Source organism: Mobula birostris, chromosome 10, assembly GCF_030028105.1.
Source record: "Mobula birostris isolate sMobBir1 chromosome 10, sMobBir1.hap1, whole genome shotgun sequence".
In the NCBI taxonomy this organism is placed as follows: Eukaryota; Metazoa; Chordata; class Chondrichthyes; order Myliobatiformes; family Myliobatidae; genus Mobula; species Mobula birostris.
This window is the reverse complement of record NC_092379.1, coordinates 103,743,752-103,815,840: the sequence shown is the minus strand read 5'-3', so window position 1 is coordinate 103,815,840 and position 72,089 is coordinate 103,743,752. Positions and strand designations below refer to the sequence as shown.

The window sequence follows — 72,089 nt, the reverse complement described above, 5'->3', positions numbered from 1 at the left end:
GTTACAGAGAAAGGTTGAACAAGTTGGGTCTTTATTCTTTGGAACATAGAAGGTTGAGGGGGGACTTGACGGAGGTAATTAAAATTATGAGAGGGATAGATAGAGTTGACGTGGATAGGCTTTTTTCCATTGAGAGTGGGAGAGATTCAAACAAGAGGACACAAGTTGAGTGTTAAAGGGCAAAAGTTTAGGGGTAACATGAGGGGGAACTTCTTTACTCAGAGAGTGGTGGCTGTGTGGAACGAGCTTCCAGCAGAAGTGGTTGAGGCAGGTTCAATGTTGTCGTTTAAAGTTAAACTAGACAGCTATGTGGACAGGAAAGGAACGGAGGGTTATGGGCTTTGTGCAGGTCGGTGGGACTAGGTGAGAGTAAGAGTTCAGCATGGACTAGAAGGGCTGAGATGGCCTGTTTCCATGCTGTAATTGTTACATGGTTAAATGTCAATTTAATTGCAGGAACGAGAGTTGAAGGTATGGTGTAGAATAAATCAATACTATTGAATTTAACCATGTTATTATGAAATAATTGATTTTTTCTATTTGTTTTCATCTGCACAAACATTTAAAATATTAGAAATTTCAATAACTGATAAAAGTACTTTAACATTTTTAAACAAAATCTTTCTAGAAAGTTGTGTGACCATTTATGAAGAATTAGTAAGCAAATTGCATAGGTATGTATTTACATAAATAATTTCCATTAAAAAATTGAATTAAAAACTTCTGGAGAACAATTGCAAAATGTTTTGATCAAATCAGTTACAGGAAGTACAGATTGCTAAAATGTTTAGTGAAGGATATCAAATTTGTTAAAATTATCTATTATTATTCTTGAATTTAGATAAACACCCTGCTTTGATTTGGTCAATTAATTATTGCCAAAAGCTTGAAATTTAGCCAAAACACCAAGTTAGTTATAAAACATGAAGCAAAAATTAAGAGATCAGATTAAACCATAATTCAAATTGGACATTCAGCACAGGAGCATCTTAGTAATTTAATGGTGCGGTATTTCTAAAGGACTAAGGTTTGAAAGAAATAGTTCCAGGCTCATGGTCATTGAGGAATTCAAATTCAATTTGTTAAGTAAATATGGAATTAGCATCAGGTGGTGACCATTTCAAGGACTGTCAGGTACACAGGGAATATGTTTGTCATTTTTAACTGCCTGGATCTATACATACAGTAACTTCAGATGCACAGCACTTGGGTTGGCAGGTAGTTGTCCTCCAATATGACCTATAAAAATTCTAAGTTGCGCTAAACCACTCTGACAAGATACAAAATTAGAAAATACGAGGTCCACAAAATCTCAGATTAAGGCTTGACAAGCTCAGATGATCCTGCAAAGTCTCCTCTGCCATCATGCAGTACCAGGGGTGTTGACAATACAGTTTGCATGTGTAATGCCCTGGTTAAGATTTATACTGCTATGCTGTAGGTATTTCATCTTAGCAGTGCTGTAAGAATAGTCTGTTCAGCTTTCAGCCTGATTGGGTTTGAGCTGAGATAAGGGGCTTTGTTGTTCAACTTAGGAATGGGGTGTCAGCCAGTCAGGATGGTGGAACTGGAAGAAGATTGGAGAGAACACGCAGCGGAGAGGGTTTTGTGATGGATACTGGTGTGGGTCAAGGTCTTCTTGGCAGGATCTTGGAGAAGACAGGAGGGAAGATGGCTGAGGGTGTTGTCCCTGTTGTACAAGGTGCTTTATGAAGATGAATGGCTTCAAGGAGGAAGGACCAATACTCCCATGGGAGAGTCCATTTGTTTGAAATGGATTTCAAGCGACATTTGGAAGGTGGTGTGTGCTTTCACGCAGACTGAGGGTCCAGTGTGTGAGTTAGATGAGCTCCAACAGTCAAACTGTGCACATTTGACTGTTTAGTTATGATGGACCCTTTTGTTTTTTTTTTCCTTTTCTTTATATAACTGTTTGGTCAAGTTAGCATTCTTAAATATACTTTATTTATAATTGTATGCAGTGTACGGTCTGTTATTTCTTGCTGACGGCGATTGCAGGGGCAGTGGCAAAAAAATCACACAGCATTCACACAAACTGAGATTTGGGTGGGCGAGACATCCAAAACTCATGGGTTTGGTGGGACCAAAGTCATATACACCCTAGATGTAGGGAGCCTGAGAATGGTGCCACGGAGTCCAGTGGCTGTTAGTGAGGGGCAAACCAACTGCATTTCCAGAGGCACCCAGAAAAAAGGGGTTTCACATGCAAAGGAATAGACACAGAAGTTTGCAATATTGCTGTCAAACCCATGGAGTCTCATGGTACCAAGTCAAAGATTAGCAAAGAAACATCACATTTATTTTTAACATTCTCCCCTTCTTCAACTGATGAATCAATATTCCTTGCATGTTGAATATTTTTGAGAAGAAAAATGTGTTCCAACTGAGAGGCATCAGAGTCACCAAACGTGGTTCAATGGCACCATCAACAAGTGACACGCCTATCAGTCTTTTTTTATGACATTTAGGAAACAATAAACTGATGGAAGTATCTACCATCTATCTGTTGCAGACACATCTGAAACTAACAATACTCACAGGTGCAATAACCTCACCATTTCTGTAGAGACAAATTCCTTCTCACTATCGATATCAAGGTCATTCTCTATTGTGAAAACTGCATGTGTTGTAAACCTGAAATATAAACAGAAAACAGTGAAAATACTGGGTAGACCAGACAGCATCTTGCAAAATACAAGAAGTTAATATTTCAGGTCAAAAACATTTTGTCAGAACTAATACAGGATTTTTGACTTGAAATATCAACTCTTTTTCTTTCAACATGAACGAACTTTTCCAAATTCCATTTTAATTGACATAATATACAATGTCAATTTTTCTACTCTCTAATTATTTTATTAAAATACCAAATAAATAAAACATACTGTTTTGCTTTTCATCAATAAACTCAATAGATACATGGTAAGATACTTCCATCTGTCTCCTCATCAATATCTCCCATCAACAATGTAGACCTAATGACATTTCCAAAAGCTTCCGTATTCCTCTCTAAACTGACAATAGCTAAATTCACAATAACAACTTGTCCACAAAAATCTTCCAGATTTCTAATATAAATATCTAATTCATATTTCAAATTCCAAATAACTGTTGAGAAAACAACGTACTGCTGTCTAGCATTCACTCATTATCTTACTTGTCTAAACTGACTGTAATTTCCTGTGTACAACATCATCAGATACATTCAAGTAACTTTAAATTTTAGGAGATTACAGCTGTTGAGAACTTTTTTTAAGTGACACCAGAGGATTTTCAGAGAGTTCAGTGCATGGGAGCACAAGCAGAGTACAATATGTATAGCCTTATTATAAGCTTTTCATCCTACGTTGTAAAGCAAGCACCATAAAGAAAACTTGCCACAATTTGTTCCAGTGTGATCAGTATATTCAAACATAATTTTCTTTTTTTTCAACAGAATTACACTTATTGAGCATGTGGTGACTGTACAGAACCAGGGCCATATCACTTTCCATGCTCCCAACTTTTAATTCCACTTCTTTTTCTCCTCAGATTCGCAAAGCTGATTGGCTCTTCGTGCTATGCGCCACCATTAATGTTGGTTCTCAGGTATTACATAAAAGTGATTGCACCTTCTGCATTTTCTAATAATTCAATCAATTCTGGTTAATATTTTTCTTATCTGGTACATGAATCTTCATGTTCATGGTGTTCCTGTACCTCCTGACTCTTTAGAGAATTATTTCTGAAAGGGAACTTGAAAAACAACTAATTAGGAACAGGGCAGAGTTATCATTAAAACATATATAAAATGAAATGTATGACTCTGATTCTATTGCTTTTGTACTCGTAATTAGGTGGATTTGAACAGGGTGAATTGTAATTTTTAAAAGAAACATAATTTTCACTCATATGTTATGGGTGGTTTTACTTTTCCTACTCAAGTTAGGAACAGGCTACCAAAATTTATCATCCAATGGAATTAGACACAGTGAGATTGTAAATGGGTGAGCATCAATAATCATTTAAAAAATCACACTCTGATGCACTCATTTTCCATTTTAATTTTGCATAACTGTATGAAAAAGAAGAAACAGATAATTATGTAAACAGTCAGACCTAAAGTCAAAGAAAATCCAAAAGGAATAGAAACAGACTAGAAGACAAATAACTAAAGGCAACCAAATAAGCAGATAAGGGGACATGAAAACAAATTGTAACTTCATCTACAAGCAATACAACAGGTGATTAGCTCACATTACAATGATAGCAAGGTTACATTACATTACATTACTGTTTAAGAGAAACATTAACAATTTGCCTTTATTTAGCACCTTTAACATTGTTAAATGATTTAGGGTACATCAAATGGTCTAATCTGAGAAAGAATGACACAGAGTCAAAGAAGATGTTAAGAAAGGGAACCAAAATATTAAGCAAATAGATTTTCAAGATTTAATTTTTAGAAAGGAGAGAATTGAGAAGAGAAGGATTGAGATTTAAGCAAAGGATTCCAGCTGAATGCTCAGAGAGTTAAAAGAATGGTAGAATGACAGATGTGGGGAATGGAAAAAATCCAGAGCTGTAAGAATGAAGATCAGATAAATTGAATAATTTATCAATTTATGTTTTTGATGGGTTAAAGTGGTCCCAGTGTTCTCAATGTTTACCACTGATAGTGGAAGTTTAAATTAATCAAGTAAGCTTGTGGAAGCTACTAACCTTCATAAATATAAATTCAAGGATTTTAGCAGAAATGCAATTTATTTAAACAGTGCTTATCCTCTCCCAGAACTGATAGGTGATTAAAATAAAATTGGTAACCTGATCCAAACCCATTAGAACATTACACCATAGTATCAAAAAAGGATCACTAATAACTGTGAAGCTATTGATTTCTTAGTTTGACAAATCTGTTTGTCCAATGTACAGCTGCCTTATTAGGATATTACTCTCATCTGGTACTTTTGAAATGAAAGCAATTCAAGTTTTACTCTGATTGACTTGTCCTCATGCTGACCTACAAATTAAAGGAAATTCTTTGATAACAGCAGCAATGGAGGAATTTCAAATCACATTAACCACAGGCAAGTTAAATTTTAAAATTAATAATAACAACTTCTGCTCATCTGCAATCCAGCAATGTACAGTTTCAAGGAACTAGGTTGGGAACTAAGCAAGAGGGAGGCTAGTCATTAAACTATCTGAAATATTGAAGGAAATTGTGCCTCTACTTTAAATAAACTTTTAACTCTAATGCTTGTTGGTTGGGTTTTGTGAAGGGAAGGATAACTCCAGTACAGCTTGTGGACCAGAAGAGCATGATGTACTGTATCCACCCACATCAATAAACTTTCTCCCCAATGAGAGATGACTACTTGGCCAACTACCCACTCCCACCATTACCAACTACCTGCTGCCAATTTATACTTTAATTTTCTCATTAACTGCCCTTCTGACTGATTAATCGGACCATCGATATGTTTGGATGCATCCAGGAAACCAACACAATACCATGAATATTAGGGCCTACCATTAGATCCGTAAGGACCTGAGGTTTAAGTGCCTTTTTCATTTCCTTCCCACATCTTTTTTAAACTTTCCATTTTTTTCATAAAATTCCATCGTTCTCCTGCCCCTCGCTAATGTTTTAAATCACCTCCAGCCTATAATGCTCGGAGATACTGTATCTGCTTTCCTCCAATTCAGCCACTTTCTCCTCTTTAATTTTTTATCATATCAGAAGTGCTTTCAGTTGTCAAGGTCCAAATGTTCAGAACTCCCTTCCTAATCCTCTTTGAGTTCTATCTATCTTTCTTCCTTGAGTTGAGTCTTTAAAACATAGCTTTTTGATCGAGCTTTTGTGACTTAGCATCAATTTTTGGGCAGATAACAATTTTATGAAAGTCCAAGAATATTATATTTGCAACAAGAGCTACATAGATGGAAATTGTTATCTTCTAAGCCATCACCGCTACTGCAAAAATGCAAACATCTTTTCATACAATAGATAAGGTTCACAACTTGAGTACTGCACAATGCTTAACATACTATCTTACTAATAATCAGTTAGAAGCAGGAAATAATTTTTTTGTGAACAATAAATTCTGCGAAGGAATAATTGGAGATAAATGACTGGCCTTTTATTTTAATACCATCTGCTTTCTCTTCTCATCTAGAATAATGCCCAAGGAAACTACTTCATTTGCTGTTGGCATTCAGTCTGTCTTACTCCAAGGGCTGGGTAACCATTGCCTTTTGGAATGCAATGCAAAATGTTTCACTGAAAGTTCAGTATATTAGGCCACTTAATTTTTCAGATTTGATATATATAATGATTATGCAAAAATCCAAAAATACTCAGTAGGGCAGAGAATTCTGAGGAAACAGAAACAGAATCAATTTTGCAGGTTGATAGCCTTGCATCAGAACTGGAAAAAAAATGAATTGTAGGGAAAAGTGGTCTGGGGGAGGGGTGGAATGCAGAGAACAAAATAAATTTTAGTGGAGCCAGGAGAAACTGAATAGCAGAAAGTACATATAGTTTGTCTAGAGAAGATGTAGAGAGAAGGATATGAATGAAAAGAGGGAAAAAAGGAAAACTGAATGACAAACTGGAGAAGCAGAACACTGGAGATGCTGGAAGTTTGAAGTAAAAATAGAGAATGCCAGAGGTATCAGCAGGTCAAGCAATATCAATAGAGAGAGGAATGAAATTAATGTTACAATGTAATAATCTTTAATTAAAACTCAACAGTTCTCATACTAAGTAGAAAGCCCAGTTATCTGAAATTGTTGAATTCAATATTAAGTCCTGAAGGCTGTAATTTAATCAGTCAGAAGATAAAATGCTGATCCTCAAGCTTAATCTGAAATTCAATGTAGCAGTGTAGCAGCCAAAAGAGAGTTACTAGAATGTGAGTGGGATAGAAAATTAAATCAACTGCTCAGAGATACCCTGTGAACTAAACAGACATATTTTGAAAAACCATAACCTAATGTGTTTATGAAAATCAAAAGAATGCAGATGTAGGAAATCTGAGACACAAGCAGAAAATGCTAGAAAAACAGCAGGTCGAGAAGCAACAGCAGGAAGAGAAGCAATTCAAACCGTGAAAGGAAGAAAAGCAAGTTAGTTTTCAGGTTTTCAGGACTTTCTCTGAGTACACACATACAATTGACTGCTTATACCTGTGACCATGTTTGATATGCTAACTGGCCACATCAGTCTGGTCTGGCAGTTTGAACTCATGTCAGAATGGTGCAAATAACTTAGTCCATTTTACCTGATGCGATGCAGGCCAATTAACACATCCCCATTGTCTAATATTTGGCTGATGCATATGCAATCATCTCATTGTCACCATTTTGAAAACCATATCTCTTAGTCTGTGAGCTTTTAACTTCAGTTTATTGTTTGCAATTGCAACTGAAGACTTGTTTTTGCTTGAATTAATAGCTGCTATATTCATGTAATTCCAGAAGACTCCCTAGCTCTTTGGGGAGTTAAATACTCAATAGCTCACTGCTCTAGGAAAAACTAAATCACATTTTCCATGAATAAACAGTGCTCCAGAGCATAGGTTACAGAATCTGAAGCTCATAAATTCATTCATTACATGTCTAAAAGATAACAGTCAGTGCTGTTAATCGAATCATGGAGTCATAGAGTTGTTCAGCATAGAAACAGGCCTTTCAGCCCAACATATCCATTACTGACCTTTTGCCCAACAAGACTAACATTATTTGACCACATCAGGACTATATCCCTCTATGCACTGCCTGTTTAAGTGTGTGTAAGTGCTATTAGATGCAGTAATGCGTCTTATTCCACCAAATCCCATGGCAATGCATTCCAGATATCAATTACACTCTATGTAAAAAAAAGCTTACACCTCAGATCCATTTTAAATCCCTAAACCTATGCCCCATTATTTTTGATATCCCTTCAACAGGAAACATATGTTAACTATCTACTCCACACAAGCCTTTCATAACCTTATATACTTCAACTTTATACCTCAACTTTTTTTGCTCCAGGGAAAACAAGCGCATCATATTCAATTTCTCTCCATAATAAAGTCCTTCAAGCCAAGCAACATTCTGGTAAATCCCTCTATACTCTCCTCAGAGCAAAAACATCCTTCTAAGAGTGTGGCAACCAGTACTGCACACTTGAAATTAATCTTTTTCTTTCCCTTTCATAAATTTTAAAAAATCACAAGGCAAACATAATAAATTCCTGCTAAATAACTGGCTTAAGCCTAAATGGGATTTAATTTTTCTGAAGGTAGGCTCGGTAGATTTCATTTAAAGGTTGTAAATTGATTTACATCAATGCTATTTACAACATGAAAATTTATTGACAATATTGAATAGTAAAGTTACTAAAAACCATAACCCAGAGCAATATGAATAAAAATATAGCCTGACACAATTTTATACAAGACTTTGGAAAAGTACATTTTCTTACTAGATGACATCATCATTTGTAAGTTATTTGCCACAGACTAGGCACAATGGAATAGGACAACTTGGATTACCAGTCCCTGTAAAACACATTGATAAGTAGCTTTCATCGCAAAGATGGAATTTTTTGTGTCCATTGTTGTACTAGTGCAGTGAAACAACACAGAAGATTGTAGTTCTTCATCATCAACCTTATCGAAATTATCTGTAGGCCTAGACCTAGAATCCTCCTCTTCAAAGATCACCACATTGGACTGTCTTTAGAATGAAATATCCCTCCTGTTTTCTACTACACTGGTAGAATTTGTTTGCTCCCATACATCAGTCGGCAGTGCGTAAGGAGAAGATGGGGGTGATAATTTGGGAGGGAGAGGCTGATGTCACAGCCCAAGCTGGGCAAATCCATTCAATGCTTGGAAAATGTCCATTCAATGCTTCCTCATCAGCCTACCATTCTCCCCTTGGTGCAATACAGCACTCTCCAATTACCAACCGAGCATCCTCCCCTCCGTGCAATACAACGCTCACCAATTATCAACTGCCTCCCCTATCTCGCATCAAAAACTAAGTATGGACTCAACCACATAAACACAGTCCTAATGTGCACTGCCATACTTGGTGAGATTGCTAATGGTGCTGCTCGATCACTGTCCACCACTACAGGGCTGTGGTGGGAAACTTTGTCACATGGTGTGAGCAGAATTATCTGCAGCTTAATGTGAAAAAGACTAAGGAGCTGGTGGTGGACCTGAGGAGAGCTAAGGCACCAGTGGTCCCAGTTTCCATCCAGAGGGTCAGTGTGGACATGGTGGAGGATTACAAATACCTGGGGATACGAATTGACAATAAACTGGACTGGTCAAAGAACACTGAGGCCGTCTACAAGAAGGGTCAGAGCCGCCTCTATTTCCTGAGGAGACTGAGGTCTTTTAACATCTGTCGGACGATGCTGAGGATGTTCTATGAGTCTGTGGTGCCCAGTGCTATCATGTTTACTGTTGTGTGCTGGGGTAGCAGGCTGAGGGTAGCAGACACCAACAAAATCAACAAACTCATTCGTAAGGCCAGTGATGTTGTGGGGATGGAACTGGACTCTCAGACGGTGGTGTCTGAAAAGAGGATGCTGTCCAAGTTGTATGCCATCTTGGACAATGTCTCCCATCCACTACATAATGCACTGGTTGGGCACAGGAGTACATTCAGCCAGAGACTCATTCCACCGAGATGCAACACTGAGCATCATAGGAAGTCATTCCTGCCTGTGGCCTTCAAACTTTACAACTCCTCCCTTGGAGGGTCAGACACCCTGAGCCAATAGGCTGGTCCGGGACTTATTTTCATCTGGCATAATTTACATATTATTATTTAATTATTTATGGTTTTCTATTGCTATATTTATACTCTATTCTTGGTTGGTGCAACTGTAACGAAACTCAGTTTCCCTCGGGATCAATAAAGTATGTCTATCTATCTATCTATCTATCTATCTATCAAGTGCTAGCATTGTGCATTGCACAAAATTCAATAAACAATGCTTATTTTTTAAATCACAAATTCTCGTGGAACCCCTAGTGACCACACACAGAATCCTAGTTGAGAAACCCTACCTTAGACAAATCACTAAATTCCACATTATCTGCATATTTACTTATCTTCTATATTTGCATTCAAGTTGTTAATATATATTGTGAACTGCAGTGGTCCCAGCATTGATTTTTGTAGTACACCACCAGTCACAGACATCCTTTCAGAGAAACATCCTTCCATCACTTCCCTCGACTTCCTCTCTACAGACCAATTTAGGATCCAATTAGCCAGTTCATGTTGAATCTCATAGGCCTTAACTTTCCAGACCCACCTATTTGCAGGATCTTATCAAATGCCTTACTAAAGTTCACACGGACAACCATCCTGCCTTCATCAATTTGCTTAGTTATCAAATCAACTTAAAATTTCTTAACTTACTTTATTGCAGATCTTTTTTTAAAGATAATACATTTCTACACAGAAAACATGCATAATTAAGTAAATTTACATCAGCACATATTCTTGTTATTTTTCTTCGTTTAATATATTTGTGATTACATTTCCCCACAAAATTCTTAAACAATTTATAATAATTCTGACAGTAATCAATGCGGTAAATTAGGGAATAAACACTGCAGGGGCTTCTCCTTTATATTCTGTATACTCAGTGGTCACTTTATCGGGTATACCTGCTCATTAGTGCAAATATCTAATCTGCCAATCATGTGACAGTAACTCAATGCATAAACGCATGCAGACATGGTCAAAAGGTTCAGTTATTGTCCAGACCAACATCAGAATTGGGAAGAAATGTGATCTAAGTGACTTCAACTATGGAATGATTGTCGGATTTAGACAGGGTAGTTTCAGTATCTCAGAAACTGCTGATTTCCTGAAATTGTCATGTACAATGATCTGTAGAGTTTACAGAGAGTGGCCAAACTAGTTCAAGCAGACAGGAAGGCAACAACAACTCAAATAAGCACGCATTACAACAATGAGATGCAAAAGAGCATCTCTGAATGCACAACATGTCAAATCTTGAAGTGGATGGCCTACAGCAGCAGATGACCACAAACATACACTCATTAACCACTTTATTAGGTACAGGAGGTAGCTAATAAAGTGGCCAGTGAGTTTGAACTCTCCTGTCAGGTGACAAAAACTCTTCCTAATCATTATTTTTATTTGGGTTTTATTTGTTCAATGTTAGCTGTCACCAATAGGTGCCCACATTCAAGTTAAGTTGTTTGCTTATTTCAATCCTGCTTATTTACTGTATCTTTATTGTTTTTTAATATTTAATAATCTGATTCATTTCCCCTGGGGCATTACTTCAGTATCAATAAGTTTGTTATCTTTTTCTTTTTTTACAATGTAACCAATAAACCTGGAATCATCCTAGTTAGTTTTTCTAACAACTTTCCAATGAATCTATGACATTTTTTCTTTCAGAAAGAACACTGCAATAAAGCAGATTTAGCTTCACTTCAAATCTGAACAAGGTTAGTGTACATTATGGTGCAGTGTCTTCTAGGTGAACCCCAGGATGCCATATAAATACCAACTTTTCAATAAAAAGTGTTTTCAAGAGTAATTAAGTATAAATAATGTTTTTGATATCAGCTCTGGAAAAGCTATAGTTGACTTGGCTGGTCATACAATAATAAATCAGTTTAAGAAAGCCAATCCCCCTTTCAAATCTTGATTTTTCTTTAGAGAAGATACTTCATTGAATTCTAGTGATAGATGTGTTGGTGGTCCTGACCTATAATCTCCGTTGTTTCTGTCAGACTGCAATTATATCCCCCTAATAACTGTAGCTCAGGACTCTGTGTTGAGGCACCTTATCTTTGTGTAGAGCTGCCTCAATCTGCCTATTTACAAAGTATGCAGAGAAATGCAACTTGGCTTTCTGCTAATTATTTTAGACAATGGACAACAGACAATAGGTGCAGGAGTAGGCCATTTGGTCCTTTGAGCCAGCATCGCCATTCACTGTGATCATAGGTGATCATCCACAATCAGTACCCTTTTCCTGCCTTCTCCCCATATCCCTTGACTCCGCTATCATTAAGAGCTCTATCTAACTCTTTCTTGAAAGCATCCAGAGAATTGGCCTCCACTGCCTTCTGAGGCAGAGCATTCCACAGATCCACAACTCTCTGGGTGAAAAAGTTTTTCCTCAACTCCATTCTAAATGGCCTACCCCTTATTCTCAAATTGCGGCCTCTGGTTCTGGACTCCCCCAACATCGGGAACATGTTTCCTGTCTCTAGCGTGTCCAATCCCTTAATAATCTTATATGTTTCAATCAGATCCCCTTTCATCATTCTAAATTCCAGTGTATACAAGCCCAGTGGCTCCAATCTTTCAACATATGACAGTTCCGCCATCCCGGGAATTAACCTCGTGAACCTCCGCTGCACTCCTTCAATAGCAAGAATGTCCTTCCTCAAATTTGGAGACCAAAACTGTACACAATACTCCAGGTGTGGTCTCACCAGGGCCCTGTACAACTGCAGAAAGACCTCTTTGCTCCTATATTCAACTCCCCTTGTTATGAAGGCCAACATGCCATTAGCTTTCTTAACTGCCTGCTGTACCTGCATGCTTATTTTCAGTGACTGCTGAACAAGGACACCAAGATCTCATTGTACTTCCCCTTTTCCTAACTTGACACCATTCAAATAGTAATCTGCCTTCCTGTTCTTGCCACCAAAGTGGATAACCTCATAGTTATCTACATTAAACTGCATCTGCCATGCATCTGCCCACTCACCCAACCTGTCCAAGTCATCCTGCATTATCTCAACATCCTCTGCACATTTCACACTGCCACCCAGCTTTCTGTCATCTGCAAATTTGCTAATGTTACTTTTAATCCCTTTCTTTTCTAAATCATTAATGTATATTGTAAATAGCTGCGGTCCCAGCACCCAGCCTTGCGGTACCCCACTAGTCTCCACCTGTCATTCTGAAAGGGCCACGTTAATCCCCACTCTTTGTTTCCTGTCTGCCAATCAATTTATGATCCATGTGCTCTAATTTTGCCCACTAATCTCTTATGTGGGACCTTATCAAAGGCTTTCTGAAAGTCCAGGTACACTACATCCACTGGCTCTCCCTTGTCCATTTTCATAGTTACATCCCCCCAAAATTCCAGAAGATTAGTCAAGCATGGTTTCCCCTTTGTAAATCCATGCTGACTCGGACCAATGCTGTTACTGTTACCCAAATGTGCCGCTATTTCATCCTTTATAATTGACTCCAGCATCTTCCCCACCACTGATGTCAGGCTAATTGATTTATAATTCCCTGTTTTCTCTCTCCCTCCTTTCTTAAAAAGTGGGTTAACATTAGCTACCCTCCAGTCCTCAGGAACTGATCCTGAATCTATAGAACATTGGAAAATAATTACCAATGCCTCCACGATTTCTAGAGCCACCACTTTCTAGAGTTTTGTTTACTAAAATGCCTTTCTAAAAAAACTGGCTATCCTGCAGAACCTTGAAAAAGTAAATGACAGAAAGACATATAATTTGATTTTGTTGCTCTAGTTATTTTCTGTTTACAGTATGTTTAGATAACATTTAATGGGAGTCATATATGAACCTATCTATAAATCTGAAGAACACATCCTTTCATTTTGTTGTGATTTTCTTCTTTTAGTGACATTTGTTTCATAAACCAACTCCTGGAATTTTAAGAGTTGCATCCTTTTGGGATAGAATTAGATTTTGTTTAGTTCATAGTACTGAAGATTATCGCGCAATGAGTAGCAGGTAATACATATGCTTTTTGTTCCAGCAGGCATTGGCTTAGATTTGCAGCATTATGTCCACAGGTAAAGGCCCTGATACTTACTAAATGATGCATTGAGACTGGGAGTGAAAGTTATGAGAGGCAAACTTAGAAGTACAGCTTACCAGGTGGATGTTCTGCATGGACCAGAACTACATGCAAAAACCAATTAGGATATCTGAAACAGCCCCCCTTCACACTGTTGTTCTTCCCACAACTACCTCTATAAGGTCACCCCTTGCCTCCTATTCTGCAGTGAATCAAGCTGCTGTTTATCTATCTGTACTAATTAGCTCTGTCTACTGTATGCCATATCCTGCTTTTCACTATGCTGTTAGTCCAGCTAAACATGAAGTTTAAACATGGGCAGATCAAAGGCTAGATAACCTGACATGAATCACTGTCCACAAGGTTCATATTAGGAGAGTGATCAATACAGCACTAATAACTCTCAAGAAGTTCAATACAATCCAATACATAGCAGCTTTTTGGATTGGCACAATAAATGTTTATTCCTTCTTCAACTGACACAGAATGGCTGTAGTGTATATCATCTTCAAAATTCACTGCAGTTTTTTGCACCGGTTATTTTGAAAATTACTCCACTCCCCATGACCTTTGTGACCATGAAGAAAACGGGCAGCAAGTGCATTGGAACAACATTGGCTTCAGGTTTCTCAATTATTCTTGAGAACATGCTAGTGAGCACAGTCTGAATTGCTACAGTCCTTCTAGTAATAGAATACCTACAATTTTGTTGGATAGAAATTTCCTGGATTTAGACTGAGTGACAATGAAGAAGTGGCAATACATTATCCAGCAATGGTCTGGAGGTGTAGAGAGATTGTAAGTCCAAAGTGAGAACTAGCTAGTCAAACAGGAAACTAGGAAATGTTAAGGCATCGGAAATAATGCAGTTGAAGGTGAGAAGAGACTGAATAAGACAGAACGAGAAGAGCCACCGTGGGAAGGAAACCATGGGCCTACCAGGACAAACTTGCTTTTGAATCTTAGGAATAAGAATGGTTGTAGAACCAACTATGAGAAATTATAGAGAAGATCTTCAGAAGAAATGAAGTTAGTGATTGCTTGGGAAACAATTATCTGACATTTTCTGGTGGTGTGCTGGTCCAGAAAGAGTCATGATCACATGTCATAGATCTGCTGTTCAGCTTCTCTCAACAGATGTGCTGAAAAATTTGCTTTTAATCTTTAGTGGGATAAAGATGTGAAGGGATTGTGACTATGATGAAAATGTACCATTTGTGACCAGAAAAATTGCTATTTTTATTAATCATCACCAGCTTGCACATGCAAATTAAAATGGCATACCTGCTATAATTTCACTTTCTTAATACAGTAATACACAAACCTTTCTGTGGGTTTCTCTTGTAATTGATCTACTTCTGTAGGGAAACTGCTTGAATTTCACTACTTAGCCATGTTAAACTCCATTTGGTATTATATAAAAGCAATGTCTTTCCAAATTACACAGTAAATCCTCCGTGCATTCTAAACCCTTAACAAAGTCCATTGCAGAATTTACTTACAGCATGAAACATGAAGATCTCAATGAAAATAAGTGTGGTGTATTCAAGAACATTGCAGTCTGATTATTGAACTTTAAATTTTAATGAACTTTGAATTTTACTATCCTTCTTAGTTCCTTCAGGTAGACTTTCAACTTTGTTTTGTGAGTTCAGAGGTGGTGAAAGAAATATAGGAAAAGCCAGGGATTAATATTATTGCTTTCATCATGTCATGAAGCAAATGTAATACCTGTGGGCAGCCAAAGTTAAGGAGAATATTCCTTCTCAGTTAATGCAGTCAAAGGCATTTCTGAGGTCAATAAATGGTCACACTTAATAGCTGGTGCAGCTCTGCATTTTTAAACAGCTATTGCAGAGGGGATCGTGTCTGCTCTGCCTCAGGATGATCAGAATCCATACTGTTCATTCAGAGAGTAGCTCTTTGGCCACTGGAAGAAGGCAGTTGAGAAAGGCCCTGGTGATGACTTACCTTGTGGGTACAACAATTAAACCTCTCTGTAGCTCCTAGTGTCATATTTACCTCTTTTGCAATCCAGTGAGCAGTTAAGGCACATGTTAATGCTTCATACGGCGGCTGTTTTAAATAAAGATTATTGTCCACAGCTAATATTATTTATTACAGATAGAGACAAGACCATTATCACATTAATCTGCTGAAAGGGATGTAAGGTTCTTTATACAGTATACATAAATTTCAGAGCTGGCGTCTGATGAAAGGCCATCAACCTGAACAATTGACTCCTTTTTTCTCTTAGTACATGTGTTTGAGGTGTTGAGTATTTCCAGCAATACCCTTTATAATATAAATGCAAATTCTTATCGAGGTTCCCTCAAGGATATGCGAACTGCGCCTTCTCCTTTTCCGCATATACAGCAGAAGTAACTTATGGTGAGAAAGTAATCTATGACGCTTCAAAAGATTATAATCGAACATGTTCCTTTACAGATATCTTCCCTTCAGCAGCAGATTCACCTCGCTCCCACCTCCGAAGCAAACAACGGACAGCACGTCATCATAGTAACGTGGCGGCCATCACACCCTCACCAGCAACGTACAGGGTGGGGTCGTCAAGCGCCGGCGGAAGTGACGCACTTGTTGCTGCGGTGACGAGCTTGTCTTGGTGGTCGTTCGATCTCGTTCATTTCGTTTCGCTTTTTAGCACAATCATGTCCGGCGGCGGTGGAGAGTTTGGAAATCCCTTACGCAAGTTTAAGCTCGTCTTTCTTGGTGAACAGAGCGGTGAGTGGTCAGTCTAGGCCCGAAGATGAGCCTCGGATTATCGTGAGCAAAACAGGCTAGGGCAGAGCGCAGGGTGGTAGCATCCGGGCCTTTGGGCGACTTTCAGGCAGGCATTGGGTCCGCGGTGTTTTCCGTGCGCTGCAGGATCGTATTCTCAATGCCGAGCAGATTCACGCTGAAGCCTGGCAATTCACGCCATTTAGATTTGGGTCTAGGACCAATGACCTCACTGAAGGAGACTCCCTCCTCCCACCTGGAAACTTTAGTGATCTAGGCATTAATAATAATGCCTTGAGCGCTTACCCTTTTCTTCTTCTTTAATGATTAGTTCATTAGCTAATAATCGGTCTGTCTCACTCCCTTTCTAATTGTTAGGCCTTTGCATCTCTTCCTCAGACGTTTCTTCCGTTCTTCAGAAGTCGTGTTCTTTTGTATTTTATTTTTTATTTCCACATCCTCATAGACATATCAAGTTAGCCACATCTTTACGCATCGCTCCAAAGTATTAATTAATATGTTGATCAGCAAGTTGGTTGGAGAGCAGCGAAAACAAAATGTGGCTGAATAATATGTATTTGTCAAACTCCAGTCTAGTTTCGAGCAGGCTGTTGGTATTATTATTCTTGCCCCTGCAACTGCTGTCTTTATACGATTTGGGACAATTTATCTGAAATAATTGAATTCCTGTCTGCTGAAGCCAATTTTGCATTTAAGTTTATGAATGGATGAAAAATTTCAACTATTAGCTGGGGCAGCATCTTTGATCTGTAATATTGAGACACTAGTCTCTATAAATATTTCATGTTTCAAAGTCTTTTAAAATATATGCTTGCCTTATCTGTAACGTTTACTGCAGTCAGCTGTTACCTAAAATTGGATGTAAAAGATTCAAATGTTGTTAGTGCCAATTTTTTTCCTTAAATTTCAAAGCATTTCATCTCGGACAATCCACATTGTTTTGCCACTTTTCCTTTCCCAGGTTAGGGTCATTTAACTGCATGTACGCTCCTGTGAATGGCTTTAGCAATTTAGCAAATAAACCTAAAGTAGATCTCTTGTTCTACCAGTTAGTGAAGAAACGCTCCGCAATTAATAATGTGCAAAAAAGCAGTTGTTTGCACTACATTCAAAGGTCCACTCTTGACTTTCTCATAGTGGTTTGTAGATTATTGTGGAATCTGATGTTTGACTTAATGCTCGTCGAACCCAAGATCTCCTTGGTGGAGGTGGTAGGTGGTGATAATAAAAGAACGTTCCAAACCATTGGTTCTATCTTGCTATTTTCTGTGTGGTAAGTAGCATACCCATATCAACTCCAATTATCCAGTTGCTTACAAAAAAAAGTTACTTTTGTTAAACGTGAGATTTTGCAGATGCTGGAAATCCACAGTAACATGCATGAAGTGCTAGAAGAACTCAGCAGGTTAGGTAGCATCTATGGAAATGAATAAATAGTCAACATTTCGGGCCAAGTCCCTTCATCGGGATTGGAAAGGGGGGGAAGATGCAGGAATAAGGTGGGGGAGGAGAGAACAAGCTAGAAAGTGATGGGTAAAGCCAAGTAGGGGGGCAATGAAGTAAGAAGCTGTGAGGTGATAGGTGGAAAAGGCAAAGGACTGGAGAAGAAGGAATCTGATAGGAGAAAAGACTGGACCATGGGAGAAAGGGAAGAATGAGTACCAGAGGGAAGTGATAGGCAGGTGAGGAGGAGGAGGAGGTTAGAGGCCAGAGTGGGGGAATAGAAGAATGAAGGGAGAGGGAAAAAATAATCAATGTTCATGCCATCTGGTTAGAGGCTACTGAGACAGAATGAGATGTTGCTCCTCCACCCTGAGAGTGGCTTCATTGTGGCAGAAGAGGAGGCCCTGGACTGACATGTCAGGTAGGGAATGGTAAACAACAGGAATCCTGCAGATGCTGGAAATTCAAGCAACACACATCAAAGTTGCTGGTGAACGCAGCAGGCCAAGCAGCATCTGTAGGAAGAGGTGCAGTCGACGTTTCAGGCCGAGACCCTTCGTCAGGACTAACTGAAGGAAGAGTGAGTAAGGGATTTGAAAGTTGGAGGGGGAGGGGGAGATCCAAAATGATAGGAGAAGACAGGAGGGGGAGGGATAGAGCCAAGAGCTGGACAGGTGATAGGCAAAAGGGGATACGAGAGGATCATGAGACAGGAGGTCCGGGAAGAAAGACGGGGGGGGGGGGGACCCAGAGGATGGGCAAGAGGTATATTCAGAGGGACAGAGGGAGAAAAAGGAGAGTGAGAGAAAGAATGTGTGCATAAAAATAAGTAACAGATGGGGTACGAGGGGGAGGTGGGGCCTAGCGGAAGTTAGAGAAGTCGATGTTCATGCCATCAGGTTGGAGGCTACCCAGACGGAATATAAGGTGTTGTTCCTCCAACCTGAGTGTGGCTTCATCTTTACAGTAGAGGAGGCCGTGAATAGGCATGTCAGAATGGGAATGGGATGTGGAATTAAAATGTGTGGCCACTTGGAGATCCTGCTTTCTCTGGCGGACAGAGCGTAGATGTTCAGCAAAGCGGTCTCCCAGTCTGCGTCGGGTCTCGCCAATATATAAAAGGCCACATCGGGAGCACCGGACGCAGTATATCACCCCAGTCAACTCACAGGTGAAGTGTAGCCTCACCTGGAAGGACTGTTTGGGGCCCTGAATGGTAGTAAGGGAGGAAGTGTAAGAGCATGTGTAGCACTTGTTCTGCTTACACGGATAAGTGCCAGGAGGGAGATCAGTGGGGAGGGATGGGGGGGGGGCGAATGGACAGGGGTGTTGCCTAGGGAGCGATCCCTGCGGAATGCAGAGGTGGGGGGGAGGGAAAGATGTGCTTAGTGGTGGGATCCCGTTGGAGGTGGCGGAAGTTACGGAGAATAATATGTTGGACCCGGAGGCTGGTGGGGTGGTAGGTGAGGACCAGGGGAACCCTATTCCTAGTGGGGTGGCGGGAGGATGGAGTGAGAGCAGATGTACGTGAAATGGGGGAGATGCGTTTAAGAGCAGAGTTGATAGTGGAGGAAGGGAAGCCCCTTTCTTTAAAAAAGGAAGACATCTCCCTCGTCCTAGAATGAAAAGCCTCATCCTGAGAGCAGATGCGGCGGAGACGGAGGAATTGCGAGAAGGGGATGGCGTTTTTGCAAGAGACAGGGTGAGAAGAGGAATAGTTCAGATAGCTGTGAGAGTCAGTAGGCTTATAGTAGACATCAGTGGATAAGCTGTCTCCAGAGACAGAGACAGAAAGATCCAGAAAGGGGAGGGAGGTGTCGGAAATGGACCAGGTAAACTTGAGGGCAGGGTGAAAGTTGGAGGCAAAGTTAATAAAGTCAACGAGTTCTGCATGCGTGCAGGAAGCAGCGCCAATGCAGTCGTCGATGTAGCGAAGGAAAAGTGGGGGACAGATACCAGAATAGGCACGGAACATAGATTGTTCCACAAAGCCAACAAAAAGGCAGGCATAGCTAGGACCCATACGGGTGCCCATAGCTACACCTTTAGTTTGGAGGAAGTGGGAGGAGCCAAAGGAGAAATTATTAAGAGTAAGGACTAATTCCGCTAGACGGAGCAGAGTGGTGGTAGAGGGGAACTGATTAGGTCTAAAAGCTCTACGCTTCTTTTTGGATTCCAGACCTCGCATGCAGAACTCGTTGACTTTATTAACTTTGCCTCCAACTTTCACCCTGCCCTCAAGTTTACCTGGTCCATTTCCGACACCTCCCTCCCCTTTCTAGATCTTTCTGTCTCTGTCTCTGGAGACAGCTTATCCACTGATGTCTACTATAAGCCTACTGACTCTCACAGCTATCTGGACTATTCCTCTTCTCACCCTGTCTCTTGCAAAAACGCCATCCCCTTCTCGCAATTCCTCCGTCTCCGCCGCACCTGCTCTCAGGATGAGGCTTTTCATTCTAGGACGGGGGAGATGTCTTCCTTTTTTAAAGAAAGGGGCTTCCCTTCCTCCACTATCAACTCTGCTCTTAAACGCATCTCCCCCATTTCACGTACATCTGCTCTCACTCCATCCTCCCGCCACCCCACTAGGAATAGAGTTCCCCTGGTCCTCACCTACCACCCCACCAGCCTCCGGGTCCAACATATTATTCTCCGTAACTTCCGCCACCTCCAACGGGATCCCACCACTAAGCACATCTTTCCCTCCCCCCCCCCCCCCGCATTCCGCAGGGATCGCTCCCTAGGCAACACCCTTGTCCATTCATCCCCCCCATCCCTCCCCACTGATCTTCCTCCTGGCACTTATCCGTGTAAGCAGAACAAGTGCTACACATGCTCTTGCACTTCCTCCCTTACCACCATTCAGGGCCCCAAACAGTCCTTCCAGGTGAGGCTACACTTCACCTGTGAGTCGACTGGGGTGATATACTGCGTCCGGTGCTCCCGATGTGGCCTTTTATATATTGGCGAGACCCGACGCAGACTGGGAGACCGCTTTGCTGAACATCTACGCTCTGTCCGCCAGAGAAAGCAGGATCTCCCAGTGGCCACACATTTTAATTCCACATCCCATTCCCATTCTGACATGCCTATTCACGGCCTCCTCTACTGTAAAGATGAAGCCACACTCAGGTTGGAGGAACAACACCTTATATTCCGTCTGGGTAGCCTCCAACCTGATGGCATGAACATCGACTTCTCTAACTTCCGCTAGGCCCCACCTCCCCCTCGTACCCCATCTGTTACTTATTTTTATGCACACATTCTTTCTCTCACTCTCCTTTTTCTCCCTCTGTCCCTCTGAATATACCTCTTGCCCATCCTCTGGGTCCCCCCCCCCCCGTCTTTCTTCCCGGACCTCCTGTCTCATGATCCTCTCGTATCCCCTTTTGCCTATCACCTGTCCAGCTCTTGGCTCTATCCCTCCCCCTCCTGTCTTCTCCTATCATTTTGGATCTCCCCCTCCCCCTCCAACTTTCAAATCCCTTACTCACTCTTCCTTCAGTTAGTCCTGACGAAGGGTCTCGGCCTGAAACGTCGACTGCACCTCTTCCTACAGATGCTGCTTGGCCTGCTGCGTTCACCAGCAACTTTGATGTGTGTTGCTTGAATTTCCAGCATCTGCAGGATTCCTGTTGTTTACCATTCCCTACCTGACATGTCAGTCCAGGGCCTCCTCTTCTGCCACAATGAAGCCACTCTCAGGGTGGAGGAGCAACATCTCATTCTGTCTCAGTAGCCTCTAACCAGATGGCATGAACATTGATTATTTTTTCCCTCTCCCTTCATTCTTCTATTCCCCCACTCTGGCCTCTAACCTCCTCCTCCTCCTCACCTGCCTATCACTTCCCTCTGGTACTCATTCTTCCCTTTCTCCCATGGTCCAGTCTTTTCTCCTATCAGATTCCTTCTTCTCCAGTCCTTTGCCTTTTCCACCTATCACCTCACAGCTTCTTACTTCATTGCCCCCCTACTTGGCTTTACCCATCACTTTCTAGCTTGTTCTCTCCTCCCCCACCTTATTCCTGCATCTTCCCCCCCTTTCCAATCCCAATGAAGGGACTTGGCCTGAAATGTTGACTATTTATTCATTTCCATAGATGCTACCTAACCTGCTGAGTTCTTCTAGCACTTCATGGGAATGGTGATGGAGTTAAAATAGTTGGCCAGCGCTGATCTTTGCAGGTGGAGCTGAAGTGCGCAACAAAGCAGTCTCCCAATTTATGCCATCTCACCAATGTAGAGATGCATCAGGAGCACCGGATACAATGGATTACCGCAACAGATTCTCAAGTGAAGTGTTGCCTCACCTGGAAGTACTATTTGAGGCTGGAAATGGAGGTGAAGGAGGAGGTTAATGAGCTGGTGTAGCATTTCTGTTGCTTGCAGTGTGCCGGTACGAATGGACAAGGGAATCATGGAGCGATCTTTGCGGAAAGCAGAGAGTGGAATAGAGGTAAAAATGTGTTTGGTGGTAGGATCTCGTTGAAGATGGAGGAATTTGCGGGGAATAATGAATGTGCAGACTCATGGGGTTGTAGGTGAGGACAGGGAACTCTATCCCTGTTAAGGCGGCAAGAAGATGGGGGGAGTGCAGGTGGGGAGAAGATGGGCTGAAAGTTTTGTTAACGTATTTGTTAGTTTTAATTTTGATAGGAACCTGCTTGCCTTCTATGATGCCTTGTATTTATGGTTCCTGCAAAGGAACCTGTACATTGTACCAGGAGCATTTATATTATCCCTCTTCAGAGCTAATTTCTTTGTTGCATTTTATAAAGGGCCATGGACATACTGTTCCAGCAGGAAATCTCACAAGCAAAATTATTCAATATGATGTTCAAGTGAGGATATCCAATGTAGAGTATTTCTTCACAGTGAGAAATTGAATAATATGCTGTTCATATTTTTGCATACAAATCAAAGTAAATAGATTTAGCAAATTTGAAAGCAAGTAGTGTAATGGCCCTTTTTCCCCCCAAGAAGATCTGAATACAAAATTAAGGGTATCTTGCTCCAATTATATAAACCTTAGTGTTGCTGCATCTGGAATATTGTGTACAGGTCAAATTTCTCCACCTAAGTATATACAGGCAGTGAGGTACAACAAAGATTTGCCAGGTTGCCTGGCATGCTGCATGCCCTACATTCTCATTCAAATGGAAAGAATTTCTCCAGGCCTAACAGGGTAGATGCAGAGACATTTTAGTTGGTTGTGGCATCATGAATCAAAAAACAGAATGAAAATAAGGGGTCGACCATTTAGAACAGATGTGAAGAAATTTGTGAACACATTGTGAATTTAGGTCTTCAGAATTCACTGTCCATTGAAGGCTTTTATATACAAGATCAAAGTTCAATAGATTTTTGCTTTGAAGAGAACTGGAGGATATGGGGTTACTGCAAGGTATAAGACAACTAAGCAGTATTAGGCCATTCGGTACATCAGGGCTGCTCTGCCATTTCATCATAGCTGATTTATTATCCCTCTCAACCCAATTCTCAAGCCTTGTCTCTAACCTGTGATTCCTTAACTAATCAAGAACCTATCAACCTCCACTTTAAATATACTCAATGGTCTTCACAGCTGTCTGCGGTAATAAATTCACAGACTTATCACCCTCTGATTAAAGAAATTCCTTGTCATCTCTGTTCTCAATGGTCATTCCTCTTTGCTAAGGTTGTGCCCTCTGGTACTAGACTCAGCACTACAGGAACCATTCTCTCCACACCCACTCTATCTAGACCTTTCAATATTCAATTGGGTTTAATGAGATTCCCCCCCCCCCCGCCATTCTTCTAAATTCCAATGAGTACAGACCCAGAGCTATCAGACGCTCCTCATATGATAACCTTTTCTTTCCTGGAGTCATCCTTGTGAATCTTTCCTGAACACACTCCAATGCCAGTACCTCTTTTCTTGTATGAAGAGCCCAAAACTGTTCACAATACTAAAGGTGAGGCCTCGCCAGTGCATTATAAAGCCTCAGCATCACATCCCTGCTCTTGTTTTCTAGACCCCTTGAAATGAATGCTAACATTGTACTTGCTTTCCTCACTACCGACTCTACCTGCAAGTTAACTTTTAGAGTGTTCTGCACAAGGACTCCCAAGTCCCTTTGCATCTCAGATTTTTGGATTTGAAAGTAGTCTGCACACATATTTCTACTTCCAAAGTGCATGACTATGCATTTTCCAACTTTGTATTTTATTTGCCACTTTCTTGCCCATTCTCCTAATCTGTCTAAGTCTTCCTGCAGCCTTTCCTTAACACTACCTGCCCCTCCACCAATTATAAACTTGGCAACAAAGCCATCTATTCCATCATGTAAACATTGATATATAACATAAAAAGAAACGGACCCAACACCAACCGCTGCAGAACACCACTAGTCACTGGCAGCCAACTAAAAAAGGATCCTTTTATTCCCACTCGCTACCTCCTACCAATCAGCCAGTGCTCTAACCATGCTAGTAACTTTCCTGTAATACCGTGGGCTCTTAACTTGGTAAGTAGCCTCATGTGTGGCACCTTGTCAAAGGCCTTCTGAAAGTCCAAATATACAACATCAACTGTTTCCCCTTATCTATCCTACTTGTAATCTCCTCAAAGAATTCCAACAGGTTCGTCAGGCAAGATTTTCCCTGAAGGAATCCATGCTGACTTTGTCCTATCTTGTCCTGTGTCACCAAGTACTCCATAACCTCATCCTTAACACTTGACTCCAACAACTTCCCAACCATTGAGGTCAGGCTAACTGGTCTATAATTTCCTTTCTGCTGATTTTACAATTTTCCAGTCCTCTGGCATCATGCCAGCTTCCAATGGTTTTTGAAAGATCATTATTAGTGCCTCCACAACCTCTACCGATACCTTTTTCAGAACTCGAGGGTGCAGTTCATCTGGTCTGGGTAACTTGTGTCCCCTTGGGTCTTTCAGCTTCTCCTTTGTAATAGTAACTGCAGTCACTTCTCTTCCCTTGGACCCTTCAACATCTGGCGCACTGCTAGTGTCTTCCACAGTGAAGACTATTGCAAAATACTCATTTAGTTCATCTGCCATCTTGGTGTTCCCCATTATTATTTCTCCGGCCTCATTTTCTAGTGGTCCTATATACACTGTCATCTCTTTTATGTTTTACATACTTGAAAAAGCTTTTGATACTGATTTTGTATACACTTTGATATTGTTTGCTAACTTGCTTTCATATTTCATCTTTTCCCTCCAAATAATTCTTTTAGTTGCTCTCTGTAGGGTTTTAAAAGCTTCCCAATCCTCTGTCTTCCCACTAATTTTTGTGTTGTTGTATGCCGTCTTTTGCTTTTACATTAGCTTTGACTTCCCTTGTCAGCCACGGTTGTACTATTTTGCCATTTGAGTATTTCTTCATTTTTGAAATACATTTATCCTGCATTTTCCTCAATCTTCCCAGAAACTCATGCCATCGCTACTCTGCTGTCATCCCTGCTAGCATCTCCTTCCAATTTACTTTGGCCTACTCCTTTCTCATACCACTGTAATTTCCTTTACTCCACTGAAATACTGCCACATTAGACTTTACTTTCATTTCTAACCTTTTCTTTCATTCATATGCAGCTGTGGTAAAAGATCAAATAATCTTATTGAATGTTAGAGCATACATGAAGGACTGAAAAGCTTGCTTCCACTTTCCTTGTTTGGTTCAGCTTGCACAATTCCAAGTTTGAAGGCAACTTAACAGAATGATTAAGAGTAAAAAGGGACTGGAAAAGGTCAATTCAGGCATAAATCTATTTTGTCCACAGTCTGTTATCAAATACAATTAAAAAGATAAAATTGCAGTTTTGCAAGGACTAGTAAAAGAAATCAAGTGGGCAGTGATGCATACATTGATGTACTTGGGTTTTTTAATGTATAATTCTAACTTAATAAAAATATTGAAAACATTGACGGTTTTAATTCATTTCTAAATTTGAGCTACATCACCTTGCTTTATTATTGGAAATACAAATGATATATATGGGCCTGTTTTAAGGGAAGTATTTATGTTACAAAAACAAATTTTGATGCACTTGGACAGAGATTTATGAGGTGAGGAAGTGTTATTTCATCAACTGAGATTACTAAAGTCTAGTTACCACATCCGCTTAACAGAAGGTTAAATATTTAATTTTCCAAAACTTTACCAGGAACAACTTAAGACCAACAATCTCATGCAGTCTGTCATCATTACAGTATATTCTCTAAGAGTATTGCTGGTGGTGATGCAGTAGTAAATGTAGTGTAGTAGCAACTGGACTATTCATTTAGTAATAATCAGTGCGTGTGGCAGAAGCATAGTGTACATTTTGTATGGGTTATCGTCATTCTGTTTACACTAATGCTGCCTTGGTAAAGCAAAATTATCAAAGACCCTATCCACCTTGGACATTTTGTCTTCTTCCCACCGTATCCGGCTGAAGATTTGAGAGTCTGAAGGCAATGTACCACTATGCTCAAGGACAGCTTGGATCCCATTATTAAAAGACAATTGAAAAGTCCCCTAGTAAAATAAAAATGAACTCTTGACCTCAATCTATCTCATTATTACCTTGCACCTTATTGTCTGCCTGCACTGCAGTTTCTCTGTTTACTTTGTACTACCTCAATGCACTGTTGTATTGAATAGATCTGTATGAACAGTATGCAATGCAGGTTTTTCCACTATCTGTACGTGTGACAACTTCCACCTCGACCCTTCTAGGTGCTAACCAGTTAATTTTGGATTAACAATTTTACAGTTGCATGGTCTTTTTTATTTTTGAGAATAAATCTTGCTAGGATTATTCTCAGAAAACAATATTTTCATAATTTAGTTCTTAAAATGACTATTTATATTAAGTTGTGGTCTACAGGTCAGTGTTCAGAAGTCAGTGCTGCTTATGTTAACCAACAAGCCAGAAATATAATTCCTATTCATTATTAATTTTCTGACCTAGTATATTTTCCAGACTTAAGTAAAATTATCAACTGTATCAAAAGATCTAATTAGTGTATGTTATATATTGGATATAATTTGCTTAAAATTGCTAGATTGTGCAAACTGGTCATAAAGTTAAAATCCCAAGACTAGGCTAAATCAAGATTTTTTTTATGTGGCTACGGTTTGAAATTCTTTTTTCACTCATTAGGGTAGCCACTTATAAGGGCCAAATTGTACCGGTCCTGATGTTCACAAAATGTACTGGTCCACATTACAAGAATGTATTGATGAGTTATCCTGTACCACCTTTGGTATTAATTTCACCCCTGTTTTGATTAAATGCCAAATACTTTGGTGATAGTTCTTTCATTTGCTTATATGTGGCACCCTCCTTCATTCTACAAATTTCATTAATGAGCCCTAGGCAACCCTGTAAGTATCGTGGGGGGGGGGGGGGCAGAATTGTATATTATTTGTATCCTGAGGCTTTCTTCAGTCAAAAATCATGATTCTGCTATTTTCTCAGATCAGCTTTTGCTGATCAGGAAATTATGTTTCCTAATGTTGCTTCAGGCAAATAATACTGCTTTATGCATCTGCCCGTACTAGAGTATTTCAGTTCACATGGAAATTAATCCTTACCAAGCATGTCAATGGCAAAACTGATTCTGAGCCCAGTGGAAATGATTGAATCTTGCCACAAGGATTTTAACTGCAAGGACATATGTTTTTAAAATCTAGTCCTGACTAATTACAAGTTCTGACTAATTCCTTTATCTGAAATTCTGAAATCCAAAAAGCTCCGAAAAAGGAAGTTTTTCTCGTCAACAGCTGACGTCACTCAGGTGTGACATGGCAGCACTAGCAGAGGCCGCCAGATGTCATTTGTGGCTCAGCGCTCGTACTGATTATACGTGCATTTGCTGTTTGCTGATATTTTGTGTTCACTGTTGACTTTGTATTTAATTTCACTGTGAAAATGTCAAAAAGAGCTGCAGATACCCGTATGGGTAACAATGAGAAAAAGAGAAGGTTGCATGGATGAACTACAACAATTGTTCATCCAAGTTTGGCAAAAGAATAAATCAAAGAAGGTAGTGCACCCGTGGCTGACAAGAGAAATTAGGGATAGTATCAATTCCAAAGAAGCAGCATACAAATTTGCCAGAGAAAGTGGCTCACCTGAGGTCTGGGAGAAATTCAGAGTTCAGCAGAGGAGGACAAAGGGCTTAATTAAGAAGGGGAAAAAAGATTATGAGAGAAAACTGGCAGGGAACATAAAAACTAACTGTAAAAGCTTTTATAGATATGTAAAAAGGAAAAGACTGGTAAAGACAAATGTAGGTCCCCTACAGACAGAAACAGGTGAATTGATTATGGGGAGCAAGGACATGGCAGACCAATTGAATAATTACTTTGGTTCTGTCTTCACTAAGGAGGACATAAATAATCTTCCAGAAATAGTAGGGGACAGAGGGTCCAGTGAGATGGAGGAACTGAGCGAAATACATGTTAGTAGGGAAGTGGTGTTAGGTAAATTGAAGGGATTGAAGGCAGATAAATCCCCAGGGCCAGATGGTCTGCATCCCAGGGTGCTTAAGGAAGTAGCCCAAGAAATAGTGGATGCATTAGTGATAATTTTTCAAAACTCATTAGATTCTGGACTAGTTCCTGAGGATTGGAGGGTGGCTAATGTAACCCCACTTTTTAAAAAAGGAGGGAGAGAGAAACCGGGGAATTATAGACCGGTTAGCCTAACGTCGGTGGTGGGGAAACTGCTGGAGTCAGTTACCAAAGATGTGATAACAGCACATTTGGAAAGCGGTGAAATCATCGGACAAAGTCAGCATGGATTTGTGAAAGGAAAATCATGTCTGACAAATCTCATAGAATTTTTTGAGGATGTAACTAGTAGAGTGGATAGGGGAGAACCAGTGGATGTGGTATATTTGGATTTTCAAAAGGCTTTTGACAAGGTCCCACACAGGAGATTAGTGTGCAAACTTAAAGCACACGGTATTGGGGGTAAGGTATTGATGTGGATGGAGAATTGGTTAGCAGACAGGAAGCAAAGAGTGGGAATAAACGGGACCTTTTCAGAATGGCAGGCAGTGACTAGTGGGGTACCGCAAGGCTCAGTGCTGTGACCCCAGTTGTTTACAATATATATTAATGACTTGGATGAGGGAATTAAATGCAGCATCTCCAAGTTTGCGGATGACACGAAGCTGGGTGGCAGTGTTAGCTGTGAGGAGGATGCTAAGAGGATGCAGAGTGACTTGGATAGGTTGGGTGAGTGGGCAAATTCATGGCAGATGCAATTTAATGTGGATAAATGTGAAGTTATCCACTTTGGTGGCAAAAATAGGAGAACAGATTATTATCTGAATGGTGGCCAATTAGGAAAAGAGGAGGTGCAACAAGACCTGGGTGTCATTATACACCAGTCATTGAAAGTGGGCATGCAGGTACAGCAGGCGGTGAAAAAGGCAAATAGTATGCTGGCATTTATAGCGAGAGGATTCGAGTACAGGAGCAGGGAGGTACTACTGCAGTTGTACAAGGCCTTGGTGAGACCACACCTGGAGTATTATGTGCAGTTTTGGTCCCCTAATCTGAGGAAAGACATCCTTGCCATAGAGGGAGTACAAAGAAGGTTCACCAGATTAATTCCTGGGATGGCAGGACTTTCATATGAAGAAAGACTGGATGACCTGGGCTTGTACTCGTTGGAATTTAGAAGATTGAGGGGGGATCTGATTGAAACGTATAAAATCCTAAAGGGATTGGACAGGCTAGATGCAGGAAGATTGTTTCCGATGTTGGGGAAGTCCGGAACAAGAGGTCACAGTTTGAGGATAAAGGGGAAGCCTTTTAGGACCGAGATTAGGAAAAACTTCTTCACACAGAGAGTGGTGAATCTGTGGAATTCTCTGCCACAGGAAACAGTTGAGGCCAGTTCATTGGCTATATTTAAGAGGGAGTTAGATATGGCCCTTGTGGCTACGGGGATCAGGGGGTATGGAGGGAAGGCTGGGGCGGGGTTCTGAGTTGGATGATCAGCCATGATCATAATAAATGGCGGTGCAGGCTCGAAGGGCCGAATGGCCTACTCCTGCACCTATTTTCTATGTTTCTATGAAACATCTGTCATTATCAATAACACAAAGTGGAGTTATTGCAGAAGCTTGATTGTGGTGTGTCTGTGCGGCATCTTACTGAAGAAAATAGTGTCGGAACTACCACTGTATATGATTTAAATAAACAGAAAGACAAGTTACTAAAGTTTTATAGTGACAGTGACGTTCTACATTTATTCCAATAAGTTATTTACCATGTGTTTGATTCGGTTCGTTTGAAGCTGTATAATTTTGTTTTATTGAATGTTTTTGTTGGAAATTTTTTTCTTGTCATTATTCCCTAAACAATACAGTATAACAGCTACTTACATAGCATTCACATTGAATTAGGTATTATAAGTAATCTAGAGATGCTTTAAAGTATACGGGAGGATGTGCGTATGTTTGGTGCGCCGCCAGGTCCTAAAGTCCACTGCACTGAGCCAGGTTAAATAAGGGACTTGAGTATACGTGTTTTTTGGTATGGGGGGGGGTGGGGTTCTGAAATCTTAAAAATTCTGAAATGCAGCTGGCCCCAAGGATTTCGGATAAGGGATTGTGGACCTGTATTTTACTATCCAGTGTGTCCTTTACTGAAAGGTATAATCTTCCAATTTTGATTTCTTCTATCTGATATGTCCTTTTTATAATTTGCCAACCAGATCTTTACACAGTTCCCTAATGCTGTCAAACCAAAGCTTAATTGTTTCATAATTTCCACATTTTCCTCAGTTTGAAAATAAAACTTTACATTTGGTTCAATGTGTTTGGCCTTTTCTTTAATGAGGCTCTGGTGATTTTTCTCATTTGTGTTGAGGAATTTTAACCATTGTGTATCCTACTTCTCTTGTGCCTTATTCTTTATTTGCGCTTCATTGGAAGAATTTTTGAAATTACCTGAATACCATCTTTTGTACTCCCTTTGTATTTGTACAGATAATTTATTGAAATTGCTGCAAAAAGATGTTTCCTGTTTTTCCACTGGTCGTTTTCTCTTTGGTTGTGATTTGCACTTGTGCTAAAACTAGCTGTTCTATAGTTCCTTGAGTATGCTGTGTTTCCCTTGTACAAATACAAATAGTTAAATATGCTACTGTTTTCTCTCTAGATTCTTTCAGTCCTGTCCAAGTGTCTTCACCTCTATTTTGGACTATAGTTGGTTTATTTAATTATTTTTAAATTTTATTTTCTGACATGTCAAACTGATTTACCTGTCAGATAAATGTTTTTAAGTCAATTATTTAATAGTTAAAGATTTTATTCTGCAATTAAGCTTCGTATTTTATATTCATTTACTTGTCAAAAGTTTTTCTAGTTTTTATGTCTTGATGATTTTGATTTCACAGTTCTTCATTTTGCTTTTCTGGCTTCATATTAACAAAGAAGAATACAAAAGTTATAATTTCCTCTGCTATTCATGTAGATAATACAGAGGATTCTAGTTAATTGGGACACATCAGGACCAGTACATTTTGGCCCTAGGAAGCAGCTGCCCCAGTTAGCTGATGACAGTACTATAAAACTGTATCATATACATCGATGGAAGGATTCATCCAGTGTAAGCAAGGAACAAAATCAGCACAGTCAACTAGTGCAGATAATAGACTGCCTTCATAAAATATTTTTGACAATTGCATCCTTCAAATCTTCATTTTCATTGTAACATTCAAGATAATGATTAATATCTTGAAAATCTTTGTAGTTCCTAATTTGTTGAAGTAGTGAAATCATTTCATTTTCACTCTCGGCCATTTCTGGCATCTCCAAGCCTGAGTGCTTGAAACCGCATAGAACAAAACAGTTCTGAGTTGTCCTACTGTTTATATCTTGTGTGACAAAAATCTTTGCTTTTTGAACACAAAACACATGCAACTAACACTATTTAAAAACTGCTTGCTCTAAGCATGATGTAGTGTCAAACAGCCACACAAGTGTATACGACTATCACTAGTTAAACCCTGTTTGGCAACAGTCTCCTGCCCCAATTAAGCAGCATAGTGTCCCAAATAAATCAAGGGAATCCCAGCAATAAGCAGCTACCTCAATTAAACTGTATATGGCAATTTCCTTTTTGTCTTTATTCATGGTAACTTATCAGTATTTACTTTTAATTTTTAGCAGAATATTTCTTTCTTGCATTCTGCTGGATCTTCCTCTGTTTCCCTTTTCCATGTCATTGTTTGCCACGCTTGCTCTCCATTTAATTTTTCAAATTCTGTTTTCAACCTTTAAATCAGCTCTTTACCATTCTTTTAGGAACTTAATTTAATTTCCTTTAAATTATTATCATAACTCTAATTATAGGCACTATTTCTCAGTTTTTATTTATTGAAAACATTGCCAGGTGTATTGATTAGAGTTATAACTTGAATTTTTGGATCCATTCATGGTTTCAAGCAAGTCTGGAAAATGTGATGTTATACCACAATTAAGCAAAGAATTTGTGATGTGGTCTCAAACTTGTTCAAACAGCCCTATGCAAAATCGAAAATTAGGTTATGTCAAAACCTTAGTTTGTTTTTTGCCTAGATAGTTAGAAAGGAGTACTGTCCACATTGTAGGAACTCCATCCTAACCATGTCCGAAGGAATTAATTTGCAGTTCCACAACAATTTTTTTTTTTGTCTCATTAAGTATTTCCGTACAACTTTTTTTTTAGCATTGGCCGTTGAAAGGGACTACAGATAGAAAAATATATAAAAACATATAACATATAAAACTCTGGTTAGGTCACACTTGGAGTACTGTGTCCAGTTCTGGTCGCCTCACTATAGGAAGGATGTGGAAGCATTGGAAATGGTACAGGGGAGATTTACCAGGATGCTGCCTGGTTTAGAGAGTATGGATTATGATCAGAGATTAAGGGAGCTAGGGCTTTACTCTTTGGAGAGAAGCAGGATGAGAGGAGAGATGATAGAGGTGTACAAGATATTAATAGATAGAGTGGATAGCCAGCGCCTCTTCCCCAGGGCACCATTGCTCAATACAAGAGGACATGGCTTTAAGGTAAGGGGTGGGAAGTTCAAGGGGGATATTAGAGGAAGGTTTTTTACTCAGAGAGTGGTTGGTGCCTGGAATACACAGCCTGAGTCAGTGGTGGACGCAGATACACTAGTGAAATTTAAGAGACTACTTGACAGGTAAATGGAGGAATTTAAGGTGGGGGGGGTTATATGGGAGGCAGGGTTTGAGGGTCAGGGCAACATTGTGGGCCGAATGGCCTGTAATGTGCTGTACTGTTCTATGTTCTATAATTTAAAATAACTAAAATACTTCACGTGTTCAGATAAATCAACCTGAGTTTTTAAAGGCCTACTGCATTCTTCACTGATTATCTGGCTCCTAAACTATTTAAAAGAATTTTTGCCTTTGTAACTACAAGTGTCTGTTGTCTTTTTCCAGTAAAGTACTCAGGTAACGCCATTTCCAATTTGAGAGATTTGATTCTGGAAATGATATGTGGAGCAAATCTTCACAAATCATAAAGAATAGTGAATATAAGTTATGTTAGTATTTTAAAGTGTGCTGTGGATGGAGAATGGTATGCTATTTATTATAATGAGAAACAGATTTGAAAGTCAACAACATAATCCAATAAGTTAATGATGTATATATACATATGTAAGGAGACAGACACAGAGTCTATAGATGTGAGGCAAAGTAACAGCGACGTCCCTGACTGGAGGCCTGTGACTTGTGGAGTGCCTCAGTGACTGGTGCTGGGTCTTGTTTGTCATCTACATCAATGATCTGGATGATAATGTTAACTAAATTAGCAAATTTGTGGATGACACCAAGATTGGGGGTTTAATGGACAGTGAGGAAGACTCCCAGTGTTTGCAGTGGGATTTGGGCCAACTAGAAAAATGGCAGATGGGATTTAAAGCAGAGAAGTGCAAGGTGTTGCACTCCAGTTGGACCAACCAGGACAGGTCTTACACAGTGAGCGGTAGGGCACAGAGGAGTGCAGTCGAACAAGGGGATCTGGGAATACAGGTCCATAATTCGATAAAAGTGGCGGCACAGGCCAATAAGGTAGTAAAGAAAGCTTTTGGCACATTGGCTTTCATAAATCAAAGTATTGAGTACAAGAGGTGGGATGTTATGTTGAAGTTGTATAAGATGAAAGTTGAGGCCTAATTTTGAGTATTGTGTGCAGTTTTGGTCACTTACCTACAGGGAAGATGTAAATAAAAGTACAGACAAAACTTACAAGGATGTAGCCAGGACTGGAGGATCTAAGTTATAAGGAAAGACTGAATAGGTTCGGACTTTATTCCTTTGAACATAGAAGATTGAAGAGAGATTTAATAGAGGTATACAAAATTATGAGGGTTATAGATAGGGTAAATGTAAGCAGGCTTTTTTCCACTGAGATGGGTGGGACTACAACTAGAGGTCACGAGTTAATGGTGAAGAGTGAAATGTTTAAGGGAAGCATGAGAGTAAACTTCATTCAGAGGGCTGTGAGAGTGTGGAATGAGCTGCCAGCGCAAGTGGTGTATGCAAGCTCAATTTCAACCTTTCAGAAATATGGATAAGTTCATGGGTGAGAAGGGTACGGAGGGTTATGGTCCAGGTGCAGGTCGATTGTACTAGGCAGGTTAAATGGTTCACCATGGACCAGATGGGCCTTAGGGCCTATTTCTGTGCTGTACTTTTCTATGACTATATACAAGCTGTCCCAGATTACAAGCGCTCTATTTATGGGCACCTCCTACACACAAATGAGCTCCCCTAATATTATAAAGTTTAAAAGTGCATGATTTCATTTCTACAAACAGAGGAATTGTTTTTCTTTCTACTTTTAGTAACACTTAACAGTTTTGTGTTTTGATGCCATTTGTTACATCACTGAGGAGATACTGTTACCATATCATGTTTTTTGGGGGGGATTTTTCAGTTTTGGGCATCTGTAAAAAAAAAAGCATCTGTATTTGTTCTGTCAATTGTACATGATATTTCACTCTTGTGGATTATTTTCCTTTAATCTATAAAAGTACAATTTCTAATTCATGTAATGTTTGTGTTGCAGTTGGAAAGACATCGCTGATAACTAGGTTTATGTATGACAGCTTCGACAATACTTATCAGGTTAGTGGCACAATTGACTAATAGCTATAACTTGGTCAGGGTTCAATTTATAACAACGTTCCACTGCTCATGGTCATTCCTTGCTGTTACTTGTAATATCTGGGGAAAGGCAACTTGTAATGCAATTCTTATAGTGCTTATTTTCAGGATTGTTTGCTTCCATTTGTTAAATTGAATGTGTTAATTTCAATCAAGAGCCACAGAATCTTAAATGTTAATGAAACATGGAGAATTATCTCCATAAAGATAGCTTCAGAGACCCTGATCCTAATCATGGGTGCTGTCTGTGTGGGGGGGTTGATGGTAACCAATCAATAGCACATCCTTGTATGTGGTAGGAACTGGAGGACCCGAAGGAAAGACTGATCACAGGGAAAATCAGCAAATTCAGCAGAGACATCACCCATGATCAGAATTGATATCGGGTCACTAAATATGAGGCAGTAGTGCTAGCAAGGAAAGTTCTTACAAAATTGTGTATTTTGTAGTATCTCTTGACGTAGTAATATGTGCCTAAGCACTCCACTGAAGCATTATCAGGTGAGTTTCCCACTAAACCATAAAAGTGAATATTGGACTTGTGACTAAAGGTTCTCTCAGGGAGTGGCTTTATAGGAAGGAGATGTAGAGCATTATGGAGACTATTTCCAAGTTTGAGCTGTGATATTTGAAGGCATGGACACCAGAGGGGATACCTTATGCCAAACTGTACATAAGGCCGGAGTTGAAACAAACTGATGTTTGGAGGTAAGACGGAGCCTTAGAAGCATTATGGTACAAAATTAGGCTATTTCCCAATTGAATAAACACAAAATAATCTGCAGATGCTGGGGTCAAAGCAACACTCACAACGAGCCGGAGGAACTCAGCAGGTCAGGCAGCATCCGTGGAAAAGATTGGTCGACGTTTCGGGCCGGAACCCTTCGTCAGGACTGTAGAGGGAAGGGGCAGAGGCCCTATAAAGAAAGTGGTGGGAGAGTGGGAAGGAGAAGGCCGGTAGGTTCCAGGTGAAAAACCAGTTGGGGGAAAGATAAAGGGGTGGGGGAAGGGAGGCAGGGAGGTGATAGGCAGGAAAGGTGAAGAAGGGATAGGGGAAAACACAATGGGTAGTAGAAGGAGGCGGAACCATGAGGGAGGTGATAGGCAGCTGGGGAAGGGGGCACAGTGAAACAGGGATGGGGGACGGGAGGGAAGGGAATTACTGAAAGTTGGAGAATTCTGTGTTCATACCTAGACGTTATATGAGGTGTTGCTCCTCCAACCTGAGTTTAGCCTCATCATGGCAGTAGAGGAGGCCATGTATGGACATACCTGAATGGGACTGGGAAGCAGAGTTGAAGTGGGTGGCTACTGGGAGATCCTGTCTGTTGTGGCGGATGGAGTGGAGGTGCTCGACGAAGCGGTCCCCCAATCCGAGTCGGGTTTCACCGATGTAGAGGAGGCCGCACCGGGAGCACCGGATGCAATAGATGACCCCAACAGACTTGCAAGTGAAGTATTGCCTCACTTGGAAGGACTATTTGGGGCCCTGAATGGTGGCAAGAGAGGAGGTGTAGCACTTGTACTTACAGGGATAAGTGCCAGGTAGGAGATCCGTGGGGAGGGATGCAGGAGAGTTGTTAAAGTGAGAGAGGCTGTTGCATTGGGCACTTGCTCTCTCTTGACCTGCAGTCATCACAACTGAGGTCTTCCTTGGTTGCAGTGGATGACCATGATTACTTCTGTGCCTCATGATGCCCTTTGCTGTCCAAGGAGCGTTGCAGAACTGCCTTCTTGCCCATTGGATCTCACTATAGGTCTCACTGTTGCAGGTGAGGGCTAAGTGGATAACATTCAAGATGATGTCAATACCTCCAAATTCTTCATAGTTTCTAACTTGGAGTGGTGAAATCGTTTTATTTTCACTCCCGGCATTTCTGGCAACTGCAAGCCTGAATGCTTAAGACCATGGTGACAAAAAACAGTTCTGAATTGTCTTACTGCTGATTTCTCACCAGCTATCAGTGACAAAAATCTCTGCTTGTTGAGCAAACACATGTGCAACTGATGCTATTTAAAGTGTTTGCCTCAAAGCACAGTATTGTGTCTAACAGCTATTCAAGCGTGCGCAACTGATGCTAGTTAGAACTGTTCAGCAACAGTCTCCTGCCTCCATTAAGCAGCATAGTGTCTCAAATAAACAAAAGGAATTCCAGCTACTTTCTTGATTTGTTTTTGTTCTTTAAGAGTTGTCCCGAGTAAGCAGCTATCCCAATTAACTGGAATCCACTATGTGAAAATAAGTGGCAATTTTAGGTGGTGCTCCTGAAGAATAGTGCTATTTACTAGGTGCTGACTGCCTTAACTAGATGGAGAGTACAAACACATTATGGCACATGCCTGTCTTTGATTGGATGGGTATTGGTTGAGGGGATAATTGATTAAATCTAGTAAATCAACAAATTTCCCTTTGGTTTATTGTTGGATGAAGAGCTCCATAATGGACAAATAATTGCCTAATTTCTCTCAAGTTTAGGGTTGGGACCTTTCATTAATCTGTTTAAAGTTAAAATTAGTTGCTTTATGAAATTAATATTCTTGCTTTGTGTTGTCCTGTACATCTGAAGAATACTTTGGTCAGCGTTATTATCTCAACCTTCAGTTCATGAATTTAATTGCAGGCATTTCAAGTGGGCATTCACAGATGAAATAGGATAGGTTGGAGTAAGTCTGTCCCAATAAAAGCTGAGTTTGCTTACCTAATCTTGTTTGTTTATGACCTCTTGTCCTGTGATCGATGTCACATTTTCTGCGTTCTCTAATTTGATGTTTCTTTCTAGGCAACAATTGGAATTGATTTTCTGTCAAAAACAATGTATTTGGAAGATCGGACGGTAAGCCTTTATCTCATTTACATTGAATAATAGTTTTATGTATATACATTAAATTCCTGTTAAAGTTGGGGTGAAAGGTATTGGTTGCTCACTGGAGGTTGATAATTGATATTCTCCATGGTCAGTCAGGAGAGTTTTAAAAAAATGAAAGGATCTTTCATCTTTTTGATCACAGAAACTAGTTTGCATAATTTTATATTATATATTTTTATATATTTTGTTAATCTGGAACCTATCATAATCTGTACAATCAAAAATTTAAAGTTAAAATTATTACAGAATGTGAGCTAATGTTCAGTAAGTAAGGTTTCTTTGCTCGATTACAAATTGATAACCAATTAATTATGCAGTATGAGATCCAGTCCCTTGGCTGAACAGAAGTACTCTGCTTTCAAGTTAACTGTTTAAGTCCATTTAGCAGTATAGTACATAGAATGTTGTAATTATTAGTCTGTTAATTCTCCAGATTTCCCTTGCATCTTCCTCCTCATTAGATAGCTCATGTTGGTGTGTAGCTTCATTCTAATATATTGTGCAGTTCTTCATATTTCACGCCTTGAACATAAATGGTGAATTGCTATTCATTCAAGATAAAAATTGGAGGAGACTGATTCTGCCTCCATCTAATATTAAAATTTAATTTCCAGTGCATGTAAGCTTCTAATAATTGGGAGCATAGAGCTGACTTCATATTTTTACTTTTCTCCCCACTACCAGAGTCATTTAATTCACATTGATCCTTAAGTTGATGCCATGTAACATGGTGCATATCCAATTTAACCCAGTTGTAGAAACCACCATCTGATTTTTCTTTGATTTTTAAAAAAAACAAAATGATCAGCGGAACCTGTTTTAAAATACAGGAGATTAAGTTCAAAATGTCCTTGTCCCTTTATCTTCCTTCACAGTCGTCTGCAACTGACAACCATTGTAGAGAAAGATTATAAAACTATTAGCAGTTTTATTTCTTAAAATAAAAATTAGCATGTACAAATTAGTAAATATATATAACCACTTGCAAGAGTTGTTTCCATGCAGAAACTGTTTGGTCAGGACTTTGTCAGACATTTCCCAGTCTGGTATGTAACCACAGTGGATTAGTTATCACCTTATCAAAAAGGTAGAATCTAAGAGAACCACTTTGGCAGTTAAAATTGTCTGATTCAGTGGTGGTGTTTTAAGTTGACCATATTGTGTTAAATGATAAAGTGTAAGAGCTATTTATGTACAGCATAATGGTATCCCTATAACTGATCATATTGAAGCGTCAATCTTATTATCCTATCATATCAAAAAAAAAGTAGTTCATTATTTTTTAAATGAACGCAAGGCAAAAGGTAACACAAGGCAAAATAGCACTTTTAACTTTTTGCTTCATGACTACTATTTTCTACTTCTCTTTGTGAATGTTAGTTCCCAGCAAAAATTCTAAGAAAGCACTGGATTTTTCAGTCCTTTATACATTTGTTTAAACTTGTCTGTTTTTGTTCCCAACCAGCTTTATCAATGCTTCTGTATTTCTGTTAATAACTGAAATTTTAATTATATAAACTGCCATAGCATTGCATCAAATGCCTTCTGTTAATGTAATATCCATTGTGTTCCATTTCTCTGTGTTGATTTCCTTAAAAAAAAGAATTGTTCAATAATCAAGCGCAGACTTTATTCGACAGATCCTTAGTGACAATCCTTTTTACCCATTGGGTGTTTATTAGTTGCCAGTGCAAAAACTAACTTGATCTGAGTATAAGTTGGCAATGGAGAGGTAGAAATGTAGCAATGTTTTTTTTGGAACTTGTAATCTTTATCCCTAATACTTCACCCAAAATCAAAATAAAGACTAAATTGTTTATCTTTTGTTCCTTATCATTTTCTTGAATAAGTTTAATATTTGCCAGACTTTTGGCCCTCTGGCATTATTATCACTCTGGAAAACTTTCATTTGTTCTTTTGGAAGTTTGTCCCCAATTTGTTTAGAATTCTGGGATAACTGCTACTTGGGGCTTGATGACTTTCCCAATTTATATGAACAGATATCTTCAGATCCTGTATTGCCTGGGATGAAATTAAAATTTTGTCAACTTTGTCAGAGACGTTAACACTCAGTTCTAAACAGTACCTCAGTATGCCAATAAGGACTGGAATATTTAATGAATACTTTATATCGGTCTTTACCAAGGGACAGGACATAAAAATTGAAGTACCAGAAATAATTAATGAAGTGAATATCAATAAAGGTATTTGTAAGACTGGCTTTGCTTAAGTAAATCACATGGTCATAGCGGGATGCATGCAAAGATACTGAGAGAGGTAAGAAAAACCTACAAATAATCTTTTAGCAACACACACAAAGTACTGGTGGTACGCAGCAGGCCAGGCAGCATCTATAGGAAAAGGTACAGTCGACATTTTGGGCCGAGACCCTTCGTCAGGACTTATTGAAAGAAGAGATGGTAAGAGATTTAAGAGGGGGAGGGGGAGATCCGAGAATACAGGAGGGAGAGTGATGGAGCTAAGAGCTGGAAAGTTGATTGGTAAAAGGGATACCAGGCTGGAGAAGGGAGAGTATCATGGGACGGGAAGCCTAGGGAGAAAGAATGGGGGAGGGGAGCATCAGAGGAAGATATAGTGAGAGGGACAGGGGGAGAAAAAAGAGAAAAAGAAAGGGAGGGAAATAAAAAAAATAAGGGATGGGGTACGAAGGGGAGGAGGGGCATTAACGGAAATTAGAGAAGTCAGTGTTCGTGCCATCAGGTTGGAGGCTACCCAGACAGAATATAAGGTGTTGTTCCTCCAACCTGAGTGTGGCTTCATCTTGACAGTAGAGGAGGCCGTGGATGGACATATCAGAATGGGAATGAGACGTGGAATTAAAATGTGTGGCTGCTGGGAGATCCTGCTTTCTCTGGCGGACAGAGTGTAGGTGTTCAGCAAAACGGTCTCCCAGTCTGCGTCGGGTCTCGCATATAGAAGGCTGCACCGGACGCAGTGTATGACACCAGCTGACTCACAGGTGAAGTGTCGCCCCACCTGGGGCCTGAATGGTGGTGAGGGCGAAAGTGTAAGGGCATGTGTAGCACTTGTTCCACTTACAAGGATAAGTGCCGAGAGGAAGATTGGTGGGAAGGAATGGGGGGAACGAATGGACAAGGGAGTCGTGTAGGGAGCCATCCCTGCGGAAAGCAGAAGGGGGGTGGGGAGGGAGAGATGTGCTTGGTGTGCTAGGGATTCTGTTGGAGGTGGCGGAAGTTACAGAGAATTATATGTTGGACCTGGAGGCTGGTGGGGTGGTAGGTAAGGACAAGGGGAACCCTATCCCTAGTGGGGTGGCAGAGGATAGATAGATAGATATACTTTATTGATCCCGAGGGAAATTGGGTTTTGTTACAGCCGCAAACGAATAGAGCATAAATATAGCAATACAAAAACCACAAACAATCAAACAACAAAATGCAAACTATGCCAGATGGAAAATAAGTCCAGGACCAGTCTATTGGCTCAGGGTGTCTGACCCTCCACGGGAGGAGCTGCAAGTTCGATGGCCCCAGGCAGGAATGACCTCCAGTGCTGCCCAGTGTTGTACCTCGGTGGAATGTGGCCGAAGTCCAACAGTAAAAAGTTCAATATCCGGTCTACAAACACGTTCCTCGATTGTAATATGACCCGGATTGCACCATCTGTTGTTAACCAGAACAGTAAGCACCCAACTCCTTTACGCTTACCGCTCTCAGTGCACTTCCGGTCAGCCGGAATGGTCTGGAAGCCACCCATGGAGAAGTTTTGATGGGGTATGTCCTCGTGCAGCCCCGTTCTAGTGAAACACATAACACTATACTCCCGAAATGTTCTCTGACGCCTGGCTAGCACCGTGAACTCATCCATTTTATTACCCACTGAACTCTTCTTCTCCATAAGTCTCTGTTGTCTCGACCCGGTCCTCTTTCCTCGACTTTGTGATCCCCCTCTACTTCCTCTGTCTGTTTCCCTCCAGATTTCAGCAGGGGTGTCCGCTGCTCTGCTTGCTAAACCGGCCGGCATTAGCGCAAGCAGCTGGTCCCTGGAATACACAATGCGACCATGCTTCTGTCCCGCGTGTCGGGATGTAACTATTTCCAGCGCTAAAAACCCAAATAAAACTTGGGATGGGGTGAGAGCAGATGTGCGTGAAATGGGGGAGATGCATTTGAGAGCAGAGTTGATGGTGGAGGAAGGGAAGCCCCTTTCTTTAAAAAAGGAAGACATCTGCTTCGACTTGGAATGAAAAACCTTATCCTAAGAGCAGATGCGGTGGAGACGGAGGAATTGCGAGAAGGGGATGGCATTTTTGCAAGAGATAGGGTGGGAAGAGGAGTAGTCCAGGTAGCTGTGAGAGTCTGTAGGCTTATAGTAGACATCAGTAGATGGGCTGTGTCCAGAGATAGAGACAGAAAGATCAAGAAAGGAAAGGGGAGGGAGGTGTTGGAAATGGATCAGGTAAATTTGAGGGCAGGATGAAGGTTGGAGGCAAAGTTAATGAAGTCAATGAGCTCCGCATGCGTGCAGGAAGCAGCGCCAATGCAGTCGTCGATGTAGTGAAGGAAAAGCGGGGGACGGATACCAGTATAGGCTTGGAACATGGATTGTTCCACAGAGCCAACAAAAAGGCAGGCATAGCTGGGACCCATACAGGTGCGCATGGCTACACCCTTAGTTTGGATGAAATCGGAAGAGCCAAAGGAGAAATTATTAAAGGTCAGGACTAATTCTGCTAGATGGAGGAAAGTGGTGGTAGAGGGGAACTGGTTAGGTCTGGAATCCAAAAAGAAGCGGAGAGCTTTGAGGCCTTCCTGGTGGGGGATGGAGGTATATAGGAACTGGACATCCACGGTGAAAATAAAGTGGTGGGGACCAGGGAACTTAAAATCATTGAAAAAATTCAGAGCGTGAGAAGTGTCACGAACATAGGTAGAAAGGGATTGAACAAAGGGGGATAAAACAGTGTCAAGGTGTGCAGAAATAAGGTCGGCAGGGCAGGAGCAAGCTGAAACATTGGTCTACCTGGACAGGCAGGTTTGTGGATCTTGGGTAGGAGGTAGAAACAGGAAGTGCAGGGTGCGGGAACTATAAGGTTGGTGGCAGTGGATGTGGGATCCCCAGAGCTGATAAGGTTGGTGAGGTGGGAGACAATGGCCTGGTTCTGCTTAGTGGGGTCATGATCAAGGTTAAATAAGAGAAGGTATCAGCGAGTTGTTGCTGTGCCTTGGCAAGGTAGAGGTCAGTATGCCAGACTACAACAGCAGCTCCCTTATCAGCGGGTTTTATAGTAAGGTTAGGATTGGTGCGGAGGGAGTGGAGAGGAGAGCGTTCGGAAGGAGTGAGGTTGGAATTGGAACAAGGTGTGGTGAAGTCGAGACAGTTGATGTCCCGTCGGCAGTTAGCAATATAGAGATCCAGAGCAGGCAGAAGACCAGAGTGGGGTGTCCATGAAGAGGAGGAGGGTTGAAGATGGGAGAAGGGGTCATCGGTGGGGGTGAGAGAGTCCTTGCCGAAGAAGTGGGCTTGAAGTTTGAGCTGGCGGAAGAAGAAGAGTTTAGCGTCATGGCGCACACAGAACTCACTGAGGTGTGGGCGAAGAGAGACAAAGGTAAGGCCCTTACTGAGGACAGAGTGCTCTGCTTCTGAGTTGAAGATCGGAGGGGATGGTAAAGACCCGGCACGGATGAGAGCTGGGATAGGGGTGCGGAGGAGGAGGAGGGAGGCTAGTAGTGTAAGTGGAGACAGGAGGGTTGGGGTGAGAGGAAGATGGAGCCTCTGAGAGTCCAGGAGTTGACGGTGGGATCTGAGGGAGACGGGGTTGCAGAATTGTGGTGGGGGAAGGGGAGACGGGAGTCACAACAGCAGTACGTGAAGACCCAGCCTGGAGTTCAAGGTTGGAGTCGCAGTTGGAGGTTGTGCAATCGCTTTGAAGGTGTCCATGGTCATTAGAGTCCGCATTGATGGTGCTGGAGTCTGGGTTTTGAGTATGCCCTGGGTTGGTGGAGCCGCCGAAATCGATGGCAGGGGCCACAATGTGAAGTTCATGCCTGCTAGCGTCAGAGCCGGCAGGCTCAGGGGTCTGCAGATGGAAGATCTTGTGATCCTTGCCTAACATGATAAAGTCAAAGAAACGGCAATTGCAGGCATGGGTCCAATGGGGGATGAAATAACGGGCAGGTCCATTACAAACTGCGAAGAAAGTGTCCTGGAGGTGTGGAAGGGACTCGGATAGGGACGCCAAGTACTTCCTCATGGTTGAGAGGGTCGCCTTCAGAGCTTGACGGGAGAAGCGATGGGAGGCATAGTCAATAAAATGTGAGTACCTGGGATCCTTAGAAGGTCTGAATTGAGATGCTCGAAAACAAATCCTGAAGCCAACAGGAGTAAGTTGGCGACAGAGACACGTTCCAAGGAAGGATATGTGGCTGTAGTAGCGGGTCTGGGTCAAAATGTGGACGAAAATTTGAAGGGCAGAAGAAATTATAGATGGGGAGCAGTGAGAGAGGGTTTCACTAAACTGTCGAAGAGAAGATTTAAACTTATTCAGTGTAGGCATCCCTGGAAGAGGCTTCGCAGTAGTGAATTAAAAACGCAAACACGAGGAAATCTGCAGATGCTGGAAATTCAAGCAACACACACAAAATGCTGGTGGAACGCAGCAGGCTAGGCAACATCTATAGGAAGAGGTACAGTCGACGTTTCAGGCCGAGACCCTTCGTCAGGACTAACTGAAAGAAGAGATAGTAAAAGATGTGAAAGTGGGAGGGGGAGATCCAAAATGATAGGAGAAGACAGGAGGGGGAGTGATGGAGCTAAGAGCTGGAAAGTTGATTGGCAAAAGGGATACCAGGCTGGTGAAGGGAGAGGATCATGGGACGGGAAGCCTAGGGAGAAAGAAAGGGGGAGGGGAGCATCAGAGGAAGATATAGTGAGAGGGACAGGGGGAGAAAAAAGAGAAAAAGGGGGGAAAATAAAAAAAATAAGGGATGGGGTACGAAGGGGAGGAGGAGCATTAATGGAAATTAGAGAAGTCAATGTTCATGCCATCAGGTTGGAGGCTACCCAGACGGAATATAAGGTGTTGTTCCTCCAACCTGAGTGTGGCATCATCTTGACAGTAGAGGAGGCCGTGGATAGACATGTCAGAATGGGAATGGGATGTGGAATTAAAACGTGTGACCACTGGGAGATCCTGCTTTCTCTGGCGGACAGAGCGTAGGTGTTCAGCGAAACGGTCTCCCAGTCTGCGTCAGGTCTCGCCAATATGTAGAAGGCCGCACTGGACGCAGTATATCACCCCAGCTGACTCACAGGTGAAGTGTCGCCTCACCTGGAAGGACTGTCTGGGGCCCTGTATGGTGGTGAGGGAGGAAGTATAAGGGCATGTGTAGCACTTGTTCCGCTTACAAGGATAAGTTCCGGGAGATCGGTGGGAAGGGATGGGGGGGACAAAGGGACGAGGGAGTCGTGTAGGGAGCGATCCCTGATGAAAGCGGAAGTGGGGGGGGAAGATGTGCTTGGTGGTGGGATAATCTTTTAATCCTCCAATTACAAAAAGGATGCAAGAACATGCTACTGGACTTACTTATTATATATTCTATTAAGGCTAATAGAGAAAGTGATTGAATGCAAACATTATTTTTAATACTTGTCGTCCATGTGTTAGCGTCTAATAGGGATCTTCAGAGATAAAAATCCCACAAAAAGATTAGTTAATAAAAATAGATCAATGGATTAAAATTATCAGTGTAAGCAGTCTTAAGGCAAAGTCTCATGCTGATTGGATATTATTCATATTGGTGGATGATAGGTAGCAATGTTTCACAAAAGGCCAGAGCTAAAAGTAATGCTTTTGAGATATTTGTGGTTTGAACATTAGTATGCAAGGTAGGATTTCAATATTTGTAGACATCTTTAGGTTGAAGGTATTTTCAACCGTGAGAACAGTAAAAGGTTGTAACAGCGCATAGGCAGGCAGAATGGCAGATGAAGTGTAACATTTACTAGGTGATGTAATGCATTTTGGTGAAATGATTGAGACAAGGAGCACACATCAAAGTTGCTGGTGAAAGCAGCAGGCCAGGCAGCATCTCTAGGAAGAGGTACAGTCGATGTCAGGACAGGTCTCGGCCTGAAACATCAACTGTACCTCTTCCTAGAGATGCTGCCTGGCCACTTTGATGTGTGTTGTTTGAATTTCCAGCATCTGCAGAATTCATGTTGTTTGCGTGATTGAGACAAGGAATGTTTTTAAAGGATGTGCAGGAACTCGGGGAATTTTGGTTTGTATCTTTGAATGTGATGGGCATGTTGAGAGAACATAAGGGTCTGGCCTTCATACATAGAGGCAAAGCCTGGGAAAGAAAGAAGGTTATGTTCAACCTGCATAATACTGTATTTAGAACACAAATGGAATATTATGTGATTCTAGTCACCACGTAAGCGTGTAAAGACAGACAGAGCACAGTAGAGATTTGCTACAATAGTTTACTTGACTGGAGAAAATGGATTATTGTTCTTGGAAGGTAATCTGATCGAGGTGTGTGAATTCAAGACGTCTAATAAATATAGAGGCAAACTTGTTGCCAGTAACAGATGGCACATGGATTGAAATTTTTGGACAAAAGATCCAGGGGAGATCTAAGGGAAAAAAAATTAAGAACTAGTAGATAAAAATATGGAATGCTTAAAGGTAATAGAGGGAATTATTCTTCAGGGTGCTCCAAAAAAATACTGGTTATTAAGAGGCAATAATTTATAGGGCTGTGGAGAAAGAGTGGATTATTGGAATTGATTAAGTTCTGCGAGGATTTTAAAGGGTAAATAACCTACACAATAATAATCGTATCTTACTCCATGTTTCTATCTTACCATTTGTGGGCTGCCCTGTAATTCCAAGTTATGATAGGGCTACATTTGTACCTGTACTTGCCTTGTGAATGTGATGGTTTCTTCTGAACTACTATTGTGATACCTTTTCTGTTTAGCTACTCAGTCATCAATTACATCTGCTAACTTTACTGTGCTTTAATCCACTATTTTCTTACATGTCAAGTCTGAATCTTATTCATGCTCTTTTTACATGATCCTCAATGCTCTATTTGAATTTCAGTGGTTATAAACTTACAAAGTACATTTGATGTACTATTGGTGAACTATTATTCTGATAAAACTTCTTCCTGCAAATTTAACAAAGTTCATTAAAATGGATAGGTTTAAAATATTTGAAAATATTTTGAAAGAGAGCTTTTTCTTAGTACTGAAATTAGGCATCCTATCTCATAAATTGGTTTCCTTAAATTTGTCTTCCATTAGTCTTGAGTGGCTGGCATTGAGGAGCATTGAACAGTGGGATCTGTGGTTCTTCGTCTATATTGCACTGATCTCTGGAGATAAATTTTGCACACTTTACACAATATTAGTTGTCTTGGCTTTGCTACAGCATAGTTTTTCGGTTGAAGTCAGATACTTCTGTCGCATTGCCCTTTCCAACTGGCCATATCTCTACTCTTGACAGCTCATTAGGCTGATACTACTTGGACAGCTGGTAAAAAATGTGCTATGGCTGGAAAATCATATTGTACAAAGATTTGTTTCCCTGTTCTTAAAGGCTGGAATATCTAATGTCTATTTGTATTCAAGATCCTAGTCCAAGAGAACCATTAGTGAAAAGGCAAGAATAGGCTTAATGCACCCAATGACTTTTGGAAGAAAAAATTATGCTGGTTAATAGAATCCCCCAACATGGAAACAGCCCTTTAGCCTACTGTGCCCAAATTAGCCATCACTTTCCTGTCTATACTAATCCTGTTTTCTTGCACTAGTTCTTTTGTGGCATGACTTTTCAAATGATCATCAAGCAGTACATACTAAATCTCAGTCATTTACAGAGGCCACGTCCCCTCCAAGTCATTTTTGCCCACATCCCCTCTAAATCTCCTCCTTTGTCAACTCACGTCACCTGCTCAGAGATACCTGTACTTAACACACTCAACGATTCAGGAACCGTTTCCCCTCTGCTATCTGAATTCTGAATAGACATTGAACCCATGAATACTATGTCACTACTTTTTAAATTTTTTTTTGCACTATTTATTTAATTTAACTATTTAATATATGAGTGAGTGAGGCCTCCTTTGATCAGATTTGACCATGGATATTGCTCCCTAGCTGTCTAGATACATTGCCAATGTAGCAAGCTCCCCCTCTGCACACAGCTGATGAACCCAAACACCAGCAGCGTCACAAGAGTTGCCAGTCAGCATGGAACTCAATGTAGGACTTCCTTGGGGCTCCAGCTCTGGATTTTTCCCTCGGGGTTTACTCCCGAAGCCTTCCTCATGAGGCAGCAGAGGTTTGAGATCAGTTTTCCTTCTCCTAGATGAACTGCCATCCACGGCTGACAAGCCCCATCTGCCCAAAGCGACTGGTTTTAAGGTGCCAGTAACCCGCCTTTGCCCCTTCTTCTGTCAGTAGAAACGGTTCCACTGGGCTTAGTAGCTAAGCCACACATAAAGACCAGGAGCTGGACTTACTTGTCAGAGGCTATTTGAAGCAGACTCTGCTGGGAGCATTTAGTAGATAATTGGAGCTTTCCTCATTACCACCCCCAGCTACAACAACTTAAGGGACCAACTAAGCACTACCAGCGGTGGTGGTAGAAGCGGATACAATAGTCTTTTAAGAGCCTCTTAGATTGGTACATGAAGCTTAGAAAAATAGAGGGCTATGTGCTGGGGAAATTCTAGGCGGTTTCTAGAGTAGATTACATGGTCAGCACAGCATTGTGGGCTGAAGGGCCTGTAAATGCGTTGTAGATTTCTATGTTCTATAAAAAATCAGATTTTGGTTTTTACTATCTACCTGATCTCCGCCCCTCAATTTTGATTTCCTAGATTAGGGCTTTCTACAACCACTTTACTCTATGGAAAACAAACCTAGCCTATCCACTCTTTCCCCATTGCTGAAATCCTCCATTCTAAGCATTATCCTGATTTTTTTTTCCCCCTGCATTCTCACTGGTACCATCATAGCTTTCCTTAGAATCATGTGTTTCATGTTGGAGGAGAAACTTTGTAGGTAAGCTCAATTGGCCTTTCCCATAGCTAGTCAGAGAGCCATTTCTAGTTGTGGACCATACAAATTCTGTAAAAGAGCTTGTCTGTGGACAAATAGAAGCCTAGCAGTGATATTGTTCAAAATTACTTCAGGCCCTTGATGCTTGGAATGGCACATGATAAGATTCTGTTTGATTTCTTCCATTATATTTCCAATCTCAGGCATGCCTAAAAACATAATTAGCAGTGCATCCTTCTTATGTTGCCAGCTAGGAAAGGAAGGTATGAGCAACGATATCAATTTTTTGGTGTTAACAAAATATGTCCAAGGAAATGCTGGAGGTGAGTGTTGCTTGTTGGCTTGAACACGATACAAAAATATCACATTATTGGCTTGCGGTCTGTTTGTGGGCTAATTAGAAATGTAGAACTCTTCTATGCATCTTACAGCTTTTTTTAGAGAGAAGGTAAAATCAGCTAAAGTTCTTGCCTCTGGTTCTTTAGCGATTTCTGCTGCAAAGTATCCACTTGAGGACTGAGTGATTGGTCTCAACTGCAATACCTTCTGGTTGAATAGCACGTTGGTATTCACTGTCTAGCATCATGTTGAGAATATCAGTTGAGTGAGTTATCAAAGGGAGGCTAGTGTCCATGACCTCATGATGAATTCCCATTGTAAGATTTGAGTAAACTACAAATCAACCATTTGCCTTGTAGAATGGCTGATCTGAAAGTTTTCTTCATTTAAGGGACTGACTCATGAATGTGGCAGATTGGGTTTCAATTGTGCTTCTGCACATTAATGGGATCAGTAAATACAGGTTACCTATTTAATATATTTTCAAAGATTTTCATTCAAGTTTGAAACTGGGATTAATGCAGTGTTTGAGGTTTTTTTGGTCAATTGGAAAGGCATCACCTGCTTTTCATCTTTATAGGTTCCCTGCATTCTTTATTTTGTTTTACTTTATCATTTAGTGTATTTTTCCTGTGTTGTTTTCCCATTTGGTTTTTCCCCTCTGCTCCTCCACCCCAGATCAGACTCCAGCTGTGGGACACTGCTGGCCAAGAACGATTCCGCAGCCTCATTCCCAGCTACATCCGTGACTCGGCTGCTGCTGTTGTAGTGTTTGATATTACAAGTAGGTATTCAGTATATGTGCGTTTTGATTCCAGTGCAATTTAAGCAATTTATGGACTATCTGGCAGTTAACGCACGCATTCTCTCCAAATACCTGCTCTGTTCAATGGGTTTTGAAACATCAATGTTAGTACAATACCTTTCTCTGGGACTAGATATTCATATGAGGTACTGAACAATTTATCTTTATAGCCTAAGGTGAAGGGTAAACTATTCTGAGATTTTTCTCTCGAATCAATTAACAGCATTAAACAGCCCTGAAAGTTTTCTGCTCCTGTACAGCATGGATTTTCTCAACTCTGGCTCCTTTTATTCAAGTTAGCTCAAAGTTTCTTCCACTCTCTCACTTCTCTGTAACTTTGAACATACTTCAGTAACTTAGGGAACTCTTGCATAAATGGTACTTTTAAATCAGCTGCCCACTGAGGAGATTTGTATATTCTGACCTGAGGGTTATGTATTTATGGATTTAGCTGCACAATGTTAAAGCAGTCCAGGGTGCACATCTTTCAAGAAAACAATCTTACTAGATGCTAAAGAGAAAGAGAACAGCTCTACCACCTGAATCCAATGTCCTTGAATTATATTGATAGAGCATCTTTCCTGCAGAATTGCTATTTTTCATCTTTGTCTTGCTCTAATAATTGCATTCATATTGTCTTAACTCAGCAATCTTTCTGAGGCCTGTGATAGAAAGGATAGAAGCTGTGTAAGCGTCACTTACATCACACGTTGAATTATATGAAATAATAGTAGTTGCAGTGATCCAGTAGAAAATTGATGGGAATGTGATCTTATCAGGTGAACTGTTGAAAGCAGACATGCAAAGGAGATGTATCTGTATCTTCAAATGTGCATTGAGTATTGAACTAGAGTCTATGCTTGCATATGTATAAATTGCAGCTGTAATTGAAGGAGATTCAAGTTCCAAAAATCAAATTCACTATTTTAAATTTTCACAATAATCCCTATGGAATTTAACACCTGATGCATCAAATCCCTGTGCTTTAGAACAGTTGTCAATTATTTTATATATAAAAAAAAACACGGGATGCAGCATATGCCATTGTGCAATCCTGAGATTGATGTAGAATGCTTGTGGTTGAGCTTTTCAGTCTTTCTAACTGCTTTAATTTGCAACTAAATCCAATTATCATGAAACACAATAGTGGAGACTCTTATTCAGACATGAGAGTTATGGCTCTTACCTACTCTGAGTGAATGGCACTCTACTGTGCTGAGTGAGATTGGTCCTTGATCCTGTCATTTTCCCCTTGCCTTTTCTGTCTTTGCTATCCTGGACCTGGTCTCTGCAGGTTCGACTGCAGCTCTGGGATACAGCCGGCCAGGAGCGATTCCGCAGTCTGATTCCCAGCTACATCCGTGACTCCACTATTGCTGTTGTAGTCTATGATATTACAAGTGAGTGCAAATTCCTACTACTACTTTCCATTACTCCACTGTGTTCCTATGCATGCCGTACTTCTGTTTAACACACAGCTGGTGAGCTTGTTAATAACCTAATTAATATGAGTATGGTTAATGTCCTTGTGCTTTTCATTAATAGCATGATAAAGATGCAGTAACAGCACAGTATCCCTAATATTGTAGTGGTGCAGTTACTGCAAATAATGGCAGAACATTTTCAGGTATAAGTTTCTCTTCCTCCAAACCCTAAATATGTAACTATGCATGTGTACTTACTGAAATCATAGTGCTGAAATATTTTTGCAGGAAATAATGTTGCTTTCTCTTCTAATCCCTACAAGGTTCAAAATAAATTTATTAAAAATATACATATGTCATTATGTACAATCTTGAGATTAATTTTCCTGTAGACATACTCAATAAATCTGTAGGATTATAACGATAACAGGATCAATGTAAGACCGCCCAACTTGGGCGCTCAGCCCTAGTGCAGAAGACAACAGACTGTGAAAATACAAAAAAGAAAAATAATAACAATAAATAAGGAATAAAAATCAAGGCCATATGATGAGTCCTTGAAGTGAGTATGTTGGTTGTGGGAACATTTCAATAATAGGGCAAGTGAAGTTGGTTCAAGAGCCTAATGGTTGAGGGGTAATAGCTGTCCCTGAACCTGGTGGTGTGAGTCCTGAGGTTCCTGTACCACCTGATAGCAGCAACGAAAAGAGAGCGTGTCCTGAGTGGTGAAGGTCCCTAATGATAAATGCTGCTTTCCTGTGATAGTGTTTCATGTGTCAGTCTGCTCAGTGGTTGGAAGGGCTTTACCCATGATGGACTTGGCCATATCCACAACTTTTTGTAGGATTTTCTGTTCAAGGGCATTGGTGTTTCCATAACAAGTTGTGATGCAGCCCATCAATATACTCTCCACTACACATCTATAGGAGCTTGTCAGAGTTTCAGATGTCATGCCAAATCACTGCAAACCCCTAAGGAAGTAGAGGTGCTGCCACGCTTTCTTTGTAATTCCACTTACATTCTGGGCCCAGGGCCCAGGACACAGAGGAATTTAAAAATTTTTTATTTGCAGTAGAGTTTCAGTGTTTGAAAGCGGATCATGAAAACACAACATGGTGTGTTATAATGTTAATCTATCTCCCAATTACAGATGTGAAAAATTAACCACCTTCTGGTCAATTATTTACCCAATCATGAATATCTTGCAGTTCATATTATCTCATATATCATTTGCAATGGGAATTAACATAAAACAGTACAGCACTGGACAAGTTATTTACAGTTGAAGTCAGAAGTTAGCATACACCTTAGCCAAATACATTTAAACTCAGTTTTTCACAATTCCTGACATTTAATCCTAGAAAACATTCCCTGTCTTAGGTCAGTTAGGATCACTACTTTATTTTAAGAATGTGAAATGTCAGAATAATAGTAGAAAGAATGATTTATTTCAGCTTTTATTTCTTTCATCATTTTCCCAGTGGGTCAGAAGTTTACATACACTTTGTTAGTATTTGGTAGCATTGCCTTTAAATTGTTTAACTTGGGTCAAATGTTTTGGGTAGCCTTCCACAAGCCTCTCACAGTAAGTTGCTTGAATTTTGTTCCATTCCTCCAGACAGAACTGGTGTAACTGAGTCAGGTTTGTAGGCCTCCTTGCTCGCGCACGCTTTTTCACTTCTGCCCACAAATCTTCTGTTGGATTGAGGTCAGAAAATGATATCAAGTCTGGTTCATCCTTGGGAACAATTTCCAAATGCCTGAAGGTACCATTTTCATCTGTACAAACAATAGTACGCAGGTATAACACCATGGGACCATGCAGCCGTCATACCGCTCAGGAAGGAGACGCATTCTGTCTCCTAGAGATGAATGTACTTTGGCGCGAAAAGTGCAAATCAATCCCGGAACAGCAGCAAAGGACCTTGTGAAGATGCTGGAGGAAACAGGTAGACAAGTATCTACATCCACAGTAAAACAAGTCCTGTATCGAATAACCTGAAAGGCTGCTCAGCAAGGAAGAAGCCACTGCTCCAAAACAGCCATTAAAAAGCCAGGCTACGGTTTGCAAGTGCACATGGAGACAAAGATCTTACTTTTTGGAGAACTGTCCTCTGGTCTGATGAAACAAAAATTGAACTGTTTGACCATAATGACCATTGTTATGTTTGGGGGAAAAAGGGTGAGGCTTACAAGCGGAAGAACACCATCCCAACTGTGAAGCATGGGGTGGCAGCATCATGTTGTGGGAGTGCTTTGCTGCAGGAGGGACAGGTGCACTTCACAAAATAGATGGCATCATGAGGAAGGAAAATTATGTGGATATATTGAAGCAACATCTCAAGACAGGAAGTTAAAGCTTGGTTGCAAATGGGTCTTCCAAATGGACAATGACCCCAAACATGCCTCCAAAATTGTGGCAAAATTGCTTAAGGCCAACAAAGTCAAGGTATTGGAGTGGCCTGACCTCAATCCGATAGAAAATTTGTGGGCAGAAGTGAAAAAGCATGTGCGAGCAAGGAGGCCTACAAACCTGCCTCAGTTACACCAGTTCTGTCTGGAGGAATGGAACAAAATTCCAGGAACTTACTGTGAGAAGCTTGTGGAAGGCTACCCACAATGTTTGACCCAGGTTAAAAAATTTAAAGGCAATGCTACCAAATAATAACAAAGTGTGTGTAAACTTCTGACCCACTGGGGAAAATGATGAAAGAAATAAAAGCTGAAATAAATCATTCTCTCTACTATTATTCCTGACATTTCACATTCTTAAAATAAAGTAGTGATCCTAACCGACCTAAGACAGGGAATGTTTTCTAAGATTAAATGTCAGGAATTGTGAAAAACTGAGTTTAAATGTATTTGGCTAAGGTGTATATAAACTACTGCCTTCAACTGTATCTACAGTGTTGTGCTGATCCTCATGCCAATTTAAATTAAATATCATCTTCCTCCTGTGTATCATCCATTCCCCTCCATTTCTTTCATATTCATGTGTCTATCTAACAGCCTCTTAAACTCCACCGAACTGCTTCCACCACTTCTTTTGGTAACCTACTCCAGGCACCTACCATTCCCCACATGACCTATTCTTCCCCAACCTTAAAAACATGTTTGACATCTCTACGCTGAGGAAAAGTTTCAGACTCTCTGCCCTATCTATATTCCTCATAATTTTATAACCCTCTATCATGTTTCCTTGGCAACTCCCAGTACTCTAGGGAGAACAAACCAAATTTGTCCAACCTTTTCTTATAGCCCGTACCCTCTTCTGCACCGTTTTCACAGTCTGCAGATTCTTCCTATAAAGGCACAATCAGAACTGGACATATTACTCCCAAGTATGGTTTGACTAAAGTTTTATACAGTATGATTTCCTTACACTTGTACTCAACACCCCTACCAATGTCAAGCATTCTTTATGCCTTCTTTACCACTTTATCAATTTGTAGAATCTTGTGAAATTATTTAGAACTGCTAAATAAATATTAGAGCAGTTAAACCCTTGTTTCACTGCAATTTTAATTTTTATTGTCAGCATCTCTGAAGAACACATCCTATTTTAAACATTTGGTATCACCCTTGGTGCCTTAAATGGTAACAATATCCAATCTTTTTCATTCTTGGTATATAGAAGAACAAATCTTCAGTTTAAAAATCCCACCACTGATCAAGCTAATGCTTAGGGAGAGTCATATAGGAAACATTGGAGATGGTGGAAAATAAAAGTAAGTGCAAAAGAGTGAGATGGATTTGTGGGTAAAGTGATGATAGAAAAGGTTGACAGCAGTTGTTATAGCAGCAGTTTTTTTGGTCAGTGTTTCCATACATTGAATCAATTAAAGTTCAAGCTTGGAGCTAGTTGAAATAAATCAGTACCTATTTCTTTTTAAACAATGGGTGTTATGTCTTGCATGAATGCAGCAATTCATACAAGACATAACTCTATTGTGTCCGGTGCTCCTGACGTAGCCTGCTCTACATTCCTTTCATAAATTGGGGGACCGCTTTGTCACGCACTTCTGCTCCATCCACCAAACATTTTAATTCCCATTCTGACACGTCAGTCCATGGCCTCTTCGTATCAAGGAGGAGACTACCCTCGGGATGGAGGAACAATACCATAATGAGAGACCATAACATAAAGGAACAGAATTGGCCCTTTGGCCAAATGAGTCTGCTCTGCCATTTCATCATGGCTGATCCATTTCCCTCCCAGCCCCAGTCTTCTGCCTTCTCCCTGTATCCCTTCATACCCTGACTAATCAAGAATCTTATCAACCTCTGCCTTAAATATACCCGGACTGATTTGGCCTCCACAGTAGCCTACGGAAACGAACTTCACAGATTCACCACACTCCGGCTAAAGAAATGCATTCTCATCTCCATTCTAAGGCTTTCTATTATGAGGCTATGTCCTCTATTCTTAGACTTCCCCACCATATATATATTAAAAAAATCCTCTCACATCCACTGTATCAAGGCCTTTCAACATTTGATAGGTTTGAATAAGATCTCCCCCCCCCCCCCCCCCCCCCCAATTCTTAACTCCATTGAGAACAGGCCCAGAGCCATCAAACTTTCTGGAATACTTTTTATGAACCTCCTTTGAACCCTCTCCAATGTCAGCACATCCTTCCTTAGATAAGGGGCCCAAATCTGCTCTTGATACTCCAAGTGAGGCCTTACCAGTACCTTATAAAGCCTCAGCATTACATCATTGCTTTTATATTGTAGTCCCCTAGAAATGAATGATAACGTTACATTTGCCTTCCTCACTACTATTGTAGTGTGGATGAAATCACCGGGGAGACAGAGTCACTGGTAGATACAAAGCAGCTTCTTTATTCAACACAACAAAGTACAGCAGGCATCTACATACCGAGACGCTTTCCGCAGAAAGGTCTGCTAGCTAAACCGTGGGCTCGATATTTATATGCTAAACACAAAGGCAATCGCTACTTAAGAAGTTACAGACAATGCTTCCCTTTGAAGTTACATACAAACATCACACCTTCGGGTTTCATCCTTTCCTTCTGACGCCAACATGTCTGTGTTGGTATCCACAGCCTTTAGTTCAATCCACAATACATTTATTTGGCATTTTACGTGCTAACATAGAAGACAATTAATATTTATAATGTATAGATAAGACTGTCTTCGAAACTACAGCATCAGGCACCAGAAGCATCTGGTATTTACACCTTTTAGGAAGCCCATTGTGGTGGACTCAATCCACAGTCCTTTGTCAAACAGTTAAAATAGAAGTCTGGTGGCTAAAGTCATTTTAAGTGTTAACAAATCATCTACCCAAAAAGAAATCCACTCTAACAGTCCCTCCTCTTGGCCCTCCTGGACAAATTAAATTTGTACCAGGAAAGGCCAACCTAGGAGGATCTGCTCAAATAGGGCAGCAAAAATGCCCTGTCTTGAAATTCCCCCCCAATTTTATGTACCTCGATATCTATCCTAGCATTACCTACTAAATGTTAAGCAGAGAGGCTTTTCCAAGTCTTTAGGAATGCAGCTCCTTTCATGTGCCTGCAGGCTGACTGCATCTTAATCACATTCCTTTGTCTTCAGTCCTTTATCCTCTGGTCGCTGAAACTCTCCTTCCAGGAGCACCCACGGGCTCTCTCATCGATGTACAGGAAGGGGTTGGGGTGGCCTCTACGTAAACGTCTGCAAGGACCTCTCCCCGGTGGCACCCCCTTCCGAACTGTCCAGTCGATCACTGGCTCAACTGCTGAAAAGGGCTCAGCTCTTCAGACTCGGGGTGACTGCGTTCAGATGCCGTGTGCAGTCTGAAATGCCATCGAAGTGGTGGAACTTACCATCTCTGCTTTAACTCAAAAATCCCTCCCCATCTATTTCCCAAATAATTTTCTATACTATGCTATAAAATTAATCATCTACCTTCAGCAACCAGCCTTCTTTACAGAGAACCATCATCATCACACTTTAGCAGGCTATTCATGGTTTCTCCAACACGCTCTCAGCGTTTTCTGCCACGCTCTCAGCGTTTTCTGCCTTTGCGTTTTCTCTGGGTATGTTTTCATCAGCTGTGGTCAGGTCTGCCATGGCCAGCTGGTATTCCTCTCTTAGGTTCTCTGTAATTACATGGTTACTGGGTACGCTTGGGTTCCCCACTCCGTCTGTCGGAGCAACAAGAGAGTGAGTTGTATGCTTTAACTTGAGTCCAGTGCTTCCACTGGCTGCCTCACCGAGTCTGTACACAGACACACGGATCATTGGTTAAGAGTACCGTCTGTGGTCCTATCCACCTGGGGGCAAACCCTGGCCTTTCTGGCAGCACCGTCACCATAACTTGGTCACCAAGCTGTGGAAGAACTATCCCCTTTCCCTCTGGCTCTTTCTGATGAGCAATCCGCTGCTGTTGTTTCGCTTGGTCCTTTAATACTTTAAGTTGACAGTAACTTTTCCCCCTGCTTTTTGGCAGGGGCCCTGTGAAGTCTATCTGGATGTTTTTCCACGGTCCCCTCGGCCGAGGCTGATTTGCCCGCTGTAGCTTTCTGCCCTTACCAGGGTTATGTGGGCACAAGTGATACAATGGTGGCAGAATTTCTCAACATTCCCATGTGTCCAGCACCCATCTGGTCCCTTCTTCGCTCCTTTTCTCCTCCATTTTTCCTTCTCTTCTGTCTCTACCTCTTCATATAATTTTACTAAGCTGGCTTCTGTCGTTTCCTCCTGAACACTTGCAATTTCAATTGCCTCTTGTTCCCCTGCTTCCTTATTTGCAGTAATGTCTGCCCTCGGAAGAACTGGGAAAACTTTATGTTCTGGAGTGGCCGCAGTCTCTCCGAGTATCCCCTGGTGTTTTGGTTCCTTCGCTATACCCTGAACAGTGGTCAGTGTGTCAGTTTGTCTAGGGTCCTGCTTAGGGGGTTTATACAGATCCTCCTCTATTTTAACTGGGTCTGTCTCTACCTGCTCACAATCTTGCTTGTCTCTAGCCCACACAGCTGGGAACTGCTGACAAGGTAACCCATAGACACCATCCTGGCTCCAGTCTCTAATGATCGGGGCAGCTGCGGCTATGCTAGCCAGGCCGTGTATTCTGTTGGTCGTGCGCGTTTGCTGCCCCTGACTCCTCCATATTATTTCTCCCTTTCCCGAATCTATGACAGCTCCTGCTTCCCTTAGGATGTCTATTCCAATGATCGTGCCTTCATTATATGGACATACCCCAAAATACACTGGAAGTTGCACTCCCCCGATTTCTAGTATTTGTTTCTCGCTTCTTTCTGCATTTACTGTTTTCCCTCCAACACCCCTGATATAAGTGGCCTGCCCGGTTGTTGGTAAGGGCAAGTCTGTTATCGATACAGCTGCCCCTGTGTCCACTAACATATTGCATTGCCGTCCCCCTAACAATGCCGTTATGTACATCCGTGAGTCATCAGAGCTGGCCATGGAGCGCGCTGCACATCCTTTTTTTGCCTTAAGAGGCGCTGTCACTAACTCTTTGATCTGATCGACAGTCAGACTAGACTGGGTGTCCGCCGTGACCTTCGCCTGGGTTTTCCCCCTCCCTTTTGGACACTGTCTCCAGCTATGTCCTGATAGGCCACAGCTGTAGCTTATCGACTCCTTCACTGTCTTATACCTCGTCCGGCAGTCCTTTGTAAAGTGTCCTGGCTGTTGGCAAGCAAAACAAACTCTCCAGGACATCACAGCAGCTGCATCCACTATACCCACTTTACGATTTCTCTTGCCTTTTCTTTGGTCTATCTCACTGGCCCATGAAACTATCTCAGAGTAGTTGGACCCTACCGTTATGCCTAAATCTAAAACTTCCTGGTGGGCTGAGCTCAGGCCTTTCTTCAGCATTTTTAGGAAGACTGGGTCGTCCCTCCCTGGGTTAAACAACCCTGAATACTCATCGTACACTCGGTATTTACGTTCTGCATAATCCATGGCTGTCTTGTCAGCTTTTTGAATCACTGCCATTATCATTCCCCAGCTACTCTCGCCTCCCCCCAGCCGCTGCCTCACTTCCCCTTTAAAGGAGCGATATCTTTCTTCATTACTGGCGCTCCCAGTAGTTGCCCATGTACCATCCTGCACCCCCTGGGCCATACTGTCCCACATATTCCTTGGGCACTTTGCTTTCACTAACACATGTATATCTTTAGGGTGCATCTGGTGAATTTCAACCATTTCCTCGAGCTTGCGCCAGAACTCTGAATTCCCACATGCGACTTTAAGTGAGGGCAACTCGGACAAAATGCTCTGTTTCTCCCCGGGGGTGAAGGGCTTATGAATAGTCGTAATCAAGGTCAAGGGCTGGCTCGGATCATCAGGGTTCTCAACCTGACGTTGCCTGTCCTCAATAGGTGCCATTCTGGTAGGTCTATCTGGGTAAAACCTCTTCCTGAGAATTCCCCACACTAATTCCCACACTATGCAAAATATCATAGACGGGTAGCAGTTAAACAGTACAAAGTTAAAACCACAGAGTATGTATTCCACAATCTGCCAATTTTGAGTACCCGAACTCATGATGCCTGCTGTATTCCCTTGCATCACACTTGCAAACACATACACTAAAATGCAGCTCCCCAAGCGAGTATACACGCCCCTACTCTGGCGTCTCGAACCGTACCGTTGGTTACCACCTTTCGCAACTGGTGGTCCAACTCTCACCAAGTTAACCAAGTTAACATGCAAAGATTCCTCACTTACATAAACACACATGCACACACTACTTTTATATCTACCAGTTCAGCTCTCCACGTTCGTGATACCTCGTGTTCCCCGTGTGTCCACCGACCGAACAGATCCAAGTGTGAGTGTTATTTTAGAAATATACTCACCAACTTAGACGCTGGCCACACGATGGGTTACGAAGGTATCCCACTCCTGACACCAAATGTTATAGCGTGGATGAAATCACCAGAGAGACAGAGTCACTGGTAGGTAAAAAGCAGCTTCTTTATTCAACACAGCAAGGTACAGCAGGCATCTTAATGGATGGAGGTGCTTTCCGCAGAAAGGTCTGCTAGCTAAAACATGGGCTCGATATTTATATGCTAAACACAAAGGCAATCGCTACTTAAAAAGTTTGAAGTTACATACAAACACCACACCTTCGGATTTCATCCTTTCCTTCTGACACCAACATGTCTGTGTTGGTATCCACAGCCTTTAGTTCAATCCACAATACATTTATTTGGCATTTTACGTGCTAACATAGAAGACAATTAATATTTATAATGTATAGATAAGACTGTCTTCGAAACTACAGCATCAGGCACCAGAAGCATCTGGTATTTACACCTTTTAGGAAGCCCATTGTGGTGGACTCAATCCACAGTCCTTTGTCAAACAGTTAAAATAGAAGTCTGGTGGCCAAAGTGTTAACAAATCATCTACCCAAAAAGAAATCCACCCTAACAACTACTGGCTCAAACTGCAAATTAACCTTTAGGAAATCCTGTACAAGGACTCCCAAGTCCGACTTGCACCTCAGATTTTTGAATTTCCTCACCATTTAGAAAATAGTCTTATGTTTTTACTTATTCTACCAAAATGCATGGCCATACATTTCCTGACACTATGTTCCATTTGCCACTTCTTTGTCCATTTTCTTAATCTGTCAGTTTGAATTACATCTGGGTAACCTCCAACCCGGTAGCATGAATGTGAATTTCTCCTTCCAATTTAAAAAAAATTCCCAACCCCCACCCAGCCACTCTTCTGTTCCCAAGTCTGACCCCTCTCACCTGCCTATCTCTTCCTCCCAGCTCCCCTCCTTCCCTTTCTCGCATGGTCCACTCTGCTGTCCTATCAGATTCTTTCTTCTCCAGCCTTTAATCTTTCCAACTGACCTGGCTTCAGCTATCACCTTCTAAGCTAGCCTCCTTCTCCTCCCCCCACCTTTTTATTATGACGTGTGCCTCTTCCTTTTCCATCCTGAAGAAAGGTCTCGACCCAAAACCTCAACTGTTTATTCATTTCCATAAATGCTGCCTGTCCTGCTGAGTTGCTCCAGCATTTTATGTGTGTTACTATGAACAGTGCAATGATGGGAGAAACCTTTAGCCGTCATAGTAACAAGAATGCATTTGAAATAGCAACTCAGCTGATCCAACAAGTTTATTTTTGCCAGATATTCTTTGTTAATTTCTGTTCATTAGGAGAAGTAATTCTTCATAATCTTTCATTTTTATGTATAGGCTTTTACCATTTTGGCAGAAAGTGAACATGTTGCATATAGCAGAATGGAATTGAGTTCCACATTAAGCTACCAATGTAATGTCTGCTGTTGGTTAATAACAGCCAGTTCTAGCATTTAAACTTAACAAATTACATTGATATATTCTTAGATTCTCTGTCTTTTCACTTTTTCTCTACAATCTCTAGATTTGAACTCTTTCCAACAGACTTCAAAATGGATTGATGATGTACGGACAGAAAGGGGAAGTGATGTCATCATTATGTTAGTTGGAAATAAAACTGATTTGGCAGATAAAAGGTAACAGCCATTCAGTGTATTGGATGTACTTTTATGCTTCCACATGTATCATTTTTTAATTGAAGTTAAAGATGGAATAATTTGGTATGCGCTGAATCTTAATAGTTAATTCTACTGTAAAAGTAGGTTATCAAATTATAGGTATTCCTGTCCTCAGATCTGCACCATATAGTGTGAGATCACCAGTTTTTAAGTAATCATTTGTCAAAATTCAGATCTTTGAGTAGGATCTTCAGAAGCAGACTTAAAGGGATCCTATCCAAAATTGTGAACCTACGTTGACATTCAGCAGTTTAATTTGATTTGTGATATAATGGTGGCCACAGGCTTGATTTGTAGTGAGGAGGTAATTTGGGTGGCATGCCACATGGAGTGTGAGTACTGACAGGTTTAATAAAACATTGTATTCTTGAGGAGGAGGCTCTAAAAAATATTCAAAATCCTGTAAAGTATTCAGAAATAGTGAAATGAAACACAAATGATTCTACGCTTCAAGTTAGTAACAAGTCTGCACTTTTCAATGAGATACAAAAATTAGAAAAGGAGCTTGCATGCTAAGCAATGAGATATTGCCTTGCAAATTGTGATTGCGTACTCTGGAAAATTGAATTGCCAGTATATTTAGTACTTCTTTAATAAAAGTTTTTTGGTAGCATCCAGTTAGCCAGTAGAAGAAGGATACCTACAAATAAACATAAGACCAACTAAACCATGTAACATGCTCAGAATTGAGCCATGATTGGAAGCACTAAACAAATTATATTGTTGACATCAAAACTCATTGCATTTTGCCAACTATCTTTTAACCTTGAAGGGAGAGAGTAGGCAGTTATCAATCATGATGTCTTGGCACAAATAAAGTATATTAAAAAAAATGTTGTTCCTTTTAGTATTTATACAGTTAACTGTGGATATGCTAGAATTCCTTACAGTTAGATTGTTTGCTAATTTTTTTTTTTGCATTTACATTGTTGTAGGCAGGTTTCCATGGAAGAAGGTGAGAGGAAAGCCAGGGAGCTAAATGTAATGTACATTGAAACCAGTGCTAAAGCAGGATATAATGTCAAGCAGGTATGTCCGTGAAATTGAAAGGGATTTGAAATTTCACTGGAATTTGATTTGTACCAAACAGTTGCTGCTCTGAATTTGTAAACAGGTTGTTGTGAAGTATGCAGAGTATCATTTGCGAAAAGAAAACCCTGTTAAATGCTTCCTCGCGGTCCTTCAGCTTACTTTAAACTATAAACGCTCGACACTTTCCCTCAGTTCCGAAGAAGTGTCCTACACTACAAACAATAACTGGTTTATCTTTTTATTGATGCTGAACCTGCTGAGTGTTTCCAGTTTATTGCGTCTTCAGATTTGTTTTTCATTGGTTTCAAAATTCTTTCAAAAGCTGTACCTACATGCCATTACTACTTTTCTGTAATATTAATACCCCCCACAAAAAATAATTCCTACTTTGATTGTTGTTTAAGTCAGAGTTCCTAAATCTCCTCATTGTCCCCTTTAATTAATGCAAGCCTGTTGATAGAGAACCAAAAGAGAAGTCTTTAAAGCAAATTTAAGATGGTTTGTGACAAGTATAGACTATAGACACTATATACTTCCCTAAAACAAATGTTGTTTTGTTTTCATAGTTTGACTTTTGTCGAACAGGATAATCTTTCCCGAGTCATCAATTTCTCATTCTTGTCTTGTAGCTTTTCCGGCGTGTAGCTGCTGCACTTCCTGGCATGGACAATGCACCTGAAAAGAGCAAAGAAGACAGTATCCTTTAAGAATATCTAGTTATAAGTTAGAACAGAGTCAAATAAGACTTCGATTTTTTTTATTCTATCTTTTAGGATAGCACTTAATAATAATTAGCTAGATTGAGAATGTAAGTCCTGGCTTGAAATGTCATAATGTAATATGGAATATATACCTGTTTTCTTTTCCAAGTTACGGCAAGATATTTGCTTCCGATTTGTTCCAAGTTATTTTTCAAAATTGACTATTTTACTCTTCCCCTTTTGGAGCCAACAGGGAGGAATAAAGTTATGAATGTATAATAATTTTCAAATTCATGGGATTCTAACACACTGTAGCGAGTGATTCCTTTCAATGTTTTTGAAAGATTAATCTTTGGTTCCTTGGGGCAGAGCCACATCCAGTTCTGATTCCTTCCAGTTGAATAGAATAATAATATTCTGTTTTAATTTTGCAGAAATGAGAATCAAGCTATTTACCTTCTGATCCTCTTGCCCAAAGATGATTACAATAACGTTTAGAGACTAGTGGTGAGAGGGATGATGTTGGGTGGGGGAGGAATTTGGATGAGAAAGTCACAGGCATAGACTACTCTGACCACAAATAGCTGAGCAAAAAGAAAACAAAGACTTATTTGCTGAACAGGCTGATAATTATTCCACATGACATCCGTGTTTATTTATTGGGGTTGGGTGAACTTGCTTAGATCTCTGGTGACTATACAGTAAGACCCTCCTGAACTATGAGCAAGATCATTTTTTTAATTACTTCCAAGTTTGAAACTAATAGTTCAAGAATGAGAGAACTTTGTCCTGTCAGATAGCTTGGTAATTCTGCATGGATTCACAGAATGCACATAAATATCTCAAGCAGCAGGTGAAGTTAAAAGAACCACAACCTCAACAAGATGTCAGCATGTTGGGGGAGGTTGGAAAACCACTGCTGGTAATGTTTTGGCAAGGTTTCAAAACAAAATTAGAGCTAGTAATTTGTATGCTTTCATACTGGCACTTTAACTTGACAACTGAAATCGTACTTTTACAGATGATGCTAAGATTTGGGTGGTCATTGATGGTGGTCAGCAGTTTAATGGCTATGCTAGCTATTAAATGATTGTGATTGAGTCAAGGTAAACAAATGGTTGATCTTGTCGTTTTTGTAGAGAGAAACAGCAATGAGAAGCACAGGCTACTCATACAAAAGCGATCTTTCATAATACAGTAAAGGGGGGGGGGGATCTGACTGAGTGCTTGATAGCTCATGGACATCAGCACTAAAAAGTGTTTTAATTTATCTTTTATTTGGGACCAGAGAAATCCTCAACTCTATGCACCTTCCAAACTGATTGCAAACCTATTTTGGCCCAGCCATTAATGTTGTTTCTCTTCCCAGTAAATTTGAATTTCCACATGATACTCATGACCTTTGAGCTTCATGTATGATAGATCCTAAAAATTAAACACGTATCTGCTTTTTCCAAGTGCTGAAGACTTTCCACTTATTAAAACTAAACATTGGACCTCCCCCTCTTTTGGAGCCATTTGGCTTTGTGGATCGTATGAAGCTTCTCTCCTTGTAAGAACATGCTAGTCTAAATAAACAACTTGATATAGTTCTACAAGTTGCTACTGAGTTTCCCAAGCTGGTTGAATATCATTGAGCTTTACAAGTGGTTAAAATACTGTTTTAGAGCAGTTGGCTACTTTTTCAAAGAATTCAGCAAAATTTATCAAAATCTGTACAAAGAAATGCTGGAGCTAGTTTGAAGAAAAAGAAGTTATGCAATTATTAGTGTATATATACTTTGGTTAGGGGTTGCAGTGATTCTTCTATATCCTTGGTATAGATGCAGGATATTAAGGTAAATATTTCCTTAACTCCAGCTACACAGTGATTGATATCAAACTGGAGAAACCACCTGAACCGCCAATCAACGAGGGTGGCTGCTCCTGCTAATGCTGGCACAATCAAACTGTTCCTTATTAGCCAGCATCACCAATTGCATTACAGTCATTGACTAGCCACCTTGCTCCCTCTTAATGGTGTGCTGGCTCGGTAATGTGTGAACGTGCTGCTACCGAGGTGTCAAACACACCAGGAGCTTCATTCAGAAAATTCAATTTCATTTCCTTCAGCTGCATGGTTTATTTAAGATCTGAGATCGAGTTTGATTTTGTTATGTTATGTATTGCACTCTAACACTGAGCGATGCAGTCCTCTACATTGTACAGAAATGTGTGCACGATGTAAAATGTTTGTGTGAATATGCAAAGATGTTGCTGTATCAGATTTTCAAAAAAGGAAAAATTGTCTGTGATGAAGTCCTGATATGAGTATGAGCTGAGGTGCTGATGTTGGTTTGACCACAGAGAATGCTTTTATGATGATGGTAGAGTATCAGAACAACATGTGTTCCACAAGATTCTTGGTGTCTAATTGATCTAGAATGCTGCCTTGGGTGATTTGTAATATATTGGAGCAGCCTTCCAACAATCCATTGGCATAGCAGTCTTGATTTTTCTATCATTAAGCAAAGATGCAATGCAGGATTAATTATTTGACATCTTCTGAATATATCTCATGCTTTATCATATGTGCACAAGCATATGGAGCTCAAGTGCAGACGAGGAATGCAGTGGTCTTTGAAGTAATTAAAGATTTTCCTCTGATTAGCCACTCAGTCTTCCTTCCAAAGAAGGCAGAGATTATGGCTTTAGGTACTCTTAAAATAACTTTTAAAAAAAAATTATGCTTTATAAATTAATTTTGTGACGTGATGAAATGGTTAAACAATAGAGAATTTTTTTATTACTATTTCCTTGTTACTTGGTCAATATCAAAATAAAGAGGATTCTTTTCAAATAGCCCCAATAGATTTAATTTACAAAATTAATCAGCAATTTTATATTCTAAACGAATATCTGTTTCATGGGCCATTTTAATAAAAAGTGTTAAATATGTAGTAATGTTTATGATTTTGCTGAGAAAGGATACTTGAGAATTTTATTTGTTGATGAAAATGTCCAAGTAATCACGGTGTTTGATTATAATTTTCTGTATTGAGCCACAATGCTCTGAGACTAAATGGAGTCTTTCTGAATAGCTTTGCTGTAGTTGAAAGGATGTTTTAATGCAAGATCAGTGATAAAATAGAATAAATATTACTTGAAATAACAGCTTTGTACACCACTTTCTTTGTGAATTAAGAGTTTACAAGTAAACATTCTCCAGGTGAGTTACAATTTATAGCTATGTATAGATTCTGCACAGCTTCTGTACTAAAGGCGTAATGTGTACCTGTTGTTTAGATTTAGGAGGGGCTAATAGTGATATTTCATGAGATTTGTCCTTGAGCAAGTTCAGTTTCACAGCAAAGTATTTATGTGAATGCCTGAATTTTGGAATCCTTTTAATGGAATATGTGAATTCTTAAATGTATTTGCTATGGACAATATTTTGATGTATTTACTGTTTTCAACTAATTGTAGCTTTTGGCTTACTCACCCTATAAGACTGTGTTTGATGCACACTTGAGGAGCCCATGTTCCTTCCAGTATAAATATTCTTTATGGGATGTTGTGCATAAGGTCACTTCAAATTGATATAATGTTAATGCTAATTTAGCATTTTGTATCATAGTCCTACCAGAGGTGCAAATTAAACAGATTCTGACCAATGCTGTTTCTTCATTTGAGCTGCTATTTATTTAAACCAAAAGGGATAATATTAAAATGTAATGGTTGATATTTAACTCATTGGCAGACTTGAAATTAACCTAGTTCTGGTAAATATTTTTATACCTGTAACTAGAGAGCATGTGATATCATTGTCCCCTTAAATAATTAGAAATTTTTGGTTCCAGAAATCCTCATCATTTCTACTTAGAAATTAACTGGCATGGAATAAAATGTTAATAAAAAGCTAGAGAAATGAAATGAACCATAAATAATTGATGTAGGATTCTGGATGTAGCATTCTATGCTCAAATATTGTTACAGGATACAGGATATTTGAAAATGATCACAGCATCACTAAAATACAGTGATTCACTGTGTCTCGTTTGAAATTTGCATCTTTAATCACACTTTTAAATAAGCAATACACCCTTATTTGGAAGGATAGGAACACAGTTAAGGGGTTGATTTTGTCACTCAGTGAAATACTCCATTTGAACTTTACCATGTCTAATCAGCTTCATTTGATGGTGAAGGTTTGCAAGGATGAAGTTGCAACTGTTACACAAAATGTAGTTTTTCTGTATGTCATGACAACGATTGTTGGTATTCTAATGCAACCTGTGGAGGCCAGTGATGAAGAATATTCTGTTGAATAATTTGAAAACAGCCAAAAAGAATGGTAAATATCTGCAGGCAAAGTACCTGAGCATCCTCCATCAGTTATGTATTTTTTGAATATTTAGCACAGTTGTCTTTTTGTTGTAAATAATTAACAATTGTAATGTTCTCATGTCTGTGTATGCATTTGCCAGTTTAAAATCTTTGGAAAGGCAGTAAGACACTAACCCACTCTTCTTTAATGAAGTTTATGCCCTTATCACTTAGATTAGTTCAGCCTGTGTACCTGTGTCTGAAGTCTTTTGCAAAGATAAATGTCATGTCATTCAAATAGTTCATTGACACCAACTATGTAATAAAGAAGCTATTTATGTCTTCATATTTCCTGTAATAAGTGATCTCATTACAGCTAGTTATTAGATTATTTGTATTAAGGTTGTAAAGTAACATCCTTGTATCACACAATAAAATGAGCCATTTCACCCCTGGTCATTTTTGTGTCAGGTTTCCTTGAATGTTCATCTGTGTGCCTTAAAAATCAAGGATAATTGATCTGGTTGTTGTGTACCTAAATTTTGAAGTACAGCCAGCAGAAAAGATAGTGAATGCTGAAATTCTGGAACTTGTTCAGAAAGTACTACAGTCCCATCAGCTTTTGCAATTTAATGCTCTAGTGAAGGTTTATCAGCAATTTGAGACTTTCCTTCCAGTTGTAGCTGGTTGCATAGTATTTTTTCAAAAAATGCAACTACTTTGCTGAATAGCCTTAAAATATGTAGTTATATTAGGAGCTCACCATTATATGTTCAGCTAAACTTGTATTTATGAGGAAAATACATCAATTAACTGGACATAATTGAATGATAGTGACAACAGCAAGAAATTGCATGGATGCTTTTATAGTGGAATCCGTAAGTGTATACATATAAATGCATCACAGTCTAAATACATAAGCTACCTATAAATATAACATCAGATGAATGCCAAATTATTTTCTTTCCTTTAAATAAATAACGTTCTTGTTAGCTAAAGTAAACAAATACAATTTAGAAAGACAAAAAATGGAGTAATAATGTGGATCCTTAAGAACCCTGAAAATGGGTTCTACTGTGTATTCAACAAAGGAAAATACCAAAACAAAAGTCAGGTGCCGGAAACTGACGCTTAAAAACCTTAACAGATTGTTTAAGTTCTGTTCGCAGAGAGGAGGCAATAAAATGGGTAACTCAGGGAGCAACTATACAATTTTCAGTCATAAAAGTTGCAAGAATAAAAGCTGGTCCTTCAATATTAATCCCACTTGCCAGCATTAATTCTATTCACCGCAACCACACCCCGCCCATACTTTACCAGTCCTGATGACTCCTAAATGTTATTTTCCTGCCTTCACTAGTTCTTATGGCAGCTTATGCCAAGTGCCGAGTTTTGAATATTAAAATAAAATTTTCAACCCCTCTTTAAACCTAAGCTGGTTACTTTTAGTCACCCCAACTATGGGAAGTAGACTCTATCTATATCTCTCATAACTTTATAAGACTGTAAAACATGGGAGCAGAATTAGGCCATTCAGCCCACTGCTTCGCCATTTCATTATGGCTAATCCTGGATCCCACTAAACCCCATACACCTGCCTTCTCGCTATATCCTTTGATGTCCTGACCAATCAGGAAACTCAACTTCTGCTTTAAAGATACCCACAGACTTGGCCTCCACCACAGTCTGTGACAGAGCATTCCACAGATTCACTGCTCTCTGGCTAAAAAACATTCCTCCTTGCCTCTGTTCTAAAAGGTCCCCCCTCAATTCTGAGGCTGTGCTCTCTAGTTTTGGATACCCCCACCATAGGAAACATCCTCTCCACAACCACCCTATCTAGTCCTTCCAACATTTGATAGATTTCAATGAGATCCCCATGCATTCTTCTAAATTCCAGTGAACACAGGCCCAAAGTTGCCAAATGCTTCTCATTGTTAATCCTTTCATTCCTGGAATCATCCTTGTTAGCTTTCTCTGGACTTCCTCCAATGACAACACATCCCTTCTGAGATACAAGTCCAAAACTCTTGACAATACTCCAAGTGTGGCCTGACTGGTGTCTTGTAATATCTCAGCATTATCTACTTGCTTTTATATTCTATTCCCCTTGAAATAAATGCCAACATTGCTTTTGCCACCTTTACCTCAGACTCGACATGTCAATTAACCTGGGAGTCTTGCACGAGGACTCTCAAGTCCCTCTGTACCTCTAATGTTTGAATTTTACCCCCATTTAGATAACAGTCTGCACAATTGCTCCTTTTACCAAAATGCATTATCATACATTTCCCTACACTATTCCATCTGCCACATTTTTGCCCATTCTTCCAATTTGTCTAAATCCTGCTGCAATTGCATTGCTTCCTTAGCACTACCTACCCCTTTACCTATTTTTGTATCATCTGCAAACTTTGCCAGAAAGCCATCAATTCAATATCTAAATAATTGATAATGTGAAATGTAGCAGTCCCAATACTGTCAACTGAAGGATACCACTAGTCACTGGCAGCCGAACAGAAAAGAGCCCCTTTATTCCCACTCTCTGCCACCTGCCTGTAAGCCAATCTATCCATGCCAGTATCTTTCTTGTAATGCCATAAGATTTTATTTTGCGCAGCAGCCTTGTGTGGTACCTTATCAAATGCCTTCTGAAAATCCAAGTAAATGACATCCACTACCTCTCCTTTGTCCGCCCTGCTGCTTACTTCCTCGAAGAACTCAACAGATTTGTCAGGCAAGATTTCCCTTTACAGGAACTATGTTGACGTTGACTTATTTTATCATTAGTCTCCAAGTACCCCGAAACCTCATCCTTAAAAATCGATTCCAACACTTTCTCAACCAGTGAGGTTAGGCTAACTGGCCTACAATTTCCTTTTGGCCTCTTCTCTTCTTAAAGAGTGGAGTGATATCTGCAATCCTCCAATCCACCGGGCCCATTGCCTGAATCAAGTAATTCTTGAAAGATCATGACTGATGCATCCATTATCTCTTCAACAACCTCTCAGGTCTCTGGGATGAAGTTCATCTTGTCTAGGTGAATTATCTACCTTAAGACCTTCCAGTTTGCCTAGCATTTTTTCCTTTGTAATAACAATGGCACTCACTCCTGGGCACTCACTGACCTCTGACACACTGCTAGTATCTTCTACAGTGAAGACCGATGCAAAGTACTCATTTAAGTTCATCTGTCATTTCTTTGTCCCCGTTGCTACCTCACCAGTATCATTTTCCTGTAGTCCAATATCAACTCTTACCTCCCTTATAACCGAAAAAACTAGTATCCTATTTTATATTATTTGCTAGTTTGCCCTCAAATTTCATTTTTTCCCTTCTTATAGCTGTTTTAGTTGCCTTTTGTTGGATTACATATGGGAGCCCAAGCACGGGAGGATGAACCCTGAGCGCCCTTCCAAAACTATAGTCAACACGCTCCTAGAAGACAGCAGCGCGGCCAATGTAGATGAACTGAACGCACTGATGAGGGAGAGGCCGTCATTGTGCCCGACGCCAGCCCTCTAGGCCTGAGTCGACGTAGTAGTAGTAGTTTGTTGGATTTTAAAAGCTTCCTAATCATCCAATTTCCCACTCACTTTTGCTATCTTATATGCCCTTTCCTTGTCTTTTATGCAGTCCTAGCTTTCCTTGTCAGCCACAGTTGCCTACCCCTGCCATTTGAGAACTTCCTCTGGGATCGTGTGCCTTGAGAACTATTCCCAGAACCTTTAGCCATCACTGCCAGTATCCTCCTCCAATCCACCAGGGCA

General features: G+C 40.5%; 1 protein-coding gene across 2 annotated transcripts; it reads left to right on the top strand.

Annotated features, from left to right (window-relative positions):
- Positions 1-16,431: 16,431 nt before the first annotated feature.
- On the top strand, positions 16,432-68,778 carry rab41 (RAB41, member RAS oncogene family). Of its 2 annotated transcripts, none has more exons than XM_072270747.1 (8): positions 16,432-16,590; positions 35,148-35,206; positions 38,026-38,079; positions 51,609-51,714; positions 62,128-62,239; positions 63,217-63,310; positions 63,943-64,009; positions 65,883-68,778. In XM_072270747.1, the coding sequence occupies exons 1-8, from the start codon at positions 16,518-16,520 to the stop codon at positions 65,945-65,947; spliced, it is 630 nt and encodes a 209-aa protein (XP_072126848.1). In that variant the 5' UTR covers positions 16,432-16,517; the 3' UTR covers positions 65,948-68,778. The 2 variants fall into 2 exon arrangements, with proteins under 2 accessions (XP_072126848.1, XP_072126847.1); XM_072270746.1 differs by lacking the exon at positions 51,609-51,714 and adding an exon at positions 50,188-50,293 and having other exon boundaries at positions 16,434-16,590.
- The last annotated feature ends 3,311 nt before the right edge of the window (positions 68,779-72,089 follow it).

Coding starts and splice junctions, on each gene's coding strand:
- rab41 (XM_072270747.1), top strand. CDS start 16,518: ATGTCCGGCGGCGGTGGAGAGTTTGGAAATCCCTTACGCAAGTTTAAG. Junction 62,240..63,216: donor ACTGATTTGGCAGATAAAAG/GTAACAGCCATT, acceptor ACATTGTTGTAG/GCAGGTTTCCATGGAAGAAG. Junction 63,311..63,942: donor CAGGATATAATGTCAAGCAG/GTATGTCCGTGA, acceptor CTTGTCTTGTAG/CTTTTCCGGCGTGTAGCTGC.